Here is a 72,089-nt window from a genome sequence, read left to right on the forward strand (position 1 = left end):
TAACTCAGTTTCCACCTCATTTTGTGGGCAGTGTGCACATAGCCTGTCTTGTCTTGAGAGCCAGGTCTGCCTACAGTGACCTCTCTCAATAGCAAGGCTATGCTAACTGAGTCTGTACATAGTCAAAGCTTTCCTTAATTTTGGGTCAGTCACAGTGGTCAGGTATTCTGCGACTGTGTACTCTCTGTTTAGGGCCAAATAGCATTCTAGTTTGCTCTGTTGTTTTGTAAATTCTTTCCAATGTGTCAAGTAATACTTTTTTTTCTCTCATGATTTGGTTGGGTCTAATTGTGTTGCTGTCCTGGGGATCTGTGGGGTCTGTTTGTGTTTGTGAACAGAGCCCCAGGACCAACTTGCTTAGGGGGCTCTTCTCCAGGTACATTTCTCTGTAGGTTTGGGAATTGCTTCCTTTTAGGTGGTTGTAGAATTTAATGGCGCTTGTCCTGATTTAGATAATTAGCGGGTATCTAATTCTGCTCTGCATACATTATTTGGTGTTTTACGTTGTACACTGAGGATATTTTTGCAGAATTCTGCATGCAGAGTCTCAATTTGGTGTTTGTCCTATTTTGTGAATTCTTGGTTGGTGAGCGGACCCCAGACCTCACAACCTCTATCTCTCTCTTTTTCTGTCTCTCCCTCTCTCTGGCAAACAGAGTGGTGTTGAATCATTTGCATAAGATTTACACACTGTGCTGTGAAAAGCACATCCTCTCCATGCATTTGTTCTAACCATGTAACGGGCTCAAGGCTGTACTTGGCTCTACCTCCTACCCTGAAGTCACACCATGATATATGCAACACATGGCAACTAACACGAAACACACACACACTATATTTAAACATATGTAAACTAGACAGAAGCAGCATATTTCCTAAAACAACAATATTTGCAACCCTTATCTCTTTATCTGTTGTTTTACCTGTTCCTTCCTCTCTTCCAGTCTCCCTCCCGCCCTCCCTCCCTCCCTCCCTGGTAGGATAAGGACACGTCTCTCTCAGCAGGGATCCTGTCTGACAAATGGGGCCAAATGGAGTCGTGCTGCGTACTAACACAGATCAGAATCAGCTGCTAACAATACTTACAGCACCAATACACACCAGCAGCCAGGCTTAATTACACTAACTAATTAACTGATCCTAAATCAGCCTTAAAGCACCAATACACACCAGCAGCCAGGCTTAATTACGGCTTCATTAACTGATCCTAGATCTGCTAGAGTCAATACAGTAACAGATCTGCTCAAACAAAAAGCAGCAGCCTGACATCTTCAATAACTGATCAAAGATCAGCCTTAAAGCACCAATACACCAGAAGCCTAATCTATCACTACTGACGATATATAGCATACTCCCTATCATTAGTATTCATACAAATGTAGGATCTTCATTTGATCACCCTGTTAAAGGAGAACTTTCCTGCAATGCAGGACGTTAAACATTTGTTGTGTATTTGAGGTTTAAAAAGGCTTCTGAAGTTTGTAATTTCCACTTTGTAAGGTCAGCCCCCTACAAAAATGTCCATTAATTATAATCCACATAATAATTCACATTTCCTGTCGCTGCAGGATTATTTTTCTGCTTTAGCAAACCTGCTCAAATTAAGATCCTATACAGTGGGGGAAAAAAGTATTTAGTCAGACACCAATTGTGCAAGTTCTCCCACTTAAAAAGATGAGAGAGGCCTGTAATTTTCATCATAGGTACACGTCAACTATGACAGACAAAATGAGAAAAAAAAATTCCAGAAAATCACATTGTAGGATTTTTAATGAATTTATTTGCAAATTATGGTGGAAAATAAGTATTTGGTCAATAACAAAAGTTTCTCAATACTTTGTTATATACCCTTTGTTGGCAATGACACAGGTCAAACGTTTTCTGTAAGTCTTCACAAGGTTTTCACACACTGTTGCTGGTATTTTGGCCCATTCCTCCATGCAGATCTCCTCTAGAGCAGTGATGTTTTGGGGCTGTCGCTGGGCAACATGGACTTTCAACTCCCTCCAAAGATTTTCTATGGGGTTGAGATCTGGAGACTGGCTAGGCCACTCCAGGACCTTGAAATGCTTCTTACGAAGCCACTCCTTTGTTGCCCGGGCGGTGTGTTTGGGATCATTGTCATGCTGAAAGACCCAGCCACGTTTCATCTTCATGGAAGGAGGTTTTCACTCAAAATCTCACGATACATGGCCCCATTCATTTTTTCCTTTACACGGATCAGTCGTCCTGGTCCCTTTGCAGAAAAACAGCCCCAAAGCATGATGTTTCCACCCCCATGCTTCACAGTAGGTATGGTGTTCTTTGGATGCAACTCAGCATTCTTTGTCCTCCAAACACGACGAGTTGAGTTTTTACCAAAAAGTTAAATTTTGACCATATGACATTCTCCCAATCCTCTTCTGGATCATCCAAATGCACTCTAGCAAACTTCAGACGGGCCTGGACATGTACTGGCTTAAGTAGGAGGACACGTCTGGCACTGCAGGATTTGAGTCCCTGGCAGCGTAGTGTGTTACTGATGGTTGGCTTTGTTACTTTGGTCCCAGCTCTCTGCAGGTCTTTCACTAGGTCCCCCCGTGTGGTTCTGGGATTTTTGCTCACCGTTCTTGTGATCGTTTTGACCCCACGGGGTGAGATTTTGCGTGGAGCCCCAGATCGAGGGAGATTATCAGTGGTCTCGTATGTCTTCCATTTCCTAATAATTGCTCCCACAGTTGATTTCTTCAAACCAAGCTACTTACCTATTGCAGATTCAGTCTTCCCAGCCTGGTGCAGGTCTAAAATTTTGTTTCTGGTGTCCTTTGACAGCTCTTTGGTCTTGGCCATAGTAGAGTTTGGAGTGTGACTGTTTGAGGTTGTGGACAGGTGTCTTTTATACTGATAACAAGTTCAAACAGGTGCCATTAATATAGGTAATGAGTGGAGGACAGAGGAGCCTCTTAAAGAAGAAGTTACAGGTCTGTGAGAGCCAGAAATCTTGCTTGTTTGTAGGTGACCAAATACTTATTTTCCACCCTAATTTGCAAATAAATTCATTAAAAATCCTACAATGTGATTTTCTGGAAAAAAAATTCTCAATTTGTCTGTCATAGTTGACGTGTACCTATGATGAAAATTACAGGCCACTCTCATCTTTTTAAGTGGGAGAACTTGTACAATTGGTGTAAATACTTTTTTCCCCCACTGTATCTGTACATCTGTGGAAATACAGCTAGCTCAGTCACCTGTTGCTTCCATCACACATCAGTGTTAGAAACCGTTAGATAGTTAACGTGTGCGTCTCACTATAATCCCACTCCTGAAATTACCCTTTAGAGACAGACTTTACAATATGTTGCCTGTAAAAAAAAAAGGTTACAAAAAAATGTTTTTTAGAGCCCAATTCATAGAGTCGCTTTTTTATCACATTCTTGCCGGAATAAGCCTTTTATATCTCCCATGCACATGCCAGCCAGTTTAGGAGTGGGAGTAGATGGGCCGATGTGGGTGGGCGTCTATTTTAATGAATCCATTGAATATACACCATCACAAAGAAATCTATTATTAATTTGTTTTAGGCAGGACTTTTTTATTAGTATTTTTTATTTTTTTTTCTGGGGGGAATGGATCAGCTTAATATTGCAGATAGATTGTATCTTCTATCAATGTAATTGTCTGCATCACTTCCAATCCCCCATGTTTATTTTTATTTTTTATATATATATTCCCCTTTATTACTTTTCAACCCCACCATCCTTTCCCTACTTGGAGTAAATTAGTGAACAACAACGCCCAGGCCTCTACTTCCGGTCTATACTTACTATCTACACCTTATGGACAGAGTTAATTTTACCATAATTCTAAATATATATATATATATATATATATATATATATATATATATATATACAGTGGGGGAAAAAAGTATTTAGTCAGCCACCAATTGTGCAAGTTCTCCCACTTAAAAAGATGAGAGAGGCCTGTAATTTTCATCATAGGTACACGTCAACTATGACAGACAAATTGAGAAAACAAAATCAAGAAAATCACATTGTAGGATTTTTTATGAATTTATTTGCAAATTATGGTGGAAAATAAGTATTTGGTCACCTACAAACAAGCAAGATTTCTGGCTCTCACAGACCTGTAACTTCTTCTTTAAGAGGCTCCTCTGTCCTCCACTCGTTACCTGTATTAATGGCACCTGTTTGAACTTGTTATCAGTATAAAAGACACCTGTCCACAACCTCAAACAGTCACACTCCAAACTCACTATGGCCAAGACCAAAGAGCTGTCAAAGGACACCAGAAACAAAATTGTAGACCTGCACCAGGCTGGGAAGACTGAATCTGCAATAGGTAAGCAGCTTGGTTTGAAGAAATCAACTGTGGGAGCAATTATTAGGAAATGGAAGACATACAAGACCACTGATAATCTCCCTCGATCTGTGGCTCCACGCAAGATCTCACCCCATGGGGTCAAAATGATCACAAGGACGGTGAGCAAAAATCCCAGAACCACACGGGGGGACCTAGTGAATGACCTGCAGAGAGCTGGGACCAAAGTAACAAAGCCTACCATCAGTAACACACTACGCCGCCAGGGACTCAAATCCTGCAGTGCTAGGCATGTCCTCAGTACATGTCCAGGCCCGTCTGAAGTTTGCTAGAGTGCATTTGGATGATCCAGAAGAGGATTGGGAGAATGTCATATGGTCAGATGAAACCAAAATATAACTTTTTGGTAAAAACTCAACTCATCGTGTTTGGAGGACAAAGAATGCTGAGTTGCATCCAAAGAACACCATACCTACTGTGAAGCATGGGGGTGGAAACATCATGCTTTGGGGCTGTTTTTCTGCAAAGGGACCAGGACGACTGATCCGTGTAAAGGAAAGAATGAATGGGGCCATGTATCGTGAGATTTTGAGTGAAAACCTCCTTCCATCAGCAAGGGCATTGAAGATGAAACGTGGCTGGGTCTTTCAGCATGACAATGATCCCAAACACACCGCCCGGGCAACGAAGGAGTGGCTTCGTAAGAAGCATTTCAAGGTCCTGGAGTGGCCTAGCCAGTCTCCAGATCTCAACCCCATAGAAAATCTTTGGAGGGAGTTGAAAGTCTGTGTTGCCCAGCGACAGCCCCAAAACATCACTGCTCTAGAGGAGATCTGCATGGAGGAATGGGCCAAAATACCAGCAACAGTGTGTGAAAACCTTGTGAAGACTTACAGAAAACGTTTGACCTGTGTCATTGCCAACAAAGGGTATGTAACAAAGTATTGAGAATCTTTTGTTATTGACCAAATACTTATTTTCCACCATAATTTGCAAATGAATTCATTAACAATTCTACAATGTGATTTTCTGGAGAAAAAAAATCTCATTTTGTCTGTCATAGTTGACGTGTACCTATGATGAAAATTACAGGCCTCTCTCATCTTTTTAAGTGGGAGAACTTGCACAATTGGTGGCTGACTAAATACTTTTTTTCCCCACTGTATATATATATATATATATTATTTTTTTTTGCTCCTGAACTTCTTCTACTCTCAACCTCTCCGATCATTTTCATGATGTCCATCCGGTTTGCTTCTAAATGCCATATCTTTCTAACTGTGCTCTTTCCCAAAAGCTCCCAACATACAACCTACAGTGGGGAAAAAAAGTATTTAGTCAGCCACCAATTGTGCAAGTTCTCCCACTTAAAAAGATGAGAGAGGCCTGTAATTTTCATCATAGGTACACGTCAACTATGACAGACAAAATGAGGAAAAACAATCCAGAAAATCACATTGTAGGATTTTTAATGAATTTATTTGCAAATTATGGTGGAAAATAAGTATTTGGTCACCTACAAACAAGCAAGATTTCTGGCTCTTACAGACCTGTAACTTCTTCTTTAAGAGGCTCCTCTGTCCTCCACTCGTTACCTGTATTAATGGCACCTGTTTGAACTTGTTATCAGTATAAAAGACACCTGTCCACAACCTCAAACAGTCACACTCCAAACTCCACTATGGCCAAGACCAAAGAGCTGTCAAAGGACACCAGAAACAAAATTGTAGACCTGCACCAGGCTGGGAAGACTGAATCTGCAATAGGTAAGCAGCTTGGTTTGAATAAATCAACTGTGGGAGCAATTATTAGGAAATGGAAGACATACAAGACCACTGATAATCTCCCTCGATCTGGGGCTCCACGCAAGATCTACCCCTTGGGGTCAAAATGATCACAAGAACGGTGAGCAAAAATCCCAGAACCACACGGGGGGACCTAGTGAATGACCTGCAGAGAGCTGGGACCAAAGTAACAAAGCCTACCATCAGTAACACACTACGCCGCCAGGGACTCAAATCCTGCAGTGCCAGACGTGTCCCCCTGCTTAAGCCAGTACATGTCCAGGACCGTCTGAAGTTTGCTAGAGTGCATTTGGATGATCCAGAAGTGGATTGGGAGAATGTCATATGGTCAGATGAAACCAAAATATAACTTTTTGGTAACAACTCAACTTGTCGTGTTTGGAGGACAAAGAATGCTGAGTTGCATCCAAAGAACACCATACCTACTGTGAAGCATGGGTGTGGAAACATCATGCTTTGGGGCTGTTTTTCTGCAAAGGGACCAGGACGACTGATCCGTGTAAAGGAAAGAATGAATGGGGCCATGTATCGTGAGATTTTGAGAGAAAACCTCCTTCCATCAGCAAGGGCATTGAAGATGAAACGTAACTGGGTCTTTCAGCATGACAATGATCCCAAACACACCGCCCGGGCAACGAAGGAGTGGCTTCGTAAGAAGCATTTCAAGGTCCTGGAGTGGCCTAGCCAGTCTCCAGATCTCAACCCCATAGAAAATCTTTGGAGGGAGTTGAAAGTCTGTGTTGCCCAGCGACAGCCCCAAAACATCACTGCTCTAGAGGAGATCTGCATGGAGGAATGGGCCAAAATACCAGCAACAGTGTGTGAAAACCTTGTGAAGACTTACAGAAAACGTTTGACCTGTGTCATTGCCAACAAAGGGTATATAACAAAGTATTGAGAAACTTTTGTTATTGACCAAATACTTATTTTCCACCATAATTTGCAAATAAATTCATAAAAAATCCTACAATGTGATTTTCTGGATTTTTTTTTCTCATTTTGTCTGTCATAGTTGACGTGTACCTAGAATGAAAATGACAGGCATCTCTCATATTTTTAAGTGGGAGAACTTGCACAATTGGTGGCTGACTAAATACTTTTTTTCCCCACTGTATATACTTATTATGGACACAGTATGCTTACATTATTAGCTATCTTTGTTATTATTTGTTGTTATTTGTTATTAGTCCCATCCTTCAACTCTATTCAATACCTCCCATCTATCTCTTAACACCATCCATATAGGATTTCTATTTGCCATATATATTTCAACCGTACTGTGATGTTTTACAAAAGTTCTGAACCTTTCTATTCTCATTGCTTCTACAAATTGTGAATTAAAAATAAACATTTTTGCTAAAAGTATTATTATATTATTGATTGATTGACTATGACTTTTCAGATCACCCAGTAATGCTATCTGCAAGGTTAGTTCCAGGTAAATATTGCAATCCTTTAGCCATTCCTGGACCTGTGTCCAAAAACAAGCTACAAATGGACAGAACCAAAACAAATGATCTAATGATTCTGTCTCTTCACAGCTAAATCTGCAGAGCTGGGAAGATTGTATCCCCCATATAAATAACATTCTATTGGTAGCAATAATTTTATATAATAATTTAAATTGAAAGATTCTAATTTTTGAATCCGGTGTCGTTTTGTGTGTCAGTTCATAAACACTATGCCATGGGATCGGTATGTCAAAGATCTCTTCCCAACTATTTTGCAATCTATATGGGACGGCTGTCAATCCTTTGGTCCTTAAGTGAAACTGATATACTTTTTTATTTATCACAGTTTTCCTTAACCAATTATGTTCTTTAATGCAAGGCCGACAGACAAGTTCCTTACTTTCTCCCCCTTCAACTTTCCTCTTCCACTTTTGCGGTAAGGCTGCAATTATTTGGTTGTAATTTTGGGTAGAGCAGACATTTCCATATGTTTTTGTTAGCTGCATGTGCGACATAACTCCACCAGTCCTACCGATGATATCATTTACGAAGATTATACCTTTTTTAAACATTCTGTCAAAAAATAAAGGTTTTTTGTCAATTAGTATATTTGAATTTAACCACAATATTTGTTGCATTATTTGTTCTGTCGTTTCTGGAGGATTAAATTGAAATTGCAACCAACTTTCTATGGCTTGTTTTAGAAATAGTGACATTTGGGAGATTATTTCCTTTTCAAATAACTGAAAGTGAGAGGTTGTAATCTGAATAAAGGGAAAAAGGCCTTTCTTGAACAGTGGGTGAGACAATCTTACTAATTTGCTTGAGAACCAGTTCGGATTTAAGTATAACTTTTGGATGACTGAAGATTTTAGTGATAGGTCTAATGCTTTAATATTTAATAATTTCTGTCCTCCGAATTCATATTCATTATATAAATATGCTCTTTTAATTTTGTCTGGCTTGCCGTTCCAAATAAAATTGAATATTTTTTTCTCATATAATTTAAAAAACTGTTTGCTAGACGTAGGCAAGACCATAAGCAAATAGGTAAACTGGGATAATACTAAAGAGTTAATCAGGGTGATTTTTCCACAAATTGACAGGTATTTTCCTTTCCATGGTAGTAAGATCTTATCTATTTTTGCTAACTTTCTATTAAAATTTATTGAAGTGAGATCATTTATTTCCTTTGGGAAATGTATTCTGAGTATATCCACATCACCATCAGACCATTTTATTGGTAAACTACATGGTAATTTATTTTTTTTATTTTTTAGTGATCCAATACGTAATATAGTACATTTGTCATAATTTGGTTTTAATCCAGAGAGGTTAGAAAATGTATCTAGATCCTCTATGAGGCTGTGGAGGGATTCTAGTTGTGGATCTAAAAGAAAACATGAATCATCTGCGTACAATGACACCTTTGTTTTTAAGCCCTGTATTTCTAATCCTCTGATATTATTATTGGATCTGATTTTAATAGCTAACATCTCGATGGCCACAATAAATAGATATGCCGATAGTGGACAACCTTGTTTCACTCCTCTTGACAGTTTAAAACTTTCTGAGAAATAGCCATTATTTACTATTTTACACCTAGGGTTACTATACATGATTTTGACCCATTTTATAAGAGATTCTCCAAAATTGAAATGCTCCAGGCATTTATATATAAACCCCAGTCGAACTTTATCAAATGCCTTTTCGAAGTCTGCTATGAATAGCAGGCCTGGTTTCCCATATTTTCCATAGTGTTCTATTGTTTCCAATACTTGCCTTATATTATCTCCAATGTATCTTCCATGTAAAAAACCTGTCTGATTAGAATGAATAATATCCGACAATACCTTTTTAATTCTATGCGCTATACATTTTGCTAGGATTTTTGCATCACAACACTGAAGTGTAAGGGGCCTCCAATTTTGTAAATGGACTGGATCTTTATATTTTCCACTTGTATCCTGTTTCAGTAATAATGAGATCAGACCTTCTTCTTGAGTGTCAGATAATCTACCATTTACATAGGAGTGGTTAAAACATGCTAATAACGGTCCTCTTAGTATATCAAAATTAAGTATATCAGTATCTTAGTATATTGCAGATTCAGTCTTCCCAGCCTGGTGCAGGTCTACAATTTTGTTTCTGGTGTCCTTTGACAGCTCTTTGGTCTTGGCCATAGTGGAGTTTGGAGTGTGACTGTTTGAGGTTGTGGACAGGTGTCTTTTATACTGATAACAAGTTCAAACAGGTGCCATTAATACAGGTAATGAGTGGAGGACAGAGGAGCCTCTTAAAGAAGAAGTTACAGGTCTGTGAGAGCCAGAAATCTTGCTTGTTTGTAGGTGACCAAATACTTATTTTCCACCATAATTTGCAAATAAATTCATTAAAAATCCTACAATGTGATTTTCTGGATTTTTTTTCTCAATGTGTCTGTCATAGTTGACGTGTACCTATGATGAAAATTACAGGCCACTCTCATCTTTTTAAGTGGGAGAACTTGTACAATTGGTGTAAATACTTTTTTCCCCCACTGTATCTGTACATTTGTGGAAATACAGCTAGCTCAGTCACCTGTTGCTTCCATCACACATCAGTGTTAAAAACCGTTAGATAGTTAACGTGTGCGTCTCACTATAATCCCATTCCTGAAATTACCCTTTAGAGACAGACTTTACAATATGTTGCCTGTAAAAAAAAAAAGGTTAAAAAAAATTGTTTTTTAGAGCCCAATTCATAGAGTCGCTTTTTTATCACATTCTTGCCGGGATAAGCCTTTTATATCTCCCATGCACATGCCAGCCAGTTTAGGAGTGGGAGTAGATGGGCCGATGTGGATGGGCATCTATTTTAATGAATCCATTGAATATACACCATCACAAAGAAATCTATTATTAATTTGTTTTAGGCAGGTCTTAAGAAACTTTATAAGATTAATGACATTTATTTTCAAAAGAATAGAATGGCATATTTGAGTTGAATTAATAATGTTGCTGGTCTGTGCAGCCTATATGCTACATGGTTGCGCCATACACATTAAATCAATAATTAAACAGACAAGACACACTTAGGCTACCCTGATCACAGTCAACAAACATATATTTTATAGTAGGCTAAGAATATAATGAAATATAACAGAATAAAATACATATTGTGTCACGGCAACATGTGGAACTGCTGTCATATAAAAAAAGTGATATTTTGAATCACAGCCCAAGGCAAGCCCATGCTTTTTTGATCCACTTTTCATTTCTTTCCTACCCTCACCCCGCTTTGTTAGGGAGCAGGCTTATAGGGTCTTATATTGAGTATTTTCATCATGATACCGATAGAAAATAATAGCAATCTATATTTTCAAAAGCATGTGAGTCTTGTATTTTGGTCTTTTGGAGTTGCCTTTCGCGATTGAGCAAAATAATAGGCCTACACTTGATTTAGGCTACATTATTGAATGCTAAATGTTTCTGATCAGTGATAGATGAGCAAACTAATAGATGAGCTACATCACCTCCACTTATTTGCCCTGCCAGAGAATTAACCAAATTTACAGACGGTGTCACGCCCTGACTCTGAGGACTTGTATTTGTTGAGTCAGGGTGTGTATTTTCCGTGTTGTGTGTTGCTATGTTGATTTCTATGTTTTAGATCTAGCATGTGCAGATCTATGTTGGCCGGGGTGGTTCCCAATCAGAGGCAGCTGTAGCTCGTTGTCTCTGATTGGGGACCATACTTAGACAGCCTTTTGGCACCTGTTAGTTGTGGGATCTTGTTCCGTGTAAGGTATGTTGTTTGTATGTTACCTTGTTGTTTTGTCGTGTGTTTAGTCATTAATAAATATGAATGCATATTACGCTGCGCCTTGGTCCTTCTCGTTCGTAAACGATCGTGACAGACGGTGATTTTGTGAGAGAAAAAAATCACACTGATTCATTAAGACGTAACAGGCTTTTGGTCGGGAGTAGGCCTAGGCTATTAAGGGCCTGCGAGTGAAGGGAAAATAATCCACTTGTTAAGTTACATAACATGCTGGCAAAATGTTCTGATCAGTGCTAATAAATGAGCCAACTAGACAAGATGATCATGCAGCACTCACATAACTTAGCTAACATTCCCCAGCCTAATTGTAGCCTAACAAATATCCAAATGGAGATTCAGTGAAAAGAAAAATCGGACATCGATTGATTTATCAAGAAGAGTCCCCACGCTTGTCTCAAAGCAGCACAAAACGGTGATAAAATAGTTGAACACACAAGGGCAGGCTATTGCTTCAATTGTATTATAACAATTGGATGACTTTGGGAGTTTCAGTAAGCAACAATTTGACGCCTTCATTTGAATTAGCCTACTTTATTCCAAAGTGTGCTTAATTCAGTTATTTATTCCCACAGTGCGAAGAGATGGGTGAAGTGACATGCCTCGTAAAGTTTAGAACTGGCAGGAGGATAGTAGTAACAGGCGCTGCCTAGCAACCATCAAGAGCTTAAGAGCGTAGTGCGTGCCAATGCCGCCTCAGCATTACAGCTGAATTTCATACTAAGCCGTAGGCAGAACTTTACCGCAATCATGACTAGGTCGGTTGGCGAATTAAAAAAAAAAACTTTTATAAAGAAAAGTCTGCAAAAAGTTGTCGGGATGCTCTAATTAAACCCCCTTATAGCACCAACTACAACACCACCACCTTATATAAGCCTTCACTGCGGTAAAGCATTGTGTGTGTGTCTTACACCAGATACACAAAATCGGAATACAACTAGCACACTGCAGCAAGTAAGATGAAATATAAATATCTCTTTAAAAAGAGAAACAGCAGAGAAAAGAAAATGCCCTCCCTCCATCTATTCAACCCTCAAGACTGTAGTGTGTCCCACTTGCAAATGGCTGCTGTGAAATGTTCAAACTGGAGTAAAAACTAGCTTCTAGCTGGTCAACATCCAGTAATTCAGTCCCCTGGCTAAGTTAAAAGAAAGAGGGGAAGATGGAGGGAAGGAGAAGTCTGCAAAAAGTTGGCAGGATGCAAAAGTTGGCGGGAAAATGTATTGGTTTGAAAAGTGTATATGTCATGATAATCTCTCTATCAACTATCCCTCTAAAGCAGTTTACTCTCTCTGTCTTTTAAAAGGCTCTGCAAGGTCAATCAGACATCTGCAGTGGCCATAAAGCATTTACTGTGATAAGACCTCTGCAGAAGTCAGGGCATTCATACTTCTAGCACTTTGCAGAGCAGAGCAGAGCTGTTGTGAAGGAAGTTGTCAAGTAAGTTAGTTTTTGTTTATAGAGGACCTCCCGCCCCCCACTTACTGTCAACCAATCATGTCAATGCGGAGCTATTCGGAGCCCTCCACATTGTTACAAAATTTGGGAGGTCCACGCTGATGCAGTGCAGAGCTAGATTTGGCCTCCGCAAGCCTCCGGAGGCGCCGCAATTGCGTCACCCCCTCCGTACGGAGCCTACGTGTCGCATTTCCAGAACAAGCATAAATTATCTTTAAGCCTGTTGTGACGTTTTTGTTCGTTAAGGCAAGTTTTTTTTTGTCTGTTCGTACACACAAAAAAATGTATTGAGGCAAGTAGAAGTTTGGTAACCAAAGTCTACGCCCTTCGTCAGTGATTGGTCAACAGTACTACTACTCCTAGTAGGAGTGGAAACTATGGACGGGATTCTTCAATTAAGTGTTTGTATTCATTCAACGAGAGATGACTAGTTTTCATGCAAACACCAAACATCTTAGTTAGATGTCAAATTGCACAACTAAGACTTCGCCAAAAACTTTTTTACAGATTTCTTGATTTATCTTAGATTAATTCATACTATTTTGAGGAGGTGTATACTTTTTTTGTAAAAAATGTTTTATAATTGCTATGATGTTGCTACGATGTTGCTTGTTTTTTAAAAGAAGGGAGTATGCGAGGCACAGACGTTTGCCTTGCCTATCCGAGTTCTGCTAGGAGCAAACCGAGTCTAGTATGTGGGCGCCTTTAGTAAGAGTAACACTACTTAAAGGGGCAATCAGCATCAATTTGGGGATTTATAAATTAATGATATGTACCCATTGATTCTTGAAGAATATAACTTATAAATGCCTCATGAGCTTAGTTTAACTGTTGTACCCCATCAGAACCCAACATATGAGCTTGTTTTACGCCAATGTTTGTAAAACAAAGTAAATGTAAAACATAATAATATGTATAGCCTCAAAACATGGTTAAAACTATATCATGGAGAGTCAGTCCTTGCATCCATAGATCTGTCTATGAATTTGAGCGTGATTAAATTTTTTCGAGCCCCATCCCTTAGCTTTTTACTGAAACAGTGGCGGAAAGAACAGTTTAATATTGTTTCAACTGCTAATTGGCTACATAACCACCAATTTGCTCAATTTCCTCCTTTCAACAGACCAGGCTGTTTTCATAATGCAGTAGATTCCTCTGTAGCTCAATTGGTAGAGCATGGCGCTTGTAACTCCAGGGTAGTGGGTTCGATCCCCGGGACCACCCATACGTAAAAATTTGTGCACACATGACTGTAAGTCGCTTTGGATAAAAGCTTCTGCTAAATGGCATATTATTATTATGAACACGAGAGTAGGGGAATGAGAGACTTTCTCATTTATCTATTCTCCCTCTCCCTCTTTCTGCCCCCCCTTCTATCTCTCTTCCCTTCCTTCTCCCTCTCTCTGCACTCTCTCCAATAACCTCAATATCCACTCACCAATCAAAGATAAATCCCATCCTCAGTATCTAACCGCAAAGCCAGCACTACTGTGAGTACTGAGATCTCATTGGCTGAACTGACTTCAGACTGTTGGCTGTTTACCTCTTAGTACTTCTATACTTCCATAAATAAGATCTAGCTGTGCTGTGCTGCTGTGTGGAGCTAATATACTTATATTCCCATCTCGCTCCCCTGGGCCACCATCAGATCTGCATCAATGGAGTTGTGCCCAGATGGAGATTACAGTTGTGAGATGTTGGTTGCATCGCAAATGGCACCCTATTCCGTATATAGTGCACGACTTTTGACCATGACTACAGCCAAAAGTAGAGCGCTAAATACGGAATAGAGTGCTATTTAGGACGCAACCTATGTATGTGTATTTTTGGCGGGTGTGATATCTATAGGACTGACTGAGACAAAGACAGGAGACTGCTTCCTCTTCGTCCTCACAGCACACACAGACAGACAAAAGGAGAGGATGCTTCTGGTGTGGATGTTGGATGGCGGCCCACTGGCGGATGCTAATTAGCCGTTAGCGTCAGTGCTGATTAGCTGCTGCATAAACACACAGACACATATGTGTTGTACACATGCACAAACACACACACACACACGACAGCATGCATAAATGGATACACAAACGCCACACACATGTGCACGCGCACATGCGCACATAAACACACACGCACGCACACACGCGCGCACACACACACACACACACACACAAACACACACACATAAACACACACACACACACACACACATACACACACTATTACAAGCACAGTCATCAGACAGGATAGAGGACAGACCAGAAAGACATCTGTTTACATAGGGTTTGGATGCCACTGAAGCACTGAGCATAACTCACACTTTAACACCTTGGTTAGTGTATGAGCTCATTAAACCCCCTTATAGCACCAACTACAACACCACCACTTTGTATAAGCCTTCACTGCGGTAAAGCATTGTGTGTGTGTGTGTGTGTGTGTGTGTGTCTTAGACCAGATACACAAAATCGAAATACAACTAGCACACTGCAGCAAGTAAGATGAAATATAAATATAAATATCTATTTAAAAAGAGAGAAACAGCAGAGAAAAGAAAATGCCCTCCCTCCATCTATTCAACCCTCAAGACTGTAGTGTGTCCCACTTGCAAATGGCTGGTGCGAAATTTTCAAACTGGAGTAAAAACTAGCTTCTAGCTGGTCAACATCCAGTAATTCAGTCCCCTGGCTAAGTTAAAAGAAAGAGGGGAAGACGGAGGGAAAGAAAAGTTTGCAAAAAGTTGGCAGGATGCTAAAGTTGGCGGAAAAATGTATTGGTTTGAAAAGTGTATATGTCATGATAATCTCTCTATCAACTATCCCTCTAAAGCAGTTTACTCTCTCTGTCTTTTAAAAGGCTCTGCAAGGTCAATCAGACATCTGCAGTGGCCATACAGCATTTACTGTGATACGACCTCTGCAGAAGTCAGGGCATTCATACTTCTAGCACTTTGCAGAGCAGAGCAGAGCTGTTGTGAAGGAAGTTGTCAAGGAAGTGAGTTTTTGTTTATACAGGACCTCCCGCCCCCCACCTACTGTCAACCAATCATGTCAATGTGGAGCTATTAGGAGGGAGAGAGAGAGGGAGAGCGAGAGAGAGAGATATTGAGAAAGAGGAAGTTAAAAGACAGAAAAATGAGAAACTCTACTAAAAGTAAGAACAATATGGAGGGAGAGAGAGAGAGCGAGAGAGAGACACAGAGAGAGAGAGAGAGAGAGAGAGAGTTTGCTGATGATCTGGTGCTTCTGTCACCATACAAGGAGGGCCTACAGCAGCACCTAGATCTTCTGCACAGATTCTGTCAGACCTGGGCCCTGACAGTAAATCTCAGTAAGACAAAAATAATGGTGTTCCAAAAAAGGTCCAGTTGCCAGGACCACAAATACAAATTCCATCTAGACACCGTTGCCCTAGAGCACACAAAAAACGATACATACCTCGGGCTTAACATCAGCGCCACAGGTAACTTCCACAAAGCTGTGAACGATCTGAGAGACAAGGCAAGAAGAGCCTTCTATGCCATCAAAAGGAACATAAAATTTGACATACCAATTAGGATCTGGCTAAAAATACTTCAATCAGTTATAGAACCCCATTGCCCTTAATGGTTGTGAGGTCTGGGGTCCGCTCACCAACCAAGAATTCTCAAAATGGGACAAACACCAAATTGAGACTCTGCATGCAGAATTCTGCAAAAATATCCTCAGTGTACAACTAAAAACACCAAATAATGCATGCAGAGCAGAATTAGGCCGATACCCACTAATGATCAAAATCAAGAAAAGAGCCGTTAAATTCTATAACCACTTAAAAGGAAGCGATTACCAAACCTTCCATAACAAAGCCATCACCTACAGAGAGATGAACTTGGTGTCACGGATTCTGCCAAGGCTGCTCCTCCTCCTTGCTCGGGCAGGCTTCGGCGTTCGTCGTCCCCGGAGTACTAGCTACTGCCGATCGATGTTTCGGTGTTTGTCTTGTTCTGTCTTGAGTGGTTACACCTGTTGTCTATTATGTTTGATTGTAGATCCTATATTTACCCATGTCTCACGTTTGGTATTTGTGTGTTATTGTTTGTGTCTAGGTGGTATCGGCATCGCTTTTGTCGTATTACGTGTGTTGTGTTTTTCCTCCCGGTTCGGAGGTTTTGTTTGTTCTTTACTATTAGTAAAGTACGTCTGCTAGTATCTCTGTGTCCTGCGCTTGACTTCACTCACCACATACACGTCGCTTCTGACAGAATAACACACCTACATGGAGTCAGCAGGATCAGCGGTGCCAACGGGATCACTGGAGGAGCGCGTAATCCACCAAGACGCCATGATCCAGAGACTGGGCACCGCCATGCAAGAGGTGATGGACACCTTGAGCCGATGGGAGAGAGGAGGTTTGCCCACACCTCCTCCAACAATACCACCACCATCAGCCATACCCATCGTTCCATCTCCGGAGTCCAGTGGGATTCGGCTCTCGCTCCCGAGGGCTTATGATGGCACCGCGGCCGGGTGTCAAGGTTTCCTGCTTCAAGTAGAACTCTACCTGGCAACCATCCACCCGGCGCCCTCGGGATACGAGAGCATTTCCGCCCTCATCTCCTGTCTGTCCGGCAAGGCACTGGAGTGGGCCAACGCCGAGTGGAGGGGAATAGACGCCGCTACAGTCAGTTATGCAGAGTTCTCCCGCCGCTTCAGGGCGGTTTTCGATCATCCCCCAGAGGGGAAAGCGGCGGGGGAGCGTCTGTTCCACCTCAGACAGGGGAAGAGGAGCACGCAGGAATTCACACTGGATTTCCGGACTCTGGCTGCCAATGCGGGATGGAATGAGAGGGCCCTCATCGACCACTATAGGTGCAGCCTAAGGGAGGACGTTCGCCGAGAGTTGGCCTGCAGGGACACCAACCTAAGTTTCGATCAGCTGGTGGACATGTCGATTCGTCTGGTTAACCTGTTGGCTACCCGTGGACGTCCGGAGCTGAGGCCGTCCATTCCATCCCCCAGCACCTCCGAGCCGAGCCCTATGGAGCTCGGGGGTGCTGGTTCTAGAGAGAAGAAGAGAGAGACCAGGAGAGAGGCCGTCCCCTGCATCAACTGTGGCCGCAGAGGACACACTGCGGTTCGGTGCTGGGGAGGGTCTCCTAGGGATCGAGGCAGCAGGCCACGCACTGATGAGTCATTCCAGGTGAGTAAGCGCCCCACTCACCCAGAGCTCTCTGTTGTACACATGGGTATCCAAGTTGTGTTTCCCGAGGTTTCTCCTCACTCCCAGCATAAGGCGCTAGTCGATTCAGGGGCAGCAGGGAATTTTACTGATCGCGGTTTCTCGTATAAGTTAGGGATTCCCCTTATACCAGTTGATGTGCCCTTCCCCATCCATGCCCTAGACAGCCGCCCTTTGGGGTCGGGATTGATTAGGGAGGTCACAGCGCCACTTAAGATGAAGGCGCAGGGGGGTCATGAGGAGATTATACAGTTGTATTTGATTGACTGTCCTGCGTTCCCCGTGGTGTTGGGGCTTCCCTGGTTAATATCTCATGACCCCAACATTTCATGGCAACAGAGGGCTCTCAGGGAATGTTCTGATCAGTGTGTCGGGCGGTGTATAGGTGTTTCCGTAGGGGCAACGACGGTGTAAAGTCCGAACCAAATGCCTGCACTGCACATTCCTCCTGAGTATACAGATTTGGCACTCATCTTCAGTAAGAAGAGGGCGACTCAATTACCACCTCATAGACAGGGGGATTGTGCGATAGACCTCCAGGCAGGCGCTGCACTTCCGCTTAGTCATGTGTATCCTCTGTCTCAGGAGGAGACGGCGGCTATGGAGACATACGTCACTGAATCTCTGGGACAGGGATACATATGGCCATCCACTTCTCCTGCGTCCTCTAGTTTCTTTTTTGTGAAGAAGAAGGATGGGGGTTTGCGCCCGTGTATTGATTACCGTGGTCTCAATCAGATTACCATTAAATACAGTTATCCTTTCCCTCTGATTGCGAGTATGACGGAGTCATTACACGGGGCGCGATTCTTCACAAAATTGGATCTCAGAAGCGCTTACAACCTGGTGCGCATTAGGGAGGGAGATGAATGGAAAACAGCATTTAGTACCACCTCGGGTCACTATGAGTATCTCGTCATGCCATACCGGTTAATGAATGCTCCTTCAGTCTTCCAATCATTTGTGGACGAGATTTTCCGGGATTTGCATGGACAGGGTGTAGTGGTGTATATTGATGACATTCTAATATTCTCCGCTACACGAGCCGAGCATGTGTCCCTGGTGCGTCGGGTGTTGGGTAGGCTGTTGGAGCATGACTTGTATGTGAAGGCGGAGAAATGCCTGTTTTTCCAGGAGTCCATCTCCTTCCTGGGACATCGGTTGTCCGCGTCAGGGGTGGAGATGGAGATTGACCGCGTTTCAGCCGTGCGTAATTGGCAGACTCCCACCACGGTTAAGGAGGTGCAGCGGTTTTGGGGTTTTGCCAATTACTACTGGAGGTTTATCCGGGGTTTTGGACAGGTAGCAGCTCCCATCACCTCCCTGCTAAAGGGGGGCCCGGTGTGTTTGCAGTGGTCGGCTGAGGCGGACAGGGCGTTTAGACATCTGAAGGACCTGTTCACCTCGGTTCCGGTGCTGGCACATCCGGACCCCTCTTTGGCGTTCCAAGTTGAGGTGGATGCGTCCGAGGCGGGGATTGGTGCTGTACTGTCTCAACGCTCGGGCACGCCTCCTAAACTCCGTCCCTGTGCCTTTTATTCTAAGAAGCTCAGTCCGGCGGAACGTAATTATGACGTGGGGGACAGGGAGCTGCTAGCGGTGGTTCAAGCCCTGAAGGTGTGGAGGCATTGGCTTGAGAGGGCTAAACACCCTTTCCTCATTCTGACTGACCATCGTAACCTGGAGTACATCCGGGCAGCGAGGAGACTGAACCCTCGTCAGGCTAGGTGGGCCATGTTTCTTGCCCGGTTTGTATTTAAGCTCACGTATATACCAGGGTCACAGAACGTGAAGGCAGACGCCCTGTCAATCACTTCCTACAATATGCTGTCAGGGCATTTGGGATGCGGAACGCACCAGCCACTTTCCAACGCCTGGTTAACACAGTATTGGCTGGAGTTCCTAATTGTAGTGCTTACCTTGATGATCTGGTAATTTATTCAACTGAGTGGTCTGATCATGTTAACACTCTAAGGGTAGTGTGTGAACGTCTAGCAACCGCTTCTCTAACCCTGAACTTAGCAAAGTGCGAGTTTGGGAAGGCCACTGTTACTTATCTTGGTAAACAGGTCGGCCATGGTCAGGTGCGCCCTGTAGATGCCAAGGTCTCAGCTATAAACGCATTTCCTGCACCTACCACCAGAAGAGAGCTACGCCGTTTTTTAGGGATGGTTGGCTACTACCGTAGTTTCTGTAAAAATTTATCTGCGGTAGTTGCTCCATTAACGGATTTGCTCAGTCCGGCGAGAAAATTTGTATGGTCTGAAGATTGTTGTACTGCTTTCAACACTGCTAAAGCACTCTTATGTAGTACTCCTGTTCTTGCTGCGCCAGATTTTGAACGACCGTTTAAACTGGAGGTAGATGCAAGTGCCAGAGGTGCTGGTGCTGTTCTACTGCAGCAAGACCAGAGTGGAGTGGACCATCCTGTCTGTTATTTTTCACAGAAATTTAACAAATGTCAGACAAACTATTCCACCATTGAACAAGAAGCTCTAGCTTTGTTGTTAGCTCTGCAGTACTTTGAAGTTTATGTTGGTTCCAGTGCATTACCAGTGATAGTGTATACTGACCATAACCCCTTAGTTTTTCTCCACCGGATGTACAACCAGAACCAACGCCTTATGCGTTGGGCACTTGTCGTGCAAAATTATAATTTGGAGATCCGCCACAAAAAGGGGTTGGATAATGTGTTGGCAGATGCTTTGTCTCGTGTGTAATGATCTAGTTTTTTTTTTGTTATCCCGGCAGGATGATTATTGAATTTTGGGTGTTGTGATGGTACGTGTGTCGCAAACCATTGTGGTTTGCTCTTTTAAGGGTGGGAGTGTTACGGATACAGGTATCCTGTGTTTTTGTGTGTTTCTACTCTTTCTGCCCTAATCACAGGTGTCCTGTATGTTCCTGATTGGTGGTCGTTGAGGTGTCTGATGATTGGACCAATCAGTGAACATTCCTGTGAATTGCACCACCTGTTACTCGTTTGTTCAATCACACATCCCATTTTATAAAAACCAACCTTGTGTGTGTTGCAAGAGAGAGAGACTTTTTCCCTATGTGAGTATGGACACGGTGGTGTCCTGTGTGTTGTGTACTCACTAAGTTGTTGGTTACCCTGTTGGTAACTTTATTAGAATCTATTTATTTATGTGAGTGTGGATACTGTGGTGTCCTGTGTATTGTGTACTTACTTTGTTGCTGATTACCCTGTTTGGTAGCTTTGTGTGTTTCTGGGAAAAGGGGAGTTTAAGCTAGTTGCCCTTGGGCGTACATTACCCGTAGGAAGAATTCTGTCTAAAAACACTAGTTAGACCTGAGCGGACCACCCACTGTACTTTTGTATAACTAGCAGTAGCCTAGCGGTTCTTCAGGCAGGCTAGATCAGTTTAGGGGGTTTTACACTATTGTTTCATTTCTTGGGTCCTGCTCAGCCCTTTTTCCCAAACCCTTACCGTGTGTTCATAAATAAACACTTTGTGTTTGACGGTAGTTCATGGTAGTTGTGTCCTATTTGTTCTCACTATTCCATGCCACACTTATAATTTACATGAATTTATGTTACGGGTCTCATGTCCATCCACCCTAGATGTTTAGAGCCACGGGGTTCGTAACACGGCGATATGACACAGAGGAGAGGTCCATTGAGCCCACACCCATACTTCCGGAGTCTTGTCTAGTGGCACCGGTGGTGTGGGAGGTCGATGCGGATATCGAGCGGGCGTTACGTACAGACCCTACTCCTCCTGAGTGTCCAGAGGGGCGGAAGTACGTGCCGCTCGAGATCCGTGATCGATTGATATATTGGGCTCACACGTCACCCCTCTCTGGTCATCCGGCTATTGGTCGAACAGTGCACTGCCTTAGCGGGAAGTACTGGTGGCCCACCTTGGCTAAGGATGTGAGGGTTTACGTTTCTTCCTGTTCGGTGTGCGCTCAGTGTAAGGCGCCTAGACACCTGCCCAGAGGGAAGTTACAACCTCTACCCATTCCACAACGCCCGTGGTCTCACCTATCGGTGGACTTTGTCACGGACCTTCCCCCCTCCCAGGGGAATACCACGATCTTGGTCGTTGTGGATCGGTTTTCTAAGGCCTGTCGTCTCATTCCCATGCCAGGTCTCCCTACAGCCCTACAAACGGCCGACGCCTTGTTTACCCACGTCTTCCGGCACTACGGGGTGCCTGAGGATATAGTGTCTGATCGGGGTCCCCAGTTCACCTCTAGAGTCTGGAGGGCGTTTATGGAACGTTTGGGGGTCTCGATTAGCCTTACCTTGGGTTTTCACCCTGAGAGTAATGGGCAGGTGGAGAGAGTAAACCAGGATGTGGGTAGGTTTCTGAGGTCCTATTGCCAGGACCGGCAGGAGGAGTGGTCGGGGTATATCCCCTGGGCAGAGATAGCCCAAAACTCACTTTGCCACTCCTCCACTAATCTTACTCCTTTTCAGTGTGTGTTGGGGTATCAGCCGGTTCTGGCACCCTGGCATCAGAGCCAGATTGAGGCTCCTGCGGTGGATGAGTGGTTTCGGCGCTCGGAGGAGACATGGAACGCTGCGCATGTCCATCTGCAGCGGGCTATCAGTAGGCATAAGGCGAGCGCCGATCGCCACCGCAGTGAGGGTCCCGTTTATGCACCTGGAGATCGGGTCTGGCTCTCGACTCGAAACCTGCCCCTTCGCCTGCCCTGCCGGAAGCTGGGTCGGCGGTTTGTGGGGCCATTTAAAGTCCTGAGGAGATTGAACAAGGTATGTTATAGGTTACAACTGCCCATAAATTACCGCATTAACCCCTCGTTCCATGTGTCTCTCCTCAGGCCGGTGGTAGCTGGTCCATTCCAGGAGAATGAGATACGAGAGGCTCCTCCACCCCCACTAGACATCGAAGGGGATCCGGCGTACTCAGTCCGTTCCATCGTGGATTTGAGACGTCGGATGGGGGGTCTGCAGTATCTCGTGGAGTGGGAGGGGTACGGTCCGGAGGAACGGTGCTGGGTCCCTAGGAGGGACATCCTAGATCCCTCCCTCCTGACGGAGTTCCACCGGAGTCATCCGACTCGCCATGCTCCGCGTCCTCCTGGCCGTCCCCGAGGCCGGGGTCGGCGCACGGCTGGAGCCGCGCGTCAAGGTGGGGGTACTGTCACGGATTCTGCCGAGGCTGCTCCTCCTCCTTGCTCAGGCAGGCTTCGGCGTTCGTCGTCCCCGGAGTACTAGCTACTGCCGATCGATGTTTCGGTGTTTGTCTTGTTCTGTCTTGAGTGGTTACACCTGTTGTCTATTATGTTTGATTGTAGTTCCTATATTTACCCATGTCTCACGTTTGGTATTTGTGTGTTATTGTTTGTGTCTAGGCGGTATCGGCATCGCTTTTGTCGTATTACGTGTGTTGTGTTTTTCCTCCCGGTTCGGAGGTTTTGTTTGTTCTTTACTATTAGTAAAGTACGTCTGCTAGTATCTCTGTGTCCTGCGCTTGACTTCACTCACCACATACACGTCGCTTCTGACACTTGGAGAAGAGTCCCCTAAGTAAGCTGGTCCTGTGGCTCTGTTCACAAACACAAACAGACCCCACAGAGCCCCAGGACAACAACAAAAACACGATTAGACACAACCAAATCATGAGAAAAGAGAAATACATTATTATAACTCTGTATATAGGCATAATATGACATTTGAAATGTCTTTATTCTTTTAGAACTTCTGAGTGTAATGTTTACTGTTAATATTTATTGTTTATTTTGCTTTTGTTTACTATGTACTTCACTTGCTTTGGCAATGTTAACATACAGTTGAAGTCGTAAGTTTAATAATAATAATAATATGCCATTTTGCAGATGCTTTTATCCAAAGCGACTTAGTCATGCGTGCATACATTTTTTTTTGTGTATGGGTGGTCCCGGGGATCGAACCCACTACCTTGGCGTTACAAGCGCCGTGCTCTACCAGCTGAGCTACAGAGGACCATACACCTTAGCCAAATACATTTAAACCCCACACATTTTCTATAGGATTGAGGTCAGGGCTTTGTGATGGCCACTCCAATACCTTGACTTTGTTGTCCTTAAGCCATTTTGCCACAACTTTGGAAGTATGCTTGGGGTCATTGTCCATTTGGAAGACCCATTTGCGACCAAGCTTTAAATTCCTGACTGATGTCGAGATGTTTCTTCAATATATCCACATAATTTTCCTTCCTCATGATGCCATCTATTTTGTGAAGTGCACCAGTCCCTCCTGCAGCAAAGCACCCCCACAGCATGATGCTGCCACCCCCGTGCTTCACGGTTGGGATGGTGTTCTTCGGCTTGCAAGCAGACCCCTTTTTCCTCCAAACATAACGATGGTCATTATGGCCAAACAGTTCTATTTTTGTTTCATCAGACCAGAGGACATTTCTCCAAAAAGTATGATCTTTGTCCCCATGTGCAGTTGCAAACCCTAGTCTGGCTTTTTTATGGTGGTTTTGGAGCAGTCGCTTCTTCCTTGCTGAGCGGCCTTTCAGGTTATGTCGATATATAGGACTCGTTTTACTGTGGATATATATACTTTTGTACCTATTTCCTCCAGCATCTTCACAAGATCCTTTGCTGTTGTTCTGGGATTGATTTGCACTTTTTGCACCAAAGTACGTTCATCTCTAGGAGACAGAACGCATCTCCTTCCTGAGCGGTATGACGGCTGCGTGGTCCCATGGTGTTTATACTTGCGTACTATTGTTTGTACAGATGAACGTGGTACCTTCAGGCGTTTGGAAATTGCTCCCAAGGTGAACCAGACTTGTGGAGGTCTACAATATTTTTTCTGAGGTCTTGGCTGATTTCTTTTGATTTTCCCATGATGTCAAGCAAAGAGGCACTTAGTTTGAAGGTAGGCCTTGAAATACATCCACAGGTACACCTCAAATGATGTCAATTAGCCTATCAGAAGCTTCTAAAGCCATGACATAATTTTCTGGAATTTTCCAAGCTGTTTAAAGGCACAGTTAACTTAGTGTATGGAAATTTCTGACCCACTGGAATTGTGATACAGTGAATTATAAGTTAAATAATCTGTCTGTAAACAATTGTTGGAAAAATTACTTGTGTCATGCACAAAGTAGATGTCCTAACCGGCTTGCCAAAACTATAGTTTGTTAACAAGAAATTTGTGGAGTGGTTGAAAAAATAATTTTAATGACTCCAACCTAAGTGTATGTAAACTTCCGACTTCAACTGTACGTTTCCCATGCCAATAAATTTAATTTAATTGAGAGAGAGAGAGAGAGAGAGAGAGAGATATGGAGAGAGTTTTTCCCAGTATTTATCTTACTAATAAGTGAGAAGTAGCGATAGTACGGTGCAGTCCTTCTCTCTACCAAAGGTTGCCCCCCTCAGGGGTGTGACTGTTCCCCTGCCCCTCGCCCTACACCCCTCCCTGTGCCCCCTCCTCCAGTGGAGGAATTCAGCTCTCTTCAACTATGACAAAAACACTGAGACCTATTTACATATCAATGAAGGAAGACAACAGATAGTCTTTTTTCACTCTCCCTTTTCCTTTCAACCTCTCTCTCTCTCTCTCTCTCTCTCTCTCTCTCTCTCTCTCTCTCTCATTTCAATTCAATTCAATGGGCCTTATTGGCATGGGAACCATATGTTTACATTGCCAAAGCAAGTGAAATAGATAATAAACAAAAGTGAAATAAACAATTAAAAAATAACAGTAAACATTACACTCACAATTTTGAAAGGAATAGACACATTTAAAATGTCATATTATGGCTATGTACAGTGTTATAATAATGTGCATATAGTTAAAGTACAAAAGGGAAAATAAATAAACATAAATATGGGTTGTATTTACAATGGTGTTTGTTCTTCACTGGTTGCCCTTTTCTTGTGGCAACAGCTCACAAATCTGGCAACTGTGATTGCACACTGTGGTTTTTCACCCAATAGATATGGGAGTTTATCAACATTGGATTTGTTTTGGAATTCTTTGTGGGTCTGTATAATCTGAGGAAAATATGTGTCTCTAATATGGTCATACATTTGGCAGGATGTTAGGAAGTGCAGCTCAGTTTCCACCTCCTTTTGTGGGCAGTGTGCACATAGCCTGTCTTCTCTTGAGATACAGGTCTGCCTACGACAGCCTCTCTCAATAGCAAGGCCATGCTCACTGAGTCTGTACATAGTCAAAGCTTTCCTTAATTTTGGGTCAGTCACAGTGGTCAGGTATTCTGCCACTGTGTACTCTCTGTTTAGGGCCAAATAGCATTCCAGGCACCCGGCCCGCCACAAGGAGTCACTAGAGCGCGATGGGACAAGGAAATCCCTGCCAGAAAAACCCTCCCCTAACCCGGACGATGCTGGGCCAATTGTGCGCCACCTCATGGGTCTCCCAGTCACATCCGGCTGTTAGTAGATATTACTTTAAGGTCTAGGCCTGAAGTACTGGAACCCGGGGCTGTAGTGATGCCTCAAGCACTGCGATGCAGTGCCTTAGACCGCTGCACCACTCGGGAGAAGCTGAGGATGATGTTAAAGAGTTAAACATCATCTCCCTCTCTCTTTCTCTCTGGGGGAAGAGACAGGAATAGGAGGACTGTGGTGTATGAGTTCAGCAGACATAAACTTTTAAATGTGGTGTTCTTACAGGAGACCCACAGTGATAGTGGTAATGAGGCAGTGTGGGGCATGGAGCGGGAGGTGCAGTATTTCCTTATTCATGGATCAAATGTAAGTGCAGGATGAGCAGTTCTGTTTTCATCAGGCCTAAACCTTAAAGTAATATCTACCTCCGAGGTGGATAAGGGGCAGAAATAGGGGGTTTCCTTTTCTGTATTTTAATGTGTATGCTCCTAATAGGGGGGCTGACTGGGTGCAGCTATTTGAGAAGCTTAGACAGGACCTACTGCAGTATGACAGTGATAGCTGTATTGTATCGGGGGGGGGGGGGACTAGAACTGTACAACATATTACACACTAGATAGGAATTGGGAGGAAGCTCATCCACAGTCGGGGGTGGTCTTAACCGATACGTTGAAATAGCATGGACTAATACATTTACATTTACGTCATTTAGCAGACGCTCTTATCCAGAGCGACTTACAAATTGGTGCATTCTCCTTATGATAGCCAGTGGGACAACCACTTTACAATATTTTTGTAAAAATATTTTCTAATTTTTTAATTTTTAATTTTTAGAGTATATCTTTAATTTTCATTTGTTTTATATATATGGGTGAAGGTAGTGGAAGGGAGGATTAGTGCAGCAAGGCTGGATAGGATCTATGTCAGTAAGGGTAGCTGTAACAGGGTTATGGACTCCCAGATCTGCCCTAGTTGCTTCTCAGACCATGACATGGTAACAGTTGAGTACAGAGCAGGCTGGTTGGAGGAGCTATAAGAGGACGGGCTCATTGTAATGGCTGGAATGGAATCAATGGAATGGTACCAAACACATCAAACATCAAACACACTGTGCTTCTACATCTGCATTGCTTGCTGTTTGCGGTTTGAGGTGTGTTTCTGTATAAGCACTTTGTGACGTCTGCTGATATAAAAAGGGCTTTATAAATACATGTGATTTGATTTTATTCCATTCCAGCCTTTACAATGAGCCCATCATCCTATAGCATCTCCCACTACCCTCCTTTTGGTTGAGTATAGCTTGTCCAAGGTCTTACTGGCACTTTCATGCTAAAATATTGGTTGACAGTTGGAAAGGGAGGAAAGCTGAGTTTGAGAACCTAAGACAATGGTGGCAGGTGGGAAAACACAAATAAGGTTGTTTTGCCAGCAGTACTCTGCCCATGGGACAGCTGGATAAGGTATATTATTCAGAGATTGAAGAAGGATATTAGAGACATTGCTACCTTACTGGACAGCAGGACTCAGTGTCAAAGAGGGAGTTAAGGCCTATGTGGACACAGCTGGGGTCTTTTTACAGGGTCAGGTGAAGGGTGCACTCATTAGAGCATGGATGGCCACCCTGACGGACATGGACGCTCCGAGTACGTTCTTCTTCAACCTGGAGAGGAAGTCGGTGCAGTAGAAACAGATGTTCTATCTACAGCGTCCGTCAGAGTCTCTGACGTCTGATCCAGCAGAGATGAGGAGGATGACTATGGACTTCTACTCAGACCTCTGCGGAGACAGCAACACTCATCCTCAGTGTGCTCAGGAGACGCTGCCTATGCTTGGGCCAGAGTGCTGGGCTGGATAGTGATCTTTCGTTTCAGGAACTAACAGCAGCAGGCCGTGTGCTGGGGGTCGATGGACTAACAGCTGAGTTTTATAAACGTTCCTGTGGTGTACTGGGAGGGACCTCTTGGAGATCTTTAGGAAGTCCATTGAGAACTCTGTACTACCAGTCAGCTGCTAGCTGAAAAAGGGGGACTTAGCTCTATTAGCTCTATTAAAGAACTGGAGGCTGGTGTCGTTGCTCTGCTTGGATTAGAATATACTGTCCAAGCAAATCAGCTGAAAGGTTGTTTGGACACCATAGTTCACAAGGACCAGGCATACTATCTGCCTAGACAGACAATAATGGAAAACTTGTTTATTTTGAGAGATGTGATAAGACATCACTACAATGTATGATCAGGATCTGGAACTCATTTTGATAGATCAAGAAAAAGCTTTTGATAGTGTGTCATGACTATCTGTTTAAGACCATGGAAGCGTTTGGTCTGGGTAGCTGGTTTAAGTCATAGGTCAAGCTACTGTACTCTGGGGGCTTCTGTTATGATAAAAGTGGGGGGTGGGCTGAGCCGGCCAGTCCCAGTTAGGAGAGGGATTAGGCAGGGGTGTCCACTCTTGGTCAGCTCTACTGTTTAGCTGCAGAACCCCTGCTGTGTAGGCTGAGGGAGAGGCTGCAGGGTTTGTCAGTTCCAGGGGCAGCAGGTGGGGAGTCGGTTTCATTGTCGGCTAATGCTGATGATGTAACAGTGTTTGTTAAAGGGAAGGGAGATGTAGAAGAGGTGAGCAGGGCTTTAGTGTTGTTTGAGGGAGCGGTATGAGCTAAGGTGAACTGATTATGGGGAGATGGGCCAGAGCAGGATCTCCTAGTCTTACTGGGGGGCTACAGTGGGGCAGAGTAGGGATGAAGTTCTTAGGGGTGTTCTTGAGGACCTCAGAGTTTCAGGAGAGAAACTGGGAGGGGTCGGTGGACAAGGTTGTCTACATGGCAGTGGTTGTTGCCACTGATGTCTTTCAGGCAAAGGGTCCTGGTCGATAAACAACTTGGCTGCTTCAATGTTCTGGCACAGGCTGCCTGGTCGCCTACTCGCTAACTACTTGGACGCTTCAATGTTCTGGCACAGGTTGATGGTGTTGGATCCCCCACAGAGTCTCGTTAATTAACTGCAGAGATTACTGGTGGATTTATTTTGGTCAACACTGGACACACGCAGCAGTGTTACACCTCCTTTTGCATGAGGGGGGCCAAGGGCTGGTGGACATTGGGTCCAGTGACAGCTTTCCATCTACAAGCTGCACAGAGACTTCTGTACCAACAGGGGTGTGCTGGAGAGACAATGCTTGGGATGTTCTGAGGACCTTGGGTATGACAGGCTCTTGTTCCTGTTGGATCTGGAGCAGGTCCATATGTCAGCCATTACTCCGGTCTACCGCTTTGGGCATGGAAAAATACTATCTGTTCACAGAGACGTTTCACGACCAGGAGCATGGATAATGGAGGAGCCACTGTTTCACAACCCACTCATCCAGACCAGAGTGCTAAAGTCTGCCAGCTTGCGGGCCAGGCTTGTGAGAGCGGGGTTCACTAAGTTGGGTGACCTGCAAGAAGAGACTGGGTGGAAATTTGCCAGCAACATGGCAGAGGTTTCCTCCATAAAGTCAACCAGGCTGCTGCAGCAGGTGGTGGAGGATGTCCGTGCTGCACTACTGGGCTCGTTCAGAGAGCTTATGGGGAGTAGGCGAGACTGGACCGTCTAACCACGAATGACACTGACCGACCTCTTTTCACCATTGCTGCCGCTGCAGGGGAACACCAGGAGGGTGAGGAAATGATCCTATCGTTCAAGACTCCGAAGCTGGGGGCTTTTTGCACAGCCAGCAAAAAGGCTCTGTATGTGGTGGCTGTGAAGGTGGCTCAGAAAGACCATCTGCATGGGCTGTGGGTCACAGGGTGGCCAGGGGGTTTGGGACCAGGCTCTTCTCTGAGAGGATGTGGTCGCTCCCAGCATAAGCCTTCCACAAAGAAGCATATTACTGATCTACAGTGGAAGATTATTCACAGGGATATTGCTGCGAACAGATACGTGTCACACCTTGATCCATCAGTGGGGAGGGGGTGTCTGTTCTGTGGGGAGGAGGAGACAGTGAAGCATCAGTTTTTTTCTTGTTCCAGGCTGGTAGGGTTGTTTTCTGTCCTTGGTGGATGGCGTACAGGCCAAGGGTTGGGGCTGACCCTGGAATTATATGTTGGAGGGCCTAGGGGTAACGTAGCCAACAGGTGAAGGGACTACCTAGGGAATTACCTGTTGGAGCAGGCAAAAATGGCAGTGTGGAAGACCAGGAAACATGAGATCCAGGGCGCGTGGTGTACGGACCGCAGAGCTGTGCTGCTGGGTCTGGTGCTGGCTCGGCTCACACTGGAGCATAAACACTCACTAAGTGTACAAAACATTAAGAACACCTGCTCTTTCCATGAAATAGACTGACCAGGTGAATCCAGGTGAAAGCTATGATCCCTTATTGATGTCAATTGTTAAATACACTTCAATCAGTGTAGATGAAGGTGATGAGACAGGTTAAAGAAGGATTTTTAAGCATTAAGACAATTCAGACATGGATTGTGTACTGTATGTGTGCCATTCAGGGGGTGAATGGGCAAGACAAAAGATTTAAGTGCCTTTGAACGGGGTATGGTATTAGGTGCCAGGTGCACTGGTTTGTGTCAAGAACTGCAATGCTGCTTAGTTTTTCATGCTCCAGAGTGTCCTGTGTGTATCAAGAATGGTCCACCACCCAATGGATATCCAGCCTACTTGACACAACTGTGGGAAGCATTGGAGTCAACATGGGCCAGCATCCCTGTGGAATGCTTTCGACACCTTGTAGAGTCCATGCCCTGATGAATTGAGGCTGCTATGAGGGTAAAAGTCAGTGAAGTTCTAAAAAGTTTGTAGTTGTACACCACTATATCGTGTCCCATCTTACTCTGGCATCTGCAGAGTGCAAAGAAAATGTTCAAACCGTAATTTATTGCCAGGCTCCCAAACCAGCGGGAGCCCATTTAAACTTAAAATAAATTACAAATTACAGATCACAATCACTGGGGTGTAAGGAAAATATGAAAACATGTCACAAAGATTAGTGTCCGATCTGCACTCGCCTCTGTCCCTCCCAATACTCTAGCATCCCAGAGATGATGTGAGGCACGAAGCAATCCCAAAAGGTTAAATAAATATGAGAAAGGAACATGAGCGATAATGGGATGGGTTGTCAAGTGTTGCTTGTGATGCTTTAGCTATTCTAAGATGGCAACCTCAGACCACCTGCCTCATGGGCCGGGAGGTCAGGTCATGTGGTCACTGGTCAGGAAAAACTCTAGTCCATAATCATAGGTCAGGTTTGCTTTCTGTAGCTGTGTAGTATAGCTACCCCACAACTCAACAAGTGCAAGTTTCCTAAAGTCCAAAAGCCCAAATGTTTTATATTAATCTCATTGATAATAGTGATGAATAGTGTAGTTGACAACAGTTCAGATGGATCAGCTGCTTCTATAAGTGGAAGCTGCCCTGGCCTCATGAAGCAAGTTTAGCCCACTAGCAAGGCTAAACAATACCAAAAGAGAAGCTTGTTATTACGACTTGTTGGACCTGCATGTGAGAGAGGGACCGGACTGGGCTGGCTGCAGTGGTTTTGTGTTTGCTGTTTAGTCCTGTATTCTCCCGTCAAATTCTAACTTCTGCAGAGTGTCGAGTTAGAACGAATAAAGAGGTACGATAATAAATAATGTATGCGCCAAAAACACTTTCACCTCTGTATTGGGCCAATAGGGTGGGTGTTTATGGGGTTTACAGAGTTTATAGTGGGCTGTTGCTAAGTGCTACAGTCTGTCACTCTACAGGGCACTGCAGGGTTGGAGACCGCAGGCCAGGTGAAATGGAATGGAAAGGGACATTTTTGGAGCGCGTTCAGGAAGTTGTTTATCAATGATGTGTTTATGTATTGTACATCAGCCTTCTTTCTCCAGGTTTTATAAACAAGACAGTTATTCTGCCGAGGCAAAGTGCTCCCTCAGACTAGGGTCAGATGGTTTCCCAGACCCAGATTAAACCTAGTCCTCCTACTTTCAAAGGAGATTCTCCATTGATAATGCTTTCAAGTCCAGGAGTGAGCTAGTCAGGGTCTGGGAAACCAGCACCTAAACTGTTACTCCAAGGTAAAATAAAACATAACAAACTCTCCTTAACCTTCTATCCACAGCCTAGACTACACAAGGAGAGCTGGATGCCTGGCACACAAGGCTACTGTTTACCTAACAATATTACCCAATCCCCATACAGTAACAATATAGATGGAGACCAATAACATAGTGTAGCAGTGACATTAGATAACATCTGAAACACACACCAAACTAAGGGAGACATTTTGAACTGCAACAGATTGTTAAAGTCTCGGGACATCAACATCCTCCCTCTCTCTCTCCAAAGCAACTGTCCGTTTTAACATCTGAAACACACACCAAACTAAGGGAGACATTTTGAACTGCAACAGATTGTTAAAGTCTCGGCACATCAACATCCTCCCTCTCTCTCTCCAAAGCAACTGTCCGTTTTAACATCTGAAACACACACCAAACTAAGGGAGACATTTTGAACTGCAACAGATTGTTAACAACAGATTGTTAAAGTCTCGGCACATCAACATCCTCCCTCTCTCTCTCCAAAGCAACTGTCCGTTTTAACATCTGAAACACACACCAAACTAAGGGAGACATTTTGAACTGCAACAGATTGTTAAAGTCTCGGCACATCAACATCCTCCCTCTCTCTCTCCAAAGCAACTGTCCGTTTGAGAACACCAGGGAGCCAGAGGTCAGCTGCGATAAATGTACAGTGACAGAGGCTTGTCCTGGGGCTAACAGAGAGATGAACTCCCCTGACTGGCCTCTGCTCCTGGTCACCTCTCTCTCTCTCTCTCTCTCTCTCTCTCTCTCTCTCTCTCTCTCTCTCTCTCTCTCTCTCTCTCTCTCTCTCTCTCTCTCTCTCTCTCTCTCTCTCTCTCTCTCTCTCTCTCTCTCTCTCTCTCTCTCTCTCTCTCTCTCTCTCTCTCACTCTCACTCTCACTCTCACTCTCACTCTCACTCTCACTCTCACTCTCACTCTCTCACTATCTCTCTCTCTCTCTCTGGTGGCAGAGAGCAGTGAGACTGTGTAGCTCAGTAAGCAGACTGAGACTCTGGCAGTAAGAAGCTACAGTCTGTCTCCTCAAAATATGTTCTACGTTGACTCATTCTTCTAACCACAGCACAGTCTCTTCCAACGGGCTGAGAACGGCACACACACACACACACACACACACACACACACACACACACACACAGTCTGAAAAGAAACTAAATGTCTCGCCCTGCTAATCAAACACACTTGTTTACTGTTTAACTATCCCGGCGTGGGTGTAACAGTTAAAAAACAGAGGGAAAGAGAGAGAGAGTGAGAGGAAAAGCGAGGGAGGGAGAGAGAGAGGAGAGAGAACACACTGAGTTACTCAGTTTAGATCCTCTTGAATATATCTGTGTACATAACTCATTATTTCTCTTTCTCTCGCCCTGTTTATCTTGCTCTCATTCTCTCTGTCTTTCTCTCACACATACACCCACACACTCAAACTCCCACACACACAGTTATCGGGATTCACAGAATCATCAAATTAACGTAGTGCTTTTGAACTGACACAGTACACCCACAGAGCTCTCACATCTGCCACACTAAATTATTCTGTTCACCATCGCTGTTCAAAGGGAACAGACAGGAGACAGGCAGCCTCAACCAAGACCAAGGCTTTCAGAACAACAACACAGGAGAGAAAAGACACTCACAGCCTGCAGAGAGAAAGAGTCTCCTCTCCTCTCTTCTCTGTTCATTCCCACTATATGCTCACAGGGGTGTCAAACTCCTTCCACGAGGGCCGAGGGTCTGCAGGTTTTTGGCTTTTCCTTTCAATGAAGAACTAGACAACCAGGTGAGGGGAGTTCCTTACTGTTTAGCGACCTTAATTCATCAATCAAGTACAAGGGTGGAGCGAAAACCCACAGACTCTCGTCCCTCTGTGGAATGAGTTTGACACGTGTGTTTTAATGGGTATAAAACACCCATACATTTACTATTTAGTTAGTCAGAACCTCCCCTATTATTTTGGGTGTGTGTCATCGCGTGCTTTTCACTAGACATTTAAAATCAAACTGGATCCCTCTCCACAGATACACACTGACACTATGGATGGACACCAATAACATAGTGTAGCAGTGACATCAGATAACACACCAAACTAAGGGAGACATCTTGAACTGCAACAGCTGGTTAAAGTCTCGGCACATCAACATCCTCCCTCTCTCTCCAAGGCAAATGTCCATTTGAGACCACCAAGGAGCCAGAGGTCAGCTGCGATAAATGTACAGAGACAGAGGCCTGTCCTGGGGCTAACAGAGAGAGGAACTCCCCTGACTGGCCTCTGCTCCTGGTCACACCTCTCTCTCTCTCTCTCTCTCTCTCTCTCTCTCTCTCTCTCTCTCTCTCTCTCTCTCTCTCTCTCTCTCTCTCTCTCTCTCTCTCTCTCTCTCTCTCTCTCCCCCCCCCCCCCCCCCCCCCCTCTCCTAAAACACACTCACTCACCAGCGTGCCCCTCCTGTTGTATTGTGCTGGTGTCGGGTCCTGGCTCCATGTCGGGCGTCACGGGTTGTGTGAGGGTTACTGTAACAGACATGACCTAGCCTAGGGCAGATAGAGAGGTCTGCTACTGTCTCCCTGTACTACATACACTGTGCTCTGTTCTCTCTCTCTCCCTGCTCGCCACTACAGCCTCTGAGCTAAGCCAAACCAAGACTGCTGTGTTACATATGTCTCTCGCACTGCCTCTATGGAGAAAGAGGGGAGGGAGGAAAAGAAAGGGAGGGAGGAAAAGAAAGAGAGAGAGAGGGGCCAACTCTGCCTTTTCCACAATGTTCTCTCTCACTCGCTGATCTTAAAGACACAGTGTCACTTTTCTTTTGAACATCAAAATGACAGTGATAGTCGGTACTAATGAAGTTTGGCATCTCTCTCTCTCTGTGTGTATGTGTGTGTGTACTGTATGTGTTGGTGAGAGGGAAAGGGGCAATAGAGCATGGGGGGAGCCCTCAAAACTTTCACCATTAAGTCCTCTTCTAGAGCAACTGGTTCGGCCCATATAACACATAGATAATACAGAGAGGGGTTGAGTGTCCCTGAGAGGGGGTTGAGTGTCCCTGAGAGGGTTTGAGTGTCCCTGAGAGGGTTTGAGTGTCCCTGAGAGGGGTTTGAGTATCCCTGAGGGGGTTTGAGTGTCCCTGAGAGGGGTTTGAGTGTTCCTGAGAGGGGTTTGAGTGTCCCTGAGAGGGTTTGAGTGTCCCTGAGAGGGTTTGAGTGTCCCTGAGAGGGGTTTGAGTGTCCCTGAGAGGGTTTGAGTGTCCCTGAGAGGGTTTGAGTGTCCCTGAGAGGGGTTTGAGTGTCCCTGAGAGGGTTTGAGTGTCCCTGAGAGGGGTTTGAGTGTCCCTGAGAGGGTTTGAGTGTCCCTGAGAGGGTTTGAGTGTCCCTGAGAGGGTTTGAGTGTCCCTGAGAGGGGTTTGAGTGTTCCTGAGAGGGGTTTGAGTGTCCCTGAGAGGGTTTGAGTGTCCCTGAGAGGGTTTGAGTGTCCCTGAGAGGGTTTGAGTGTCCCTGAGAGGGTTTGAGTGTCCCTGAGAGGGGTTTGAGTGTCCCTGAGAGGGTTTGAGTGTCCCTGAGAGGGGTTTGAGTGTCCCTGAGAGGGTTTGAGTGTTCCTGAGAGGGTATGAGTGTCCCTGAGAGGGGTTTGAGTGTCCCTGAGAGGGTTTGAGTGTCCCTGAGAGGGGTTTGAGTGTCCCTGAGAGGGTTTGAGTGTCCCTGAGAGGGTATGAGTGTCCCTGAGAGGGGTTTGAGTGTCCCTGAGAGGGTTTGAGTGTCCCTGAGAGGGTTTGAGTGTTCCTGAGAGGGGTTTGAGCTCTAAACAGACTGGGAGAGGGGTTACCATTCAGTGCTATGTATTTAAAGGTGCACTATGCAGAAATCGCTCCACTATTTCCTGGTTGCTAAAATACTAATCGTTTGCTTAATTTCAGTTTATGTGACCAAAACAAGCAGTCATTGTGTAGAGAATCATTGTACCATCTAAACCGCTGTGAAATCTATTTTCCATAACCAAAAATATTGTATTTTCAGCTGTTTAAAGCTGATGTACAAAACTGAAAGTAAAAGATGCAAAAAAATGAAACTTAAGAACGGGAAGCATAGAAATAGCGCACATAGAACAGATCTACTGCTTCTTAGACTTGCTTCCAATGAGAATGAAAGATCTATAACTCACATTTCTATGTGAATTTGGTCGGGCCGTCCAAAAAGTTACATATTGTAGCTTTAAGCTCTTTCAAATATACACTGAGTGTATATTTGAAAAACAATACCTTCCTAATATTGAGTTGCACCCCCTTTTGCCTTCAATACAGCCTCAATTCGTTGGGGCATGGTCTCTACAAGGTGTTCGAAAACGTTCCACAGGGATGCATGTTGACTTCAATGCTTCCCACAGTTGTGTCAAGTTGGCTGATAGTGGATCTCTACTCCGAAAAGCTCATTCCATCTCATCCCACAGACGCTTAATTGGATTGCGATCTGGTGACTGGGCAGGCCACTGTCATAGGCTGAATTCACTGTCATGTTTGTGGAACCATTTCTTGTGGCATGGGGCATTATCCTGCTGAAAAAAACATTAGCAGATGGATACACTCAGGGGCGCAACTTTGGTTTTAGAAGTGGGGGGGACATAACCTGGCGGTGGGTCTGGGGGTCTTCCCTCGTATTTTTTTTGGGCATGAAAAGCTAATTTCCTGCATTTACCAGACGCTCTCTTATCCAGAGCGACTTACAGTTAGTGAGTGCATACATTATTTTAATTTTTTCATACTGGCCCCCCATGGGAATCGAACCCACAACCCTGGCGTTGCAAGCACCATGCTCTACCAACTGAGCTACACAGGGCATTAGAAGTAATCAGGCATTTCTACTAGGGCTGTCTCCGATAAAAAAGTAGTATTTTCCATATACTGTTACGACACACCCTATGTGTTTCAGTTATGCTTTTGAAGTTGCCGGTAATAGTCTACACCAGCGGTCGGCAACCTTTTCCATTTGGAGTGCCAATTTATCTTACCATTTCTACCAATCTGAGTGCCAGTTATGATTTTCATATGCACATTTTTGTGGAGAAGTTTCATTTAATTTATAATAGTATTTTTTATCTAAAAATCATTGTCTGTGGTTAATCTACATTCTATCTAAATGAAAATTATACAAATCTAAAAGTAACTTATTGCCATTGCCAACTATGTAAAAATAGCCTACATAAAGCCAACACATTAAAACATTGCAGCCAGCAGGTAGAAAATATCAGGATAAAATAAATATCCTATAATCACATTGGCTACGCATGGCCTGTCTGCAACAAACTTGAAATATTGTATCAACTATCAACTGGGTCACCGGAACTTGCGCTAGCAAACTTGAAATTTTTTATAAAATATTCTAGGCACCAGTGACCTTGGGACAGACACAGCTGTAGGCTATTTGTGCAAGGGATTTTGTGCTATTTGTGCATAATAAGTAATCAGGCATTTTATGACGTTTCCCCTGGATCAGAGCATTACAGTTTTCCCTTTCATGCCAAGTGGTTATCGAAAGGGAGAGAGCTGGAAATATTGTTCAAATACTTTGAGGAACTATTGTCATTCTAAATTGATTCTAAAAACAGACTTTGTTTACTTGTTGTTTGAGGTGAAGGAAAATTACTTTGAGAAGCTCCACAGCTCATTAGTGGTGGTGAGTTAAGACAATCATAAATACTATCAGACATCCCCAAATGGGCACATTTATAAGCCTGCATTTGCGCGCAGGACATGTAGACTAGTCCTACTTCTATATGCATAATCAGGTGCATGTCCTTACTCAACATTGACAGGAGCATTTCAAACAAAAGAGATTAATAAATTGACAAAACTCATAAATGGAATGAAATGTGTTGTTTCTCACAAGTGTAGCATAGGTTGTGAGTTGTGAAAAACACATGTCCACTCCAACAATGAGAACTGTAGGCCCAAATGACTGTAATAATAATACAGGGCCTAAAATTAACACCCACCACCTGCCAAATGCGGGTAGATTTTGGCATTTGCGGGTAAGATGTCCATTTTAGCAGCCACGTTGGCGGGTGGTCAGAGCATTTCACTCGCATTTGTGAATAGAAAATAGTCAAGTATGACAACATTTATAGCAAAGTAAATGCTGCAGTAGCTGTTTTCAAACTATTTCTGCCGTTTTGTTTCATAGCTGGTAAATTAATCGCACAAAGTCAAAGAACTACAAAGCCTATCCTACCTCGAGCTGCAACACTGCCTGGCTAGGGGCTGTGCACAGTGCACGTGAAGAGCTAAGTGAAAGATTCATTTTCAGAAGCGCTGTGCACAGGTATAACAGTTGGTCTAATTTACTTGAAACGAAAGTCTACTGAAGTGTCCTTGTGTTTCTTGGCTATTACATTGTTTTGTTCACAAGCTAGGTTGTTTTTCAATGTTTGAGTTTCAACTGTTAGGGAAGAGAAGACAATGCAGGTATTGGTCAGACTCTCACAGGCACATGACTCTGGAGTCGCATTACCATGGTAACCTCCCACCCTTAAAGGGGCAGGTGAAATGTTTTGTTTTATCTGTGATATTTTGGTTAAAAGGCTCAGGTCACAGAAAATCGGAAATTAAACTACATACCACATTACTTCTTACTAGTAATACATGTATGGTTTTAGAAACATTACAAAGCATGCTCATCCGTTGTTTTTGTTTTGTTGGTGTAATTTTAGCGGGAAAAATATTTTGACTGGTAAAACATCGGCGTGGCTGGTAGATTTTTAAACAAATCTCATGTTTTCAATACAGAACCCTTTTGTCAAACAGTATTCCATATAAGGCATATAAGGCACCCAGACCTTATGAAAGTTGCACAGTATACCCTTAATCCGGAGAAGATATAGAATGGCGCCGGAGAAGATGGCTGCCGTTTTACAGCCCTCTAACCAATTGTACTATTATGTGTGTTTTTCCGCGTTATTTGTAATTTATTCTGTACATAATGTTTCTGCAATCATCTCTTATAACCAAAAAGAGCTTCTGGATATCAGGACAGCGATTACTCACCTCATATTGGACAAAGATTTTTTCTTCAACAAGTCGGACGCAAAGGATATCCTACAGACACCCGACAAGGCCCAAATCCCCGTCATTCGCATGAGAAAGAGATGGAGATATCGTGGACGTAGGTCCGGGTGCCTTGTAAGGATCCGACGGCGAGCGAGTAAACTGCCTCTTCCATCAATCCTATTAGCCAAAGTACAATCATTTGAAAATAAATTAGATGACCTAAGATTACGGTTAACCTACCAATGGGACATTAAAAACTGTAATATATTATGTTTCACCGAGTCGTGGCTGAACGACGACATGGACAACATACAGCTAGCGGGCTATACGCTACATCGGCAGGATAGAACGGCTGACTCCGGTAAGACAAGGGGTGGCGGTGTTTATTTGTAAACAACAGCTGGTGCACAAAATCAAATACTAAGGAAGTCTCTAGGTTTTGCTCGCCTGAGGTAGAGTATCTTATGATAAGCTGTAGACCACACTATTTACCAAGAGAGTTTTCATCTATATTTTTCATAGCTGTCTATTTACCACCACAAACCAATGCTGGCATTAAGATTGCACTGAATGATAAAAAAAAAAAAAAAAAAAAAAAAATTGCACTGAATGAGCTGTATAAGGCCATAAGTGAACAGGAAAACGCTCATCCAGAGGCAGCGCTCCTAGTGGCCGGGGACTTTAATGCAGGGAAACTTAAATCAGTTCTACCTCCTTTCTACCAGCATGTTAAATGTGCAACCAGAGGAAAAAAAACTCTAGACCACCTTTACTCCACACACAGAGACGCATACAAAGCTCTCCCTCACCCTCCATTTGGCAAATCTGACCATAACTCTATCCTCCTGATTCCTGATTATAAGCAAAAACTAAAGCAGGAAGCACCAGTGACTAGGTTAATAAAAAAGTGGTCAGATGACGCAGATGCTAAGCTATAGGACTGTTTTGCTAGCACAGACTGGAACATGTTCCGGGATTCTTCAGATAGCATTGAGGAGTACACCACATCAGTCACAGGCTTCATCAATAAGTGCATCGATGACGTCGTCCCCACAGTGACCGTACGTACATACCCCAACCAGAAGCCATGGATTACAGGCAGCATCCGCACTGAGCTAAAGGGTAGAGCTGCCGCTTTCAAGGAGTGGGACTCTAACCCGGACGCTTATAAGAAATCCCGCTATGCCCTCCGACGAACCATCAAACAGGCAAAGAGTCAGTATAGGACTAAGATTGAATCGTACTACACCAGCTCTGACGCTCGTTGGATGTGGCAGGGCTTGAAAACTATTACAGACTACAAAGGGAAGCACAGCCGCGAGCTGCCCAGTGACACAAGACTTCCAGACAAGCTAAACCACTTCTATGCTCGCTTCGAGGCAAGCAACACTGAAGCATGCATGAGTGCACCAGCTGTTCCGGATGACTATGTGATCATGCTCTCCGTAGCAAATGTGAGTAAAACTTTTAAGCAGGTCAACATTCACAAGGCCGCAGGGCCAGACGGATTACCAAGACGTGTACTCCGAACATGTGCTGACCAACTGGCAAGTATCTTCACTGACATTTTCAACATGTCCCTGACTGAGTCTGTAATACTAATATGTTTCAAGCAGACCACCATAGTCCCCGTGCCCAAGGACACTAAGATAACCTGCCTAAATGACTACCGACCCGTAGCACTGACGTCTGTAGCCATGAAGTGCTTTGAAAGGCTGGTCATGGCTCACATCAACACCATTATCCCAGAAACCCTAGACCCACACCAATTTGCATACCGCCCCAACAGATCCACAGATGATGCAATCTCCATTGCACTCCACACTGCCCTTTCCCACCTGGAAAAGAGGAACACCTATGTGAGAATGCTATTCATTGACTACAGCTCAGCATTCAACACCATAGTGCCCTCAAAGCTCATCACTAAGCTAAGGATCCTGGGACTAAACACCTCCCTCTGCAACTGGATCCTGGACTTCCTGACGGGCCGCCCCCAGGTGGTAAGGGTAGGAAACAACACATCTACCACACTGATCCTCAACACAGAGGCCCCTCAGGGGTGCGTGCTCAGTCCCCTCCTGTACTCCATGTTCACCCATGACTGCATGGCCAGGCACGATTCCAACACCATCATTAAGTTTGCCGACCACACAACAGTGGTAGGCCTGATCACCGACAACGATGAGACAGCCTATAGGGAGGAGGTCAGAGACCTGGCCGTGTGGTGCCAGGATAACAACCTCTCCCTCAACGTGACCAAGACAAAGGAGATGATTGTGGACTACAGGAAAAAAAAGAGGACTGACCACGCCCCCATTCTCATCGACGGGGCTGTAGTGGAACAGGTTGAGAGCTTCAAGTTCCTTGGTGTCCACATCACCAACAAACTATCATGGTCCAAACACACCAAGACAGTCGTAAAGAGGGCACAACAAAGCCTATTCCCCCTCAGGAGACTGAAAAGATTTGGCATGGGTCCTCAGATCCTCAAAACATTCTACAGCTGCACCATCGAGAGCATCCTGACTGGTTGCATCACCACCTGGTATGGCAACTGCTCGGCCTCCGACCGCAAGGCACTACAGAGGGTAGTGCGTACGGCCCAGTACATCACTGGGGCCAAGCTTCCTGCCATCCAAGACCTCTATACCAGGCGGTGTCAGAGGAAGGCCCTCAAAATTGTCAAAGACTCCAGCCACCCTAGTCATAGACTGACATTTCTGCCATCTATTGTGATATTGTGGGAGGACAACCAACCTTCTAATTAGTGGCAATGCATTTCTTAGCCGCTATAAATGCTAGGTTACACAGTTTCTTCTGATAACAGTCTCCAGTATCATCATTTCCAAGCAAGCAAAAACAGGGAGAAGGGAGAATCTGTAGACATGCTGAGATAAAAGAACATACTCTTTGCCAGAATTCAGCCAGCCTTCACAAGATCATAACATGCAAATATGTCATTTTTTGTGTTTTACACCTTCAGCAGAGGAATTACATTTCTGAGTGTATGATATTCAGTTTCACTGGCATATAGTATGTTCTATGGATGGTCTTAAACTGCAGTAATTTCTGTTTGAGATTATATGAACATGACTGGGCTTTCAAACATATCTGTATCCATGCATCATCATCAGTAGTGTCTCCCAGGTCTTCCTCACATTTTTGTTTGACTTTTTGTGTCATCGGGAAAATCATCTCTCAACCTTTAATACAGTTTGGAAATCAACTTAAGGTTTCTCAGACTATTTTATAATAGTTTCAATCTTTGAAGCTTCTGGCTTGTCCAGTGTTTTCTGCACTGAGAGAATAAAGTGTTGTATCTGCAAAAGTTCACCTCAGCGTCATCACAGACTGGTCTTCACTGGTTGCCTGACCCTGCTGAGACCCCTGTCACCATCTGATCCTGCTCAGAGGAGGCATGACAAATAATTACCTTGGTGTATATTTATACATGATATTATCCAAGAATAGAATCAATGGTTCAATAATTGAAATTACCATTATTCCCAGATCCCAGACTGTAGCCTACCCATCAACTCAAGATGGAACTTTGTTATAATATACTGCAAAATTCACCTGAGCTCCGTAGACTGGTCTTCCCTGGCTGTCTGACCCTGCTGGGACACCTGTCACCATCTGATCCTGCTAAGCCATGATGAGCATAATGTTGTGTACTGACTGTGCACCATGATAGTGTAGCATGTAGAGATGTTTATACCATGTCAGTGTGGAAAGTAGGGAATTAGCTAGGGAAACGGACAGATCAATAACATTACATTGCTATACTGACTCTTATAAAAACTCACATTGCGCTATCAAAAAACATCACAATATCGGCCTTCAATCGTTTGGCCGCTGGTTTCATTGTTTGATTCAGGTCTAGTGTGATTGAGGCAAAAATAATAGATAAAGTTAGTGAGCTAGCTAGCTAATGTTAGACAACTTTTGGCTAGCTCTAATGGTACATCAACTGACGAAAACTAGCCAAGTTAAATGCCTTCTGCTGAAACGGAACACAAAGGCTACAAAACATTTCCATACACACAACAGCTGTTATATACTGCTACCTGACAGATAGCTAGAGGCTAGAGTTGAACTGGCTGTGGTAGCTCCTAGCTAGCTAGTCCATTCTCTTCAGACAGAAGAACTTCAGTCGAGAGGGAATGAAACATTACTGTAGCTTACGTTAACGTTACATGTCAGTTACACTACTAGTTCAGCACTGGGAATAACGTTTTTTTAATGTTAAGCTACATCAGTCAAATAAAGAGTTGCCGGTTTCTGCTCTGCTTGCTTTTACAACTCAGAGTAAAAGCGCAACACACACAGAGACAGCAGCTGCAGACAGCAGCACCGTGTCTTTCAGAAGCTTTGCCTTCACACAGGCTGTCCACACACTCTGTGGTGTCTGCATGGTCCTAAATCCAGCCGTCTGAATGCGTCCTCATGTTCCTAAAGCACACCGATGCCACTTTTAGTATCACAGTGCAATGATAAAACTGGGAGTGACAAAAATGCACCCCAGTGAAAGTTGCACCCCTGGATACACTGCTGCCATGAAGGGATGCACCTGATTGGTAATGATGTTCAGATATCCTGTGGCATTCAAACATTTATCCACTTTTATCAAGGGGCCTAATGTGTGCCATGAAAACACAACCCACACCATCACACCACCACCACCAGCCTGCAATGTTGACACTCGGCATGATGGATGCATGTATTCATGTGGTTTTCTCCATACCCTAGTCCTCCCATCAGCGTGAAACAGCAGGAACTGGGATTCATCAGACCAGGCAATGTTTTTCCAATTCTCCAGTGTCCAGTGTTTTCTTTCCTTAGCCCACTGCAATAGCAGTTTCTTGTTTTTGGCTTAAAGAAGTGGAAGACTGTAAGGTCATCAGTCAGTTGACCAACTGTAGCCCGACTGTTGCTCTGCACAAATTGTGTCAGCCTCCATTGTCCTCTTTCATCAATGACCCATTTTCGACCACTGGCCTGATGTTGGCTGGATGTCCTTTAGGTGGTGGACCATGTTGATACACACGGGAAACTGTTGAGCGTGAAAAACCCAGCAGCTTTGCAATTCTTGACACACTCAAACCGGTGTGCCTGGCACCTACTACCATACCTCGTTCAAAGGCACTTAAATCTTTTGTCTTGCCAATTCACCCTCTGAATGGCACACATAGACAATCCATGTCTTTATTGTCTCAAGCCTTAAAAATCCTTCTTTAACATGTCTCCTCCCCTTCATCTACACTAATTGAAGTTGATTTAACAGGTGACATCAACAAGGGATCATAGCTTTCACCTGGATTTCACCTATGTCATGGAAAGAGCAGGTGTTCCTAATGAGGTTACTTTTTTCAGCCAATACAATACTATACTTCCAGTCAAAATAGGAATTGGTCCAATTTCCCACCTCAATCAACATCAACAGATCAAGATCAGTCCTCCAATCAGACAATAGCCCACCTTATGCCCCAACTCATTTTCCCTTGCTGTGCATAGTACTGCAGACAGCCTTTTGAAGACGAATCCAGAAGCAAAGAACAGTTGTGCTGTTCTAGTGGAAAGAGTGTGACAGTATAGTTTAGTCCCTGTCTCTCCTGTGTTTATGCTATAACTCCTTGAACTTCAAAATAACAAAAAAAACAGCAGCCTCTCAATTTACTTTCCATTCAGAGGCAGGAATCAACTAAACTTTCTCTGAATAAATTCACAGTTTTTATTTAATCTCCTGTCAAATTCTAACTTCTGCAGAGTGTCGAGTTAGAACGAATAAAGAGGTATGATAATAAATAATGTATAGAGTATGCGCCAAAAACACTTTCTAAAAAAACGTTATTTATGAGTATCTTTCACCTCTGTATTGGGCCAATAGGGTGGGTGTTTATAGGGGCTGTTGCTAAGTGCTACAGTATATCACTCTACAGGTTGGAGAAGGCAGGGGAATGCAGGGTTGTTGACTGCAGGCCAGGTGGAATGGAAAGGGTAATTTTTGGAGCGCATTCAGAAAGCTGTTTATTAATGATGTGTTTATGTATTGTTCCTCAGCCTTCCGTCTCCAGGTTTTATAAACAAGATGAGACAGTTATTCTGCAGAGGCAATGTGCTCCCTCAGACTAGGGTCAGATGGTTTCCCAGACCCAGATTAAACCTAGTCCTCCTACTTTCAAAGGAGATTCTCCATTGATAATGCTTTCAAGTCCAGGAGTGAGCTTAGTCAGGGTCTGGGAAACCAGCACCTAAACTGTTACTCCAAGGTAAAATAAAACATAACTCTCCTTAACCTTCTATCCACAGCCTAGACTACACAAGGAGAGCTGGATGCCTGGCACACAAGGCTACTGTTTACCTAACAATATTACCCAATCCCCATACCTAACTAAACAACTCCCCAACTACCTAACACACACACATACACACAGACACACACACGGCTCTTCTAATGTACCTTAGCTAAAAAAACTACTCCCCCATATGCCCTGTCGACAAACACAATTAACAGGCACAGAACTACTGAACACATCTACTCCCAGCTCCGTTATTACCAAACAAGCATCCTGGAGAGACAGCATTAATAAGACACACACACACACAAACACATGCACACACACACACACACACACACACACACACACACACACACACACACACACTTGGGCAGAGCATGGGCTTGGCCTTTATTCAGCTTGATTTAACTAATGGATACCCAGAGCCTGGTTTACCTAGGAAAACATCTCACTTAACAAAGTTTGTTAAGCGTGTGTGTGCACACGTGTGTGTGTGAGAGAGAGAGAGAGAGAGAGAGAGAGAGAGAGAGAGAGAGAGAGAGAGAGAGAGAGAGAGAGAGAGAGAGAGAGAGAGAGAGAGAGAGAGAGAGAGAGAGAGAGAGAGAGAGAGAGAGAGAGAGAGAGAGAGAGAGAGAGAGAGAGAGAGAGCGAGAGCGAGAGCGAGAGCGAGAGAGAGAGAGAGAGAGACAGAGAGACAGAGAGACAGAGAGACACAGAGAGAGAAACACAGAGAGAGAGACACAGAGAGAGACACAGAGAGAGAGAGCATATCCTCATAGATTATCAGACACGTATAGTCTATCATAGACCCTTGTAGAAGAGGGAAGGGAGGGAGGGGTGGAGGGAGGGAGGGAGGGAAGGAGTGCTGTCATTACACATCCATCATATCATTTCCTTTCCAGAAGCTCCTCCACAGGAAACAGTAATCAATCAGTACACAACAGTAACACTACACTACACTACAGACTAGGGTCAGATGGTTTCCCAGACCCATTGGAGTAACAGTTTAGGTGCTGGTTTCCCAGACCCTGGGCTCCCGAGTGGCGCAGTGGTCTAAGGCACTGCATCTCAGTGCTTGAGGTGTCACTACAGACCCCCTGGTTTGATTCCAGGCTGTATCACAACCGGCCGTGATTGGGAGTCCCATAGGGCGGCGCACAATTGGCCCAGCATTGTCCGGGTTTGTCCGGTGTAGGCCGTCATTGTAAATAAGAATTTGTTCTTAACTGACTTGCCTAGTGAAATAAAGGAAAAATAAACAGTAACACTACAGTACAGTACAGTTACACTATGTAACAGTACAGTAACACTACACTAGTTACAATACAGTAACACTACCTACAGTAACAGTACAGTACACTACAGTAACACTATAGTGCACTACAGTAACACCATAGTACAGTACGCTAATTTTTTTAACATTTTAGTTATTTTTGTAGACACTCTTATCCAGAGCGACTTACAGTAGTGAGTGCATACATTCACATTTGTTCGTACTGCTCCCCCGTGGGAATTGAACCCACAATCCTTGCGTTGGAAGTGCCATGCTCTACCAACTCAGCCACAGTAACAGTACAGTATGCTACAGTACACTAAAGTACACTACAGTACCAGACACAGCAGATCACCACACACAGGAGGTCACACCACAATGCACCACTGAGAAGGTGAAGGTTGATGCAACATTGAAGCAACGTTACGGCAATGTCAAAGCAGCAGCAGAACAGAAAGTAACCCACTGGTAAACCTGCTTTAAATGGAGGACTGTATGAGTACAGTACATCCGCTCACGGGGACCCTGTTGAAGCCAGGTGTGTTTAGATATAGTACTCTCTCTTGCTCTCTCTCTCTCTCTCTCTCTCTCTCTCTCACACACACACACACACACACACACACACACACACACACACACATGCACAAACACACACACACACACACTAAAAAACATACGAATAGAGAAATACATACTGATGAACATATTAACACAACATGCAACAATTTCAACGATTTTACTGAGTTACAGCTCATATAAGGAAATACGTCAATTGAAATAAATTCATTAGGCCCTAATCTATGGATTTCACATGACTGGGCATGCGCGCAGCCATTGGTGGGCCTGGGAGGGCATAGGCCCACCCACTTGGGAGCTAGGCCTTCCCACTGGGGAACCAGGCCCAGCCAATCAGAATAAGTTTTTCCCCACAAAAGGGCTTTATTACAGACAAAAATACACCTCAGTTTCATCAGCTCTCTGGGTGGCTGGTCTCAGAAGATCCCGCAGGTGAAGAAGCCGGATGTGGAGGTCATGGGCTGGCATATTGGGCGGCAGGTAGCTTAGTGGTTAAGAGCGTTGTGCCAGTAACCGAAAGGTCTCTGGTTCTAATCCCCGAGCCGACTAGGTGAAAAATCTGTCAATGTGCCCTTGAGCAAGGCACTTAACCCTAATTGCTCCTGTAAGTCGCTCTGGATAAGAGCGTCTGCTACAGTGGGGAAAAAAAGTATTTAGTCAGCCACCAATTGTGCAAGTTCTCCCACTTAAAAAGATGAGAGAGGCCTGTAATTTTCATCATAGGTACACGTCAACTATGACAGAAAAATTGAGAAAGAAAATCCAGAAAATCACATTGTAGGATTTTTAAAGAATTTATTTGCAAATTATGGTGGAAAATAAGTATTTGGTCACCTACAAACAAGCAAGATTTCTGGCTCTCACAGACCTGTAACTTCTTCTTTAAGAGGCTCCTCTGTCCTCCACTCGTTACCTGTATTAATGGCACCTGTTTGAACTTGTTATCAGTATAAAATACACCTGTCCACAACCTCAAACAGTCACACTCCAAACTCCACTATGGCCAAGACCAAAGAGCTGTCAAAGGACACCAGAAACAAAATTGTAGACCTGCACCAGGCTGGGAAGACTGAATCTGCAATAGGTAAGCAGCTTGGTTTGAAGAAATCAACTGTGGGAGCAATTATTAGGAAATGGAAGACATACAAGACCACTGATAATCTCCCTCGATCTGGGGCTCCACGCAAGATCTCACCCCGTGGGGTCAAAATGATCACAAGAACGGTGAGCAAAAATCCCAGAACCACACGGGGGGACCTAGTGAATGACCTGCAGAGAGCTGGGACCAAAGTAACAAAGCCTACCATCAGTAAAACACTACGCCGCCAGGGACTCAAATCCTGCAGTGCAAGACGTGTCCCCCTGCTTAAGCCAGTACACGTCCAGGCCTGTCTGAAGTTTGCTAGTGTGCATTTGGATGATCCAAAAGAGGATTGGGAGAATGTCATATGGTCAGATGAAACCAAAATAGAACTTTTTGGTAAAATCTCAACTCGTCGTGTTTGGAGGACAAAGAATGCTGAGTTGCATCCAAAGAACACCATACCTACTGTGAAGCGTGGGGGTGGAAGCATCATGCTTTGGGGCTGTTTTTCTGCAAAGGGACCAGGACGACTGATCCGTGTAAAGGAAAGAATGAATGGGGCCATGTATCGTGAGATTTTGAGTGAAAACCTCCTTCCATCAGCAAGGGCATTGAAGATGAAACGTGGCTGGGTCTTTCAGCATGACAATGATCCCAAACACACCGCCCGGGCAACGAAGGAGTGGCTTCGTAAGAAGCATTTCAAGGTCCTGGAGTGGCCTAGCCAGTCTCCAGATCTCAACCCCATAGAAAATCTTTGGAGGGAGTTGAAAGTCCGTGTTGCCCAGCGACAGCCCCAAAACATCACTGCTCTGGAGGAGATCTGTATGGAGGAATGGGCAAAAATACCAGCAACAGTGTGTGAAAACCTTGTGAAGACTTACAGAAAACGTTTGACCTGTGTCATTGCCAACAAAGGGTATATAACAAAGTATTGAGAAACTTTTGTTATTGACCAAATACTTATTTTCCACCATAATTTGCAAATAAATTCATAAAAAATCCTACAACGTGATTTTCTGGAAATGTTTTTCTCATTTTGTCTGTCATAGTTGACGTGTACCTATGATGAAAATTACAGGCCTCTCTCATCTTTTTAAGTGGGAGAACTTGCACAATTGCTGGCTGACTAAATACTTTTTTCCCCCACTGTAAATGACCAATTTATTTAATTTATGGTTAAACGTGGTCTGTGGTTGTGAGGTCGGTTGGACGTACTGCCAAATTCTCTAAAACAACGTTGGAGGCGCCTTATGTTAGAGAAATTAACATTCAAGCCAGTTACACGCTCCCTCAAAACTTGAGACATCTGTGGCATTGTGTTGTGTGATAAAACTGCACATTTTAGAGTGGCCTTTTATTGTCCCCAGCACAAGGTGCCCCTTTGTAATGATCATTCTGTTTAATCAGCTTCTTGATATGCCACACCTGTCAGGTGGATGGATTATGTTGGCAAAGGAAAAATGCTCACTAACAGGGATGTAAACAAATTTGTGCACAACATTTGAGAGAAATAAGCTTTATGTGCGTATGGAACATTTCTGGCATCTTTTATTTCAGCTCATGAAACATGGGACCAACGCTTTATATGTTGCGTTTATATTTTTGTTCAGTATAGGTTTTTCAATAGAGTAGTTCAATTATGGGTTTGAATGGAGACAAGGACAAGTGAATATGTTTTAAGAACATTGAGTCTTCTTATCTAACATGCTGTGACCCCTGAAGGACTAAACATACAAAAATAGGCTAGCGGAACAGAGGGATGGATGGAGGGATGAGAGAGGGATGGAGGGAGAGATGACTAGAACATTAACATCTGGAGCGGAGAGCTATCTGGAGAGACCATTACGAGGTCTAATTAATGGTTCTCACCTGGTATTTTACTGAAGCACTTTACACACACGCTTCAACACACAAACCCACGTGTGTGTGTGTTTGTGTGTGTGTGTGTGTGTGTGTGTGTGTGTGTGTGTGTGTGTGTGTGTGAGAACGGAAACATCTACAAGGCCCAAGAGACAGGAGAGGGAGGAAGTAGTAAACAACAGTGTATCAACCTCATCTAGTGGATAACAGTGGGATGATGGCTGAAAAAAGGGATAGAAGAGGAGAAGAAGAAGAGAGGAAGAGAAGACAGTTTCTCTCTCTATTACTCACCCTGTCCTTCCATTGCCATTGCCGAACAGGAACATTTTCCATAATGCTTGACATCAGGGATGAACTCATAACAGTGAACATAGGATGGCCTGCATCCATAACAATGGACCAACTGACTGAAGCACTGATCCCAGTGCAGTGCATCACACACATGAGAAACCAACTGGACATAATCCCAGAGACGTGACATAGCGCATGACTCACCACACTGTGTTTGTGAATGAGAAAAAAAGAAAAAGAGAGAGAGAGAGAGAGGAGAGAGAGAGAGAGAGAGAGAAGAATAGAAAGAAGGAGAGAGAGAGAGAGAGAGAGAGCGAGAGAGAGAGAGAGAGAGAGAGCGAGAGAGAGAGAGAGGGTGAGAGAGAGAGAGAGAGAGAGAGAGAAAGGGTGAGAGAGAGAGAGAGAGAGAGAGAGAGAGAGAGAGAGAGAGAGAGAGAGAGAGAGAGAGAGAGAGAGAGAGAGAGAGAGAGAGAGAGAGAAAGGGTGAGAGAGAGAGAGAGAGAGAGAGAGAGAGAGAGAGAGAGAGAGAGAGAGAGAGAGAGAGAGAGAGAGAGAGAGAGAGAGAGAGAGAGAGAGAGAGAGCTGTCTTATATTACCAGTAGCAGAATTCCTCCTCTATGTCCTCAAAACACAACCAACCAAAGCGTCATAAAACTAAATGGCTACTGTAAGTACTCGAATAGTCCATACTACCTACCTGTAAAATCACAGAGGTGGGTTAACAAACGTCTATACATCCACACATACTATGAGGTGTACTGTATGCAGCCACCAGGAAACATGTTTTTGTAGCACCAGAGAGTACTACACAACTGTGCCCATAATTGCCACACAAGCCTAAACCCATACAAGGTCTTTACAACACACACAAAATACTTCATACACAACCGTGCCAAGCTGCTGATTATACCACCCATTGCCATTGGGCCTGGGATGGGAGGGATAACAGTAACACACAGACAAACACCTCAGAAACACCTCAATACCTCTGATATAGATATACAACATATGTGATTACATATTATAATACAAGCCAAAGATGCTTAGCCTGCTTACTGTCTACTGTACACAACTGAACAATTGATTGTTATGCTATTAATATGGCACGCTATGTTTCTAAATGTTTTCAAGTGAGTGAGACAGTGAGTGGGATAAAAATATGTGTTGACTCTAAACTGACACACTGTTGGTGGGACAATGTTGAGAAACTGTTGACACAAAGCTGATAAAGGGTTGAGCCAATGTTGAGCCAACATTGATATACTATTACTGAATGAAAGGGACACTATGCAGACATTGTAGATGTAAACGTGCTGTGGCATAGATACATCCCTAAGGTATTGTTGATGTTAACTGTTGGGCTTATTTTTAGACATTGTTTTCCTCAGCTTCATAGAGGGGATCAATGCCTTGTTAAAACAGGCGTGTTTTGCAGTCAAACTAAAAATACACACTTAATGGATTCTTTAAAGGAGAAGAAAACACATTTAGAAAAAGCAGAAAAACAAAGGATAAAAGACATCTGTCTTAAACAATAGCATAATACCACTCTTAAAGGCAAAGCAATATTCAATTTCTTATCACTGGTCTCAGACCAGATTTTCCATATCAACAATATTTTCCCTCATCATCAGAGTATAAAACCAGAGCTGAGTTGAGGAGAAGTGCAAGCTCACTCTCTAGTGGATGTCAAAGAGTATTACAAAATACACACTGTGTGTGTGTGTGTGTGTGTGTGTGTGTGTGTGTGTGTGTGTGTGTGTGTGTACTCACTGCTCTCGATGGAAAGCTGGCTGCGGAACTCTGGGCTGTGGAAGTTGGTTTCCACGGGGACGCTGATGGTGCGTCTCAGCTGCCGGACCTTACTTGACTCTGACCACTCCTGAAACAAAAACTGCTGAGAGACAGAGAGAGAGATAGAGAGAGCAAGTGAGAGAGAGAGAGTGAGAGAGAGAGAGAGAGGAGGGTAGAGAAGTTAGGAAAAAAGTTTAAAGGGGAGAAAGAAAGAATGATAGAAAGAAACACAAAAACAAAGTAAGAAGGAAAGAAAGGAAGACATAAATACATGTAAAAACTCCAAGTTCTCTTCCGGTCTTTTCACACATAGTTTTGAGCTGTAGTTTGAATCAGAGTTTGACTATTTGTTCATTGTTAAATTGTATTTTTTTCATTTGGTCTGGTTGGTTTCACATTGCCAAATGTCAAATGAACAAAAATTCCTGAACAAAATCACGTGTCCATGTAAGTCATTTGTTTATTGGACAAAAATCCTCAAGTTGAATCCGTTTATGATTATCATGAAGCATCACTGTGTCCCAAACTTTTTTGTCTAATTTTTTTCGCTTTGGTCTTCCAACAACATGTGGGAGGATACAGCGCAATAGCCGCTCTAAATGCAACATGAAAAGGCTATATTCAGTAGCCTATATCCCCGGTATAGCCCCCCTCTCCCTTAACCACAGGAGGCTGCTGAGGGGAGAATGGCTCATAATAATGGCCAGAATGGAGCAAATGGAATGGCATCAAACACCTGGAAACCATTTGTTTGATGTATTTGATACCATTCCACTTACTCTGCTCCAGTCATTACCACGAGCCGTCCTCCCCAATTAAGGTGACACGAACCTCATGTGCCCCTAACCTGCATCTGAGATCTCAAGTTATGAAGCTGCTTGCATTTCATCAAATGCTCTCAGTCAAACAACACCACGGTCCGAATTCAACTGAACCAAGACCACCCTTTTTGAGCGAACCACGTGCGTTGTTTAGTGTGCTCCCGAGTGCGGATAGAGTGTTCACCAAAAAAAACGCACCAAGCCAATTTGGTTTGAAAGCCCCCTAAACGCTGGTGCGTTTATCCCCTTAGTTCGGTTCATTTGGACTGGTTTGAACACTCTATCCGCACTCGGGAGCGCACTAAACAACACACAATGTTCGCTCAAAAGGTGTGGTGTCAGTCCGATTAAATTCATACCATGGTGCGGTTCGCTGCAGCTGAGAACGCAGTCCGGACCAAACACAGGAAAAGAAGCAGAGTCGCGCTTTATTATTGGTTGTTTGCCTGCGAGCATTTGATGAAATGCATGCAGCATCATAACATGAGATCTCTGAAATATTCTGTGAGTACCAGCGAATTTATCAGTGCATCCGTTTAGGGGAGACGGGGCTATACCCGGATAGGCTATTGAATATAGCCTATTCACATTGCTTATTCACATTGCGGTTAGAGCGACTATTGCGCTGCATCCTCCCACATGTTGTTGGAAGACCAAAGCGAAAGTAGGCTAATAAGATTAGGACACACAAATAATGCTTCATCATAATCCTAAATGGATTTAACGTGGACATTTTTGTCCAATAAACAATGACTTGCATGGACACTTGGTTTTGTTTAGGAATTTTTGTTAATTTGACATTTGGCAATGTGAAACCAACCAGAGCAAATGGAAAAAAAGACATTGTAACAATTAACAAATAGTCGAACTCTATAGCTCAAAACTATGGGTGAAAACGCTCTTACTCCTGTATGTTTATTTAAGATCACAGAGTACAGTGGTGTACAGTGGTTTCTCTGAGGCCTTGATGAATGTGTATAATCGGTATAAACCAGAGAAGACATTAGCAGGACATTAGTCAGTATCAGGGCAGGGCCTTTCTTCTCCATCATGCATACTGAACACTGAGCCCCTATTGATTAGACAGGCACAGACAAAAGGAGGGATGACTTGGATGAGAGAGGGATGAGAGGGAGAGTAAAAAGAGGAGGACAGATGTCCTTTCAGCAGTGTGATAATGGCTTATCAAGCCTAGCGCACACAGGTCAGCTCAATACCTGGCCTCCTCCCCTCTCCCTCTCCCTCTTTCTCTCCAAAAGCATACAGCTTAGCATTCGGTACTAATGATAGGGCTTTATTAGAATGCCCTCTACTGGTGACATTTTGTCTGTAGATTCACTGGGAAGTGGATAGGGCGAGAGAGGTCTCTCTTGTTCCCTCTATCCTTTTCCATTAGGGAATGAATAGGAGTGGGGCAGAGTTCCTTGAATGAATAGGAGTGTGGCAGAGTTCCTTGAATGAATGGGAGTGTGGCAGAGTTTCTTGGACGGGAGGGAAAATCGAAGGCTGAGAAATGAGCAGCTCTTTTCTGTGAGGGTGAAAAGTTTGAACATCAATAACCCTAAACCTCTGATAACTTTCCACTGTAAGCCTTCTTCTCTCCAGGGACAGTTTAATGTGTTGCTTCTACCCTCGCTCATTTGTTCTGATCAGTTTTATGTCCTAGGAGTGTTGCACACTTTCCTCTCTCTCTCTCTCTCTCTCTCTCTCTCTCTCTTCTCTCTCTCTCTCTCTCTCTCTCTCTCTCTCTCTCTCTCTCTCTCTCTCACCAGTGGGAATCTCTCCTCCTCGTTCATCTTGAGATAAGGAAGGTGTCAGTCCTGCTTTTAGAATAGTCTGTTTCATAATTGCCTTTAGCCATGAGGATGTATCAGCACATTTCCAATGACAAAAACAATAGCTGCTGGATCAATGCAGAAAGTGCCAAGGGAGTGTGTCTGTATCGTGTATGTGTGTCTGTGTGTGTGTACCGTATTGTATGTAAGTGCGTACAGTGCATTCGGAAAGTATTCAGACCCCTTGACTTTTTCCACATTTTGTTACGTTACAGCCTTATTCTGAAATGGATTGAATTGTTTTTTTTCCCACCCTCATCAATCTTCACACAATACTCCATAATAACAAAGCAAAAACAGTTTTCTTGCAAATGTATTACATAAAAAAAACTGAAATATCACATTTACATAAGTAGCCTCCTGTAGCTCAGTTGGTAGAGCATGGCGCTTGCAACGCCAGGGTTGTTGGTTCGATTCCCACAGGGGGGCAGTATGAAAAATGTATGCGCTCACTAACTAAGTCGCTCTGGATAAGAGCGTCTGCTAAATGACTAAAATGTCAAATGTATTCAGACCCTTTACTCAGTACTTTGTTGAAGCACCTTTGGCAGCAATTACATGCTCAAGTCTTCTTGGGTATGACCCTACAAGCTTGGCACACATGTATTTGGGGAGTTTCTCCCATTCTTATCTGCAGTTCCTCTCAAGCTCTGTCAGGTTGGATGGGGAGCGTCCCGGCACAGCTATATTCAGGTCTCCAGAGATTTTCGATCGAGTTTGTATTTGTATTAATTAAAGATCCCCATTAGCTGCTACCTTGGGGTCCTGCAACATTATGGCAGTTATATACAATTAAAAAAAATTACATGACATTATATTTCATAACACTTTACCCAATACATTAAGTGTGTTCCCTCAGGCCACTACTCCACTATCACATATTTACAACGCAACATCCATCTGTACGTGTGTGTGTAGAGTGAGTGTCTATATGTACATTTGAAGTCGGAAGTTTACATACACTTTGGTTGGAGTCATTAAAACTCGTTTTTCAACCACTCCACAAATTTCTTGTTAACAAACTATAGTCGGTTAGGACATCTACTTTGTGCATGACACAAGTCATTTTCCCAACAATTGTTTACAGACAGATTATTCCACTTATAATTCACTGTATCACAATTCCAGTGGATCAGAAGTTTACATACACTAAATTGACTGTGCCTTTAAACAGCTTGGAAAATTCCAGAAAATGATGTCATGGCTTTAGAAGCTTTTGATAGGCTAATTTACATATTTTGAGTCAATTGGAGGTGTACCTGTGGATGTATTTCAAGGCATACCTTCAAACTCAGTGCCTCTTTGCTTGACATCATGGGGAAATCAAAAGAAATCAGCCAAGACCTCAGAAAAAAAATTGTAGACCTCCACAAGTCTGGTTCATCCTTGGGAGCAATTTCCAAATGCCTGAATGTACCATGTTCATCTGTACAAACAATAGTACGCAAGTATAAACACCATGGGAACACGCAGCCGTCATACCGCTCAGGAAGGAGACGTGTTCTGTCTCCTAGAGATGAACGTACTTTGGTGCGAAAAGTGCAAATAAATCCCAGAACAACAGCAAAGGACCTTGTGAAGATGCTGGAGGAAACAGGTACAAAAGTATCTATATCCACAGTAAAACAAGTCCTATATCAACATAACCTGAAAGGCCGCTCAGCAAGGAAGAAGCCACTGCTCCAAAACCGCCATAAAAAAGCCAGACAACGGTTTGCAACTGCACATGGGGACAAAGATTGTACTTTTTGGAGAAATGTTCTCTGGTCTGATGAAACAAAACTAGAACTGTTTGGCCATAATTACCATCGTTATGTTTGGAGGAAAAAGGGGGTAGCTTGCAAGCCAAAGAACACCATCCCAACCATGAAGCATGGGGGTGGCAGCATCATGCTGTGGGGGTGCTTTGCTGCAGGAGGGACTGGTGCACTTCACAAAATAGATGGCATCATGAGGAAGGAAAATTATGTGGATATATTGAAGCAACATCTCAAGACATCAGTCCGGAAGTTAAAGCTTGGTCGCAAATGGGTCTTCCAAATGGACAATGACCCCAAGCATACTTCCAAAGTTGTGGCAAAATGGCTTAAGGACAACAAAGGTATTGGAGTGGCCATCACAAAGCCCTGACCTCAATCCTATAGAACATTTGTGGGCAGAACTGAAAAAGCGTGTGCGAGCAAGGAGGCCTACAAACCTGACTCAGTTCCACCAGCTCTGTCAGTAGGAATGGGCCAAATTCACCCAACTTATTGTGGGAAGCTTGTGGAAGGCTACCCGAAACGTTTGACCCAAGTTAAACAATTTAAAGGCAATGCTACCAAATACTAATTGAGTGTATGTAAACTTCTGACCCACTGGGAATGTGATTAAATAAATAAAAGCTTTAATAAATAATTCTCTCTACTATTATTTGACATTTCACATTCTTAAAATAAAGTGGTGATCCTAACTGACCTAAAACAGGGAATTTTTACTAGGATTAAATGTCAGGAATTGTGAAAAACTGAGTTTAAATGTATTTGGCTAAGGTGTATGTAAACTTCCGACTTCAACTGTATGTGTGTACTGTATGTACCTGTGTGTGTGTCTCTTTACAGTCCCCGCTGTTCCACAAGGTGTATTTTTACCTGTTTTTTTAAATCTGATTCTACTGCTTGCATCAGTTACCTGATGTGGAATAGAGTTCCATGTAGTCATGGCTCTATGTAGTACTGTGCACCTTCCATAGTCCGTTCTGGACTTGGGGACTGTGAAGAGACTCTGGTGGCATGTCTTGTGGGGTATGCATGGGTGTCCAAGCTGTGTGCCAGTATTCCAAACAGACAGCTCGGTACATTCAGCTCGTCGACACCTCTCACAAAAACAAGCAGTGATGAAGTCAATCTCTCTTCCACTCTGAGCCAGGAGAGACTTACATGCATACCCCCCAGAGTCATCAATGTTAGCTCTCCGGGTACTTTTAAGGGCCAGCTGTGCTGCCCTGTTCTGAGCCAACTGCAATTTTCCCAAGTCCCTCTTTGTGGCACCTGACCACACTACTGAACAGTAGTCTAGGTGTGACAAAACTAGGGCCTGTAGGACCTGCCTTGTTGATAGTGCTGTTAAGGCAGAGCACCGCTTAATTATGGACATACTTCTCCCCATCTTAGCTACTGTTGTATCAATATGTTTTGACCATGACAGTCTACAATCCAGGGTTACTCTAAGCAGTTTAGTCACCTCAACTTGCTCAATTTCCACATTATTCATTACGAGATCAATCGATGATTTAATTCCTGTACTGTTTTTAACCACCCTGGTAGGTTGACTGATAACCTGAAACAGGTTGCAGGCACTGGTTACAGTTTGAAGCTTTCTCTTGAGTGGGCAGCCTTATGACAGCCAGTCAATATTTAAATCCCCCAGAAAGTATACCTCTCTATTGATATCACATACATTTTCAAGCATTTCACAGATGTTATCCAGATACTGACTGTTAGCACGTGGTGGTCTATAGCAGCTTCCCAACAGAATTGGCTTTAGGTGAGGCAGATGAACCTGTAGCCATATTACTTCAACAGTATTTAACATGAGATCCTCTCTAATCTTCACAGGAATGTGGTTCTGTATATAAACAGCAACACCTCCACCATTGGCATTTCTATATTTTCTGTAAATGTTATAACCTTGTATTGCTACCACTGTATCATCAAAGGTGTTATCTAAGTGAGCTTCAGAGATAGTCAGAATATGAATGTCATCTGTTACTAGCAAATTATTGATTTCATTAACCTTGTTTTTTAAGCTAAATATGTTAACGTGGGCTATTTTGAGCACTTTTCTTCTGGGATGCTTACTTGTTTTTATTGCTTTACTGGGAAGCTTAGCAGCAGTAGATGTGCTCATGTTCTTTATGTTAGTGCACGGTGAGCTGCACACAGTGGACTGCCTCCTCGGGTACACCGGCTCAATGCTAACAGTATAAATCTTTTTTTTTTTTTCTTCTTTTTTTTCATTTTAGCAGACACTCTTATCCAGAGCGATTTACAGTTAGTGAGTGCATACATTTTCATACTGGTTCTTAGGCACATGATTACTGCACACAATAGCTGTAGGATCAGCGGTGGCATTCAGGGCAGTTAGAGGGACATAAATTAGGTTACTTATATTGTGACTACAGACACCCCTGATGTAATGTACATTTGCTGAAGCATTTTGACAACTCTGCGTCACAATGGTAGGGATTAGCTGAGCTGGGCTTGGGTCATTGCTAAGTCATTTTCTCAACGCAGCCTTGTAATGCTGTGAAAGGATCCAGGAACCCAAATTATTTGGGTGGATCCCATCCTCCTTATAAAACGTGTTTTGTTTCCAAAAGGTATCAAAATTGTCAACAAAAGTTACACCCATTGACCTGCAATAATCACATAGCCAGTTTTGAAGAGCAAGAATCCTGCTAAAGCATTCAATGCCACCATTCAGAGAGGGCACAGGGCCAGATATGATGGGTTTTTTGTTAGTGTCTACCAGAGAGTCAATCAGCTCTTTAAAATCCAGTTTCAACTGTTCAGAGCTGCCCTTCATAATGTCATTAAAACCCACATGGACTACGATAGAATCGATTTCCATGTCCTGACATAGTACATTCGGAAGCAGCTTAGTAATGTCATTTACTCGAGCTCCGGGATAGGACATTGTTTTTGCACCAGGAACGGTCACATTTCTTACCATGGAGCTGCCCAAAATCACGGCTGGCGAGAAAGACGAGGAAATTCGCCCACTCCCACGCTTCACAGGATGTAGGCCTCCAACAGATGGAGAAGCCCCGGTCGATCCAGAGCAAGGACGGAAGGTTGCCGACGTCGACTTCGAAATCGTAGTAGTAGGCACTGCGGCAGCAGACCCAGGCACCCCCAGCGACGAAGGTGCAGGAAGATCAGGCTCCACTACGGCAACACTATTCGTTGTTTGAATCCGCTCCGGGCCTCTCGTTGGGAGTGTAGACTGCTTTGCGGGAAGTTGCTGTCTTCGGCTTCCACGGCTCGTGACATGCGACCATCATTGATTGCCTTTGTCCTCATGCTGTGCTCCTTCGACGGCACTATCAGAAGGTGGAGCTCCGGGCAACACCGGCCAGTCGGATAATGACAAACAACAAGGCGGAGATGTATCCAACAAGCGTGAATGCGTCCAGCCACCGGCGTAGAAAATGTAAACATTCCACTCTGCGTTTTCCCCAGTTTCTTACGCAGGCTTGTGACCTGCGTGATCAAGGAAGCCACCTCAAGCCTATAATCCTCGGCAAGTACATTTTTGCCGCATTTGAACTCAGAGTGATCCAGTTTGTCCCGAAACAAAGCGTAATAGATACAGCTCCTACAGCGCTGGAATGGTTCATTTAGTTCTCCAGACAAAGAGGTCTCCATTGCAAAACTCATCAGGTACCAACTTCGTTAGCTTGATGGCTAGCAGCTTAACGGGTTCAAGTCCGGGCTCTGGCTGGGCCACTCAAGGACATTCAAAGACTTGTCCCGAAGTCACTCCTGCATTGTCTTGGCTTTGTGCTTAGGGTGGTTGTCCTGTTGGAAGGTGAACCTTCGCCCCAGTCTGAGGTCCTGAGCGCTCTGGAGCAGGTTTTCATCAAGGATCTCTCTGTACTTTGCTCTGTTCATCTTTCCCTCGATCCTGACTAGTCTCCCAGTCCCTGCCGCTGAAAAACATCCCCACAGCATGATGCTGCCTCCACCATGATTCACCGTAGGGATGGTGCCAGGTTTCCTCCAGACGTGACGCTTGGTATTCAGGCCAAAGAGTTCAATCTTGGTTTCATCAAACCAGAGAATCTTGTTTTTCATGGTCTGAGAGTCCTTTAGGTGCCTTTTGGCAAACTCCAAGCGGGCTGTCATGTGCCTTTTACTGAGGAGTGGCTTCCGTCTGACCACTCTACCATAAAGGCCTGATTGGTGGAGTGCTGGTTGTCCTTCTGGAAGGTTCTCCCATCTCCACAGAGGACCTCTGGAGCTCTGTCAGAGTGATCATTGGGTTCTTGGTCACCTCCCTGACCAAGGCCCTTCTCCCCCGATTGCTCAGTTTGGCCGGGCGGCCAGCTCTAGGAAGAGTCTTGGTGGTTCCAAACTTCTTCCATTTAAGAATGATGGAAGCCACTGTGTTGTTGGGGACCTTCAATGCTGTAGACATTTTTTGGTACCCTTCCCCAGATCTGTGCCTCGACCCAATCCTGTCTCGAAGCTCTACCTCGAAGCTCTCTCGAAGCTCTTCCTTCGACCTCATGGTTTGGGTTTTGCTCTGACACGCACTGTAAACTGTGGGACCTTATATAGACGGGTGTGTGCCTTTCCAAATCATGTCCAATCAATTGAATTTGCCACAGGTGGACTCCAATCAAGTTGTAGAAACATCTCAAGGATGACAAATGGAAACAGGATGCACCTGAGCTCAATTTTGAGTCTCATAGCAAAGGGTCTGAAAACGTATGTAAATAAGGTATTTCTGTTTTTGTTTTTAATACATTTGGTAAAATTTCTAAAAACCTGTTTTTTCGCTTTGTCATTATGGGGTATTGTGTGTAGATTGATGAGGGAAAAACATATTTAATCAATTTTAGAATAAGGCTGTAGCGTAACAAAATGTGGAAAAAGGGAAGGGGTCAGAATACTTTCATGCTAGCATTGAGTGTGTGTGTGCAAGAGAGCACATCATATTTTAGCTTGAACTGAGAAGCATCATGGCAGACCTTTGGAGCTAAGTGTGTTAGTGGTTGTTCCTTTTGTCAGTGTGTTGACCAGCTAGGTTAGCTAGGCCAGCTAGCAAAATATGTAAAATGTGTAGTATAGTAGGAAATATGCTTTAAAACTGCAAAATGTTGTCTTAGCCTCATGGCAAAATGTGAAGAAAAGCATGAGATGAGCTATAAAACAGCAAAATAAATTCCCTGCACCATAGCAAAAAGTGTAGAATTGCAGGAAATTAGCTTTAAAACAGCAGCATTTTCTCTTAGCCTCATGACAAAATGTGTAGAATAGCATTATAACCTCTGTTTACAGCATTATAAGTAGAGGTCGGTGCCCCAAATGCGGTAGTCCGGCCCTGCAGCTAGGTATGATGGCTATATAGGGACTCGTGTTCATCTCTCTGTAAACACTCTGTACCTAACTTGCCCTCCGCTCTGTCAGAGTGTCTGCTGCTAAATAAATAATGAAGTCAGCCCATACAGCAGTCACAACTCTAAGTCCGAACCCACAGTCAGAAATAGACTAAGTTGCTTCGTTCATTGCATAACAGCCAGTCTCTCTCTCTCTCTCTCTGTCTGTATCTTCTCTTTTTCTGTCTCAGCAGCACATAGTAAAATACAGTAGGTCTACAGTACAGTACTGAACGGTTGTGCTGATGCTGATGGCGGTAGGATCCCAAATCTATCTTCATTGGATTACACTCACACACTAATTCCCTGGTGTTCTTTTGGAGGAGCATTATGCAGCAGGGTTTATGTCATCCATTTTTGTTTCCCCTAGATGATAATCCCATCACTGAGGCTTTTTGTTTATTTGTTTATTTGGATCCCTATTAGCTTTTGCAGAAGCAGCTACTCTTCCTGGGGTACCACAAGAAACACAAAACATGACAAGTAACAGTGATACACTGATAGACAAGGACAGTCACACAAATGTAAAATACAGCGATATACAAACAATACAACTATTGTGGATGTGACTCCTGCCTCCACGCTGCCGGATGCAGGAGTCACATCCACACTGTCAGTCATGATGTGTGTGCGTGTTTGTGTGTCTGTGTGTCGTTGTTGTTGTTGTTGTGTTCTGTAAATGGTATGGTCTAATAGTCTCCATTCTGAGGCTCCTCTAGCTCCTATATGGGTCTGTGAAACATTCCTTACTGCCATCAATTACATTCATCTCATAAGTGTGTGTGTGCATGTGTGTGCGAGATTGCCTCTCTAGAAGTCCTTATCATGACACATGTCCCTGATAAACACCCCTGCCACATCTGAATGGAAGTCCTTATGCAATACTGTCCCAGCACTTTGCCTCTATCTTGTCCTGCAACTTGTAACATTCACGCACAAGCATGCGCACGCACACACACACGCACACACACATACACACACACGCACAGTACTTTTCATACTGCAGCAACCTTGTCCCATTCTGTGTCTGTGTGAATGGTTCTCTAAGGTGTTATAAAGAGTATAGCAGTAAAACATCATGCTTTATGAGACCTGAAGTCCTGGGATATGCAGATGATCTTCAGCCAGCTCTAATTATTGTATTTCACTCTGACACATCTTTAATTATTAATTTGTTATACAGCTTTTGTGTGTGTGTGTGTGTGTGTGTGTGTGTGTGTGTGTGTGTGTGTGTGTGTGTGTGTTTCTGGGGTGGGATGGGCGAGCTAGCAGTCTGTCATTGATTTTAATGTAAAATTCCTTGTCTGTGCTATGAGCTTCAGAACCTCTGCAGCAGGCAGGAAGGCAGGCGGCTCTAACCATGCACACACACACACACACACACCGCCACATGCGTCACTATGACAGAGTAGAGCAGTCCACAACAGCGCCACGGTGTTCAGCCATCTGATTCACTACCCACCAGTAGCACCATTACCAGCACAGTAATATTACAGAAGAAGGGAGAGAGAGAGGGACACAGAGGGAGGAGAGAGGGGGAGAGAGAGGGAGGAGAGAGGGGGAGAGAGAGGGAGGAGAGAGGGGGAGAGAGAGGGAGGAGAGAGGGGGAGAGAGAGGGAGGAGAGAGAGGGAGAGAGAGGGAGGAGAGAGAGGGAAGAGAGAGGGAGGAGAGAGGGAGGAGAGAGGGGGAGGAGAGAGGGAGAGAGAGGGAGGAGAGAGGGGGAGAGAGAGGGAGGAGAGAGGGGGAGAGAGAGGGAGGAGAGAGAGGGAGAGAGAGGGAGGAGAGAGGGGGAGAGAGAGGGAGGAGAGAGGGGGAGAGAGAGGGAGGAGAGAGGGAGGAGAGAGGGGGAGAGAGAGGGAGGAGAGAGGGGGAGAGAGAGGGAGGAGAGAGGGGGAGAGAGAGGGAGGAGAGAGAGGGAGAGAGAGGGAGGAGAGAGGGGGAGAGAGAGGGAGGAGAGAGGGGGAGGAGAGAGGGAGAGAGAGGGAGGAGAGAGGGGGAGAGAGAGGGAGGAGAGAGAGGGAGGAGAGAGGGAGGAGAGAGGGGGAGAGAGAGGGAGGAGAGAGGGGGAGAGAGAGGGAGGAGAGAGGGGGAGAGAGAGGGAGGAGAGAGGGGGAGAGAGAGGGAGGAGAGAGGGGGAGAGAGAGGGAGGAGAGAGGGGGAGAGAGAGAGAGAGAGAGGGAGAGAGAGGGAGGAGAGAGGGGGAGAGAGAGGGAGGAGAGAGGGGGAGAGAGAGGGAGGAGAGAGGGGGAGAGAGAGGGAGGAGAGAGGGGGAGAGAGAGGGAGGAGAGAGGGGGAGAGAGAGGGAGGAGAGAGGGGGAGAGAGAGAGAGAGGGAGAGAGAGGGAGGAGAGAGGGGGAGAGAGAGGGAGGAGAGAGGGGGAGAGAGAGGGAGGAGAGAGAGGGAGAGAGAGGGAGGAGAGAGGGGGAGAGAGAGGGAGGAGAGAGGGGGAGAGAGAGGGAGGAGAGAGGGGGAGAGAGAGGGAGGAGAGAGGGGGAGAGAGAGGGAGGAGAGAGGGGGAGAGAGAGGGAGGAGAGAGGGGGAGAGAGAGGGAGGAGAGAGGGGGAGAGAGAGGGAGGAGAGAGGGGGAGAGAAGAGGGAGGAGAGAGGGGGAGAGAGAGGGAGGAGAGAGGGGGAGAGAGAGGGAGGAGAGAGGGGGAGAGAAGAGGGAGGAGAGAGGGGGAGAGAGAGGGAGGAGAGAGGGGGAGAGAAGAGGAGAAGACGATAGATGGTGGGAGGAGAGTAGAAGAGAAAATGAGGAGAGGGGAAAATACAGTAGAGAGAGAGAGAGGGACAGAGGGGGTAGAGAGAGAGAACTGATGTGCTCAATATGTACCTCCTCTTTGTCCAGGAGCAGCATCTGACAGTCAGTGACCACACAGAACTTGGGGTTCCACACGGTCCTCTTGTCATAGGGGTGACCACATGACATCCAGTGGGCCGGGGGACCCCGCACATCTAGAGAGAGAAAGGGGGAGAGAGAGGGACAGAGGGGTTAGAGAGAGGGGTTAGAGAGAGAGAGAGAGAGAGAGAGGGAGAGAGAGAGAGAGAGAGAGAGAGAGAGGGGGGAGGGAGAGAGTGATACAGAAAAATAGGAAAACTTGTTAATACAGTATGTCAATGTGTTTCATATCTCAGCAGATTTTAAGACAATGGACTTTCAACTAAGAACAGAGCTGACAACCTGTGAGACGGGAATACAACACAACACAAACTGAAAGATCTTACAGAAAAAGCAAAAGGCAATCAGAGTTTTATTCCATGTGTCTCTTTAATGTAACTCGACTCGCACAACAAACGCTTCAGCTCAGTCAATATAAAACCCCTGATACCCTTTACTCCTTATTGAGTATCTGACTAGAAGGTATTCACTGGAGTGCTTTCTGCTTCTTCCTACCCCATCTACACAATGTCAGAGGAGGAACATGATGTGTATAAAACACATAGCTACTGTAAGTCTCCTAGACAAGCTAAATCAGCAGCACCTGTATCTCAGATCTTATGAGATAAGTATCTGCTTGTTTATAGTAGAAGTAAATTCCTCAATCTACACTGAACAAAGATATAAACGTAACATGCAACAATTTAAAAGATTTTACTGAGTTACAGTTCATATAAGGAAATCAATCAATGGAAATACATTCATTAGGCCCTAAACTATGGATTTCACATGACTGGGAATATAGATATGCATCTGTTTGTCACAGATACCTTAAAAAAAAAAGTAGGGGCGTGGATCAGAAAACCAGTCAGTATCTGGTGTGACCACCATTTGCCTCATGCAGAGCGACACAACCATTCGCATAGAGTTGATCAGGCTGTTGATTGTGGCCTGTGGAACAATCAATTTACTTCAAATTAATGTTGTCCCACTCCTCTTCAATGGCTGTGCAAAGTTGCTGGATATTGTCGGGAACTGGAACACGGCGTTGTACAAGTCGATCCAGAACATCCCAAACATGATCAATGGGTTACATGTCTGGTGAGTATGCAGCCCATGGAAGAACTGGGACATTTTCAGCTTCCAGGAATTGTGTACAGATCCTTGCGACATGGGGCCGTGCATTATCATGCTGAAACATGAGGTGATGGTGGCGGATTAATGGCACGACAATGGGCCTCAGGATCCCGTCACGGTATCTCTGTGCATTCAAAATGCCATCGATAAAATGTAATTGTCACGTTCATTGAATGACGGGTCAGACCAAGGTGCAGCGTGATATGCGTACATGTTTATTGAACTTAATAAACACACGACAAAACAACAAAGGAAACGAAACGTGAATCCAAGGTAGCACACACAACATACCTTACACGGAACAAGATCCCACAACCCACTAGTGCCAATAGGCTGCCTAAGTATGAACCCCAATCAGAGACAACGAGTTACAGCTGCCTCTGATTGGGAACCACACCGGCCAACATAGATCTACACATACTAGATAATACAACATAGAAAACACCACAACAAGGAATATACACACCCTGACTCAACATATAAGCGTTCCCTGAGTCAGGGCGTGACTCCGACCGCACAACATAAACATAACAGGGTAGGGGCCGGGTGGGTATTCCGCCTCGGAGGCGGATCCGGCTCGGGTCGTGACGACCTCTCACTCTCCGCCTCCCTGTTGCGCCCCTGGTCTGGTCTGGACCTCGGCGCGCTGCTTCCCCTCTCCTTCCTCCCACGATACACCAGGCCCTGTCTGGACCCTGGTGTGGGAGACCCCGAACCTGGAGAGGGGCTGACGTCATGGTCTGGACTGGAGCCGCTGACCGGAGCTGGACTAGGCACCGGTGGAGCGGACTACTCTGGCTCCGGAGTGGAGCCGCTGACCGGAGCTGGATCAGGCACCGGTGGAGCGGACTGCTCTGGCTCCGGAGTGGAGCCGCTGACCGGAGCTGGACTAGACCCCGGTGGAGCGGATTGCTCTGGCTCCGCAGTGCCGCAGCTGACCGGAGCTGGATCAGGCACTGGTGGAGCAGGCTGCTCTGGCTCCGGAGTGGAGCAGCTGACCGGAACTGGATCAGGCACCGGTGGAGCGGACTGCTCTGGCTCCGGAGTGGAACAGCTGACCGGGACTGGATCAGGCACCGGTGGAACGGGCACGGGCCGTGCCGGACTGGACAAACGCACCACTGGTCTGGTGCGAGGAGCAGGCACGGGCCGGACCGGACTAGGAACACGCACCACTGGCTTGGTGCGAGGAGCAGGAACAGGCCGGGCCAGACTGGCGACGCGCACCACTGGGTTGGTGCGAGGAGCAGGAACAGGCCGGGCCGGACTGGCGACGCGCACCACTGGCTTGGTGCGAGGAGCAGGAACAGGCCGGGCCGGACTGGCGACGCGCACCACTGGCTTGGTGCGAGGAGCAGGAACAGGCCGGGCCGGACTGGCGACGCGCACCACTGGCTTGGTGCGAGGAGCAGGAACAGGCCGGGCCGGACTGGCGACGCGCACCACTGGCTTGGTGCGAGGAGCAGGAACAGGCCGGGCCGGCGACGCGCACCACTGGCTTGGTGTGAGGAGCAGGAACAGGCCGGGCCGGGCTGGCGACGCGCACCACTGGCTTGGTGCGAGGAGCAGGAACAGGCCGGGCCGGGCTGGCGACGCGCACCACTAGCTTGGTGCGAGGAGCAGGAACAGGCCGGGCCGGGCTGGCGACGCGCACCACTGGCTTGGTGCGAGGAGCAGGAACAGGCCGGGCCGGACTTTGGAGGCGGACTGGAGGTCTGGAGCGGAGAGCTGGCACAACCTGTCCTGGCTGAATGCTTTTTTCCGCACAGTATGTGTGAGGCATCAGCGCAGGACGCACTGGGCTGTGCACGCGCACTGGCGACACAGTTCGTATAACTGGCGCAGGATATGCGGGACCGAGGAGGCGTACTGGAGACCAGGAGCGTTGAGCCGGCACACCCCGTCCTGGCTGGATGCCCATCTTCGCACGGCACGTACGTGGTGCCGGCGCACTGGCGACACAGTACGTAGCTCCGCATAACACGGAGCCTGCCCAGTCATACGCTTCCTCGCGTGAGTACAGGGAGTTGGCTCTGCTCTGACACTAGGCTCCGCCAACCACCCCGTGTGCCCCCCCAATTTTTTTTTATTGGGGCTGCTTCTCGGGCTTCCTCCTCGACCGGCATCCTCCGTGTTGCCGTTGCACCTCTCCTGCCTGGGCATCTACCTTAGCCCATGGTCCTCTCCCCGCAAATATCTCTTCCCATGACCACAATATGCCCACCTGTGACATGGCTATTCGCTCCGCCTGGGCACGCTGCTTGGTCCTCGTTTGGTGGGATCTTCTGTCACGTCCGTTTAATGACGGGACAGACCAAGGCGCAGCGTGATATACGTACATGTTTATTAAACTAAATAAACACACGACAAAACAATAAACAAAACGAAACGTGAAGTCCTATGGTAGAATACAACAAACCTTAACCGGAACAAGATCCAACCACCCACTAGTGCCAATAGGCTGCCTAAGTATGATCCCCAATCAGAGACAACGAGCTACAGCTGCCTCTGATTGGGAACCACACCGGCCAACATAGATCTACACATAATACAACATAGAAAACACCACAACAAGGAATATACACACCCTGACTCAACATATAAGCGTTCCCTGAGTCAGGGGCGTGACAGTAATTGTGTTCATTGTCCGTAGCTTATGCCTGCCCATACCATAACTCCACCATGGGGCACTCTGTTCACACGCTGTCTGCCATCTGCCCGGTACAGTTGAAACCGGGATTCATCCGTGAAGAGCACATTTCTCCAGCGTGCCAGTGGCCATCGATGATGAGCATTTTCCCACTGAAGTCGATTACGGCGCCTAACTGCAGTCAGGTCAAGACCCTGGTGAGGATGACGAGTGCGCAGATGAGCTTCCCTGAGACGGTTTCTGACAGTTTGTACAGAAATTATTTGGCTGTGCAAACCCACAGTTTCATCAGCTGTCCAGGTGGCTGGTCTCAGACGATCCCGCACGTGAAGTAGCCGGATGTGGAGGTCCTCGGCTGGCGTGGTTACACGTGGTCTGCGGTTGTGAGGCCGGTTGGACGTACTGCCAAATTTTCTAAAATGATGTTGGAGGCGGCTTATGGTAGAGAAATTAATATTAAAATTATCTGGCAACAGCTCTGGTGGACATTCCTTCAGTCAGCATGCCAATTGCACGCTCCCTCAAAACTTGAGACATCTGTGGCATTGTGTTGTGTGACAAAACTGCACATTTTAAAGTGGCCTTTTATTGTCTCCAGCACAAGGTGCACCTGTGTAATGATAATGCTGTTTAATCAGCTTCTTGACATGCCACACCTATCAGGTGGATGGATTATCTTGGCAAAGGAGAAATGCTCACTAACAGGTATGTAAACAAATTTGTGCACACAATTTGAGATGAATAAGCTTTTTGTGCGTATGGAAAATGTCTAGGATCTTTTATTTCAGCTCATACAACATGGGACCAACACTTGTTGCGTTTATATTTTTGTTCAGTGTACAAACATAGTTTACTGTAGTAAAGACTTGTCATGACTGTGTGAGTCATGGTTATGGCTAGAGTTAGGGTTAAGGTTTAGGTTTGGACCAGGATGTAGACATGAATCTCGGGTTAGGGTTAGGGTTGAACCAGGATGTGGAAATTAGGCTAGGTTTTGCGGTAGGATTGTGGTTGTGGTTGAGGATAGGGTTATAACACATCATAGAGAGTAGGGACGTCAAACGTTCAGCCTGCTGCACAGACCCTATAGACGCTCTACACTAGAGCGCCTGCTTAAATTGTGCTCAGGAGCATTTTAAAAACATTCTCCATGGTTAATGTAGGAAGAAATACACGGAGTACACAAAACATGTTCTTTCCATGACATAGACTGACCAGGTGAAAGCTACCTGTTAAATCCACTTCAATCAGTGTAGATGAAGGGGAGGAGACAGGTTAAATAAGGATTTTTAAGCCTTGAGACATGGATTGTGTATGTGTGCCATTCAGAGGGTGAATGGGCAAGACATAATACTTAAGTGCCTTTGAACGGGCTATGGTAGTCGGTGCCAGGCACACCGGTTTGTGTCAAGAACTGCAACGCTCCTGGGTTTTCACGCTCAACAGTTTCCCATGTGTATCATGAATGGTTCACTACCAAAAGGACATCCAGCCAACTTCACACAACTGTGGGAAGCATCGGAGTAAACATGGGCCAGCATCCCTGTGGAATGCTTTCGACACCTTATAGAGTCCATGCCCCGACTAATTGAGACTCTGAGGGCAAAAGGGGAGGTGCATTCCAGGTGAAGCTGGTTGAGAGAATGCCAAGAGTGTGAAATATATTTTTATTTCTTTAACACTTTTTTGGTTACTAAATGATTCCATATGTGTTATTTCATCGTTTTGATGTCTTCACTATTATTCTACAATGTAGAAAATAGTAAAAATTAAGAAAAACCCTTGAATGAGTAGGTGTCCAAACTTTTGACTGGTACTGTATGTAGTGTACCCAAGTTCATTAAGGTTTGTCTGTTACAAGAGAGCAAAAGGTACATGTCTCCGCTGTTATTGTTCCAGTTACATTGGTTTTAAATACAATATCGACGTGAGTGATTAATTTGCACGAACTATTGATTATATAGTAAATATTGGTCCATGTGCAGTTTACTGTATAAAGTACTAATTTAGCAAAAAAACATGTAATCTGAACACAAGTGTGACACGTTGTAATGAATACTCAGGGAGAATAAGGTGTAGATTCACTCGCAGGGCGCGGCAGGTGTTTATTTCGCCTTCGCAAAAGGCCAGAATCGTGGTCACAGGCAGGCAATGGTCATACACAGGTAGGCAAACAGGCAGGAGAATCAAAAACTAGGACTGAAGGCTATAACTGGTTCTCACAAACAAGCTAGGAAAAGGCTTAGTAGAGTCAAAACGAACAATACCTCACGAGGCACAAACAGAATGAACTGAACTAAATAAGGAGCTAATGGACCAGGTGAGTAACTAACACAGGTGAAATCAATGAACAAAAATGAAAGACAGGACTACGTTCAAGAACACAAAGAAACAGGGCTACGTTCAAGAACACAAGGTGAACTAAGAAAATAAATACAGAACTTTACACACGTGTGTTTAGGGAGTAACTTTTATTTATTGCTCTTTAAAATATCACAACTTATTTCAGCATATTGATTATGAATTTGGATATCTAGAACCAGTGTTTTGACAATCGGCAATAAATCAAAAAGCCATGACAACAGGAAGCAGCAACAATATCATTTTCAATGTATGTTTTAGGAATAGAAATGGTACTTCACATTATTTTTCAAAAGTATTCTACTTTCTCAGATAAAAACTACTGAATGAGCCCAAAAACGTGCTATGATTTATTGATTTGGATGATATTAGTGAAATCGTGAAATCCTGGCTATGGAGAGAGAGAGAGCATGTAATAGCCCTGCAGTATTCCTTCCCATCGAGGAATGTTGTAACGTCACAAAGGTGTGTGTGTGTGTGTGTGTTTGTGTGTGTAGGCGTACGTGCGGTTGCGTGTGCATGCGTGTGTGTAGCTGAGAGGGTAATGAGTGTATATGGGTCATGGTGTACTCTAGAGGA

This window comes from Coregonus lavaretus (assembly GCF_964263955.1).
Source record: "Coregonus lavaretus genome assembly, chromosome: 4".
NCBI classification, from domain to species: domain Eukaryota; kingdom Metazoa; phylum Chordata; class Actinopteri; order Salmoniformes; family Salmonidae; genus Coregonus; species Coregonus lavaretus.